Below are 72,089 nucleotides of genomic sequence, written 5' to 3' on the forward strand. Positions count from 1 at the left end.
TCCTCATTCTACAATTAAAAAAAGAAAAATAAACATGTGATTACAATTAATCATAAAGCAAACACTGTTGGTTTCCACATCTTCTCACTCTGTCATTACCTTGTCAGGTGAGGAAGCTGAAGTTCCAGGAAGTTAAGAAACTAATAGGTAGAAAACACACACAAAGCTCCTTCTTTCATTTGTTTTATATATATACACACACACACATACAGGTGCACACACACAACACACATACACATACACACGCATACGCACATGTATACACAGAGACACACACACCTGCACACACACACAGACGCACACACACACACATACACATAAACACACACACACACACACACACACACACACACACACACACACACTGCACTGAGTTTCAAGTTTCTCCTTTTCCAGCTCATCCCACCTCTCTACCTTGGCTTCATTCTGCTGAGCTGAGACTAGCCAAGTGCATGTTTCCTTTGCCCACGGGATTCCCACAGGGCTTTTCTGAGTGGCTCCCTGGAGGAGGCTGGCAGGCTGGCCAGGGTGGGATTTGCTCCCCGCCATCTGCCCCTGCAGTCGGGTTACTCCATGGCATCCACAGTCAGCTGCAGTCAGCAGGTTTTGCAGGATGCCAGGTCTGTCCTCCTGAAGCCTCTCGGAGTCACCAGCCTCAGCCAGCTCGCTCTTCCTCTTTGCGGGTGTCAGCTGCCAGGCCCTCTTCTGAGATCTGTGGCACTCAGAGTAGAGGGTTACAGACTCTCTCCTGAGTCCCACCTGCAAGCTCTCAAGTTTGAATCATGCAATCCTTCCCTTTCCTCATCCTGGGCTAGTAGCTTTTTCCCAAAGATAATCAGCCTGTCCCTTCTGCCTTCTTCTCCATCCTGGTTATATGTTGTTGATATTAAATTCTCCTGATTCAAAGCAAGAAAAAAAAAACAGTTTGTGTCCTAACCAGAAACTAACTAATAGATATGGGCAGAAAGCATCCTTTCACTTTTGTTCTGGGAGAGGGAAGAAGCAAAGGGAAGAAAGAGGTCTGGAATATGCTCTCATATTTGAGTGCCGGGCCAGCTTTTTGCAGGCTGTGCTAACTTCGGTAAGTCACATCGGTTGCCTGAGCCTCAGTTTCCTCATTGTGAAAAAAAGATATGGGATGCCCAGCTCAAGGAACCTTAGGCATATTCAACTCAATTAAATAACAAAATGTAAGCATTGGACCCTGCACACTGTTGGCACAAAGCAAGCCCTCAACAAATTAACTGACTCGGAAAGGTACTGCTTCTGTGTGAGTGAAAATCCCTACCTTTGCTTTGTCAGTGATGACCACTATAGTTACTCCCATGTGGAAATGGGTGGCTAGACACAGGACACACAGGCCAGAGACTGCACTGAGATAATGTGGACCCCGGAGAAGAGAGAAAAAGCTTTCCAGTGATGACAAGCAAAATGCTTCCATGTTTAACTGTTTGGAAAAGCAGGTTCATAGCTGTGACATAATGGTGAAATATGATTCTCTGATGAAAAACCTATAAAATCTCATTCTGACTGCCAGCTTTAGGATACATTTTATCATGTTTGCGGTTGGTGATTTACTAGCTATGAAAGTATCTTTGTGTAATGTAAAAATTATACTTGCACTATCGCTCCACCCAAACTATGGAAAACAGTGTTCATGACACGCTGGGAGCGTGTGGACAGCAGCAGAATATGAAAGAGAGAGATGAGGCATCCAGTATACTGTGAACAGGAGTCCTTTTCCTAAGTGCAAACATTCAAGGAGGGTCACAGCTGAGATCATTCCAGGGGTATCTACCGCATGCCTGCCACATGTCAGGATGTGCAGGGGCCCATAGCGACGATGGTGGCCTTAGTCACTTTGTCACCTTTGCAAGCCTCCCCATTCATCACTTCTAGGTCCTTCTAGAGCAGAGTTTCAGACACTTATGAAGTGTGGAATCTAGACTGGGGCGCTTCTTTGACATCTCAGTTTGATCTATAGATTTTCACTCCACTAGGCTGTAGAAACATCCCCAGTTTTTTCAAATGCATTGAGTGCTGTTAACCATTGTAGAGGATCAGACTGTTAAATTAGGAGGTAGATGCAATGTGTAAATAGTTTAAAGGCAGCCTGATTGCATAGGTAATTTAAAAATTAATAGGTTTTTAGTCCAAATAAATGAGTAAATTTATTAATAACTTTGAAATAAAACTTATTGGTAGAAAGTATGTATTGCTTTTATGTATTTCACCTCCTTCCAAGTTGATTTGGAGGTAGCAGATATAAAAATATCTCTCCACAAACTATCCACTAATAGAAAAGAGAATCATTGCATTTTAGGGCAGGCATAGAATTTTATAAGTACCATAAACTCATTTTGCAAATGAAAAGAGGAAGACCACAAACATCTGACCTTGGCTGGAGTATAACTGTTATGATTACTTGAAAACCACCACTGCCAGGGCTGAAACCTTTTAAGTTACTCATCTTTATGTAGCAGGATAAGGAAATTTGTTATTTGATAGTATTCATAAAGAGGGTAATAAATATAATGAACCCAAAGGTTACTATTTCTTTTTGTTTCATGTTTGGTTTTGGTTTTGGTTTGCTTGTATGTTTTAAATGTTCAGCTGATACCTGGGACCCCCATCCTAGCAAGGGCTGCTCCTGGTGAGTTCTCCATCTGGGAAGTTGTTGCCTACAAAGGTGCTGCTGGATTTCTCAGGTGGAGGGAAGAAGCGGATCCAGGGTTGTTCTGAGTACAACCACATTCAACCTGAGTGGGAAAGCGAGAGATGCCAGGGACGCAGGCAGAGAGGAGGGCTATGAGGTGATAAAAAAGAACAAGCACAGCCCTTGAACAGTTGAGCTTGCAGAACACTGCCCTGCTGTGTGCTGTGGATCCCAATCCTAAGAATAGTAAGTGTCCAAGTTCATGTCTTCACATTTGCAGAGAGATTCTGTGTTCATTACAGGACTCAGTCTGTCTGAGCTGCTATAACCAGCACACCATAGGCTGGGTGGCTTAGATAACAAACATCTATTTTCTCTCAGTTCTGGAGGCTGGAAGTCCAAGGCCAAGGTGCTGGCACATCTGGAGTCTATTGATGGCCTGGCCCCCTTCTGATTCATGCATGGAGCCTTCTGGATACACCCTCACATGGCCGAGAGGAGAAACAGGAGCTCATAAGAGCTCTCATCCCATCCATCAGTTCCACCCTCATGACCGATAACCTCCCAAAGTCCCCACCTTCTAATACCATCAAATCGGGGGTTAGGATTTCAAGGCACCAACACGGGGGAACACGAACACTCAGTCCCTAACATGACAGGTCACACAGTTGTATTTTCAGCCCAATGACAATTTATACGATGGTTTCACCACCAAGGCCCAAACACAAACTCAGAATGCTGAAAGTACAAACACAGATGTAACTCCATAACATTTTTTAGAGAAGACGACCCATGGATTGAATGGTTCATTACCATACCCTTTCCCAAATTTTTAGCTTTCTATCAGAGAGCAATTCTCAATGGAGAAAGCAGCATTGCATTGGGGCAATTCTCCACTCAAAGGGAAAATGGAATTCCACCAGTGTTAGCTACCAAAGGGGGAACCTATGGCTTGGGAATCATATATCCTTCTTCCTTTACCTTCACACGTTTCCTAAATGCAGAATCGACTAAATAGATGCATCAAGGGGTTCTAGTAAAAAGGTGGATATCTGGTTAGCTTTTAGGTCATTCTAGTAACAATTTAAACCACAGGCCCTATATCTTCTGAGACTCAGAATCGTCTGTGGCTTTTTCCACTTATACTATGGGTAACCCAGGAAGAAGAATAAAATAAAGGCTATAAAAGGAAACCTTTCCAGTGGGCTTGGTTCTTTGATACTTTATTTATTGATCTACACTATCAAGATTCTCCACATATATAGCTCTCTTTCTGAGCACCCCTAAACAAAGGCTGCCCATCCTAACTGAAATGTTTCTCATCTTTGCCTGACACTTCTTTCTTTCTTCTTCATTTCTGAAAATTCAAATGTGAGTGCCACTGAGCTTTTGCGGTTAATAATTAAATTACTTGAAATATAAATGAGAAACAATGCAGAGAAAACAACAAAAACAATTTTTTTTTTGAGATGGAATCTCCTTCTGTCTACCAGGCTGGAGTGCAGTGGCATGATCTCGCCTCACTGCAACCTCTGCCTCCTGGGTTTACACTATTCTCCTGCCTCAGCCTCCTGAGTAGCTGGGACTACAGGTGCCCACCACCACGCCTGGCTAATTTTTTTGTATTTTTAGTAGAGACGGGGTTTCACCACTGTGTTAGCCAGGATAGTCTCGATCTCCTGATCTTGTGATCTGCCCGCCTCGGCCTCCCAAAGTGCTGGGATTACAGGCATGAGCCACTGCACCTGGCCAAAAACATAAATTTTATACACATCTTACTCTTATGAATTCATTGGCTTTTTCCTTTGAAAAAAAAATTACCTTAAGTGTAAGGATTTCTGCCTGTCTCATAGTGGCTGGCAGAACGTTATCTGGTTACCATCCATAAATGAAGTCGTCTTTCCCGCACAGGTAGGATTTCATAGCACCCCTTGTATGGTAGGGCTATAGGGCTCATCTTGAAACTGATGGCCCCTGCCTAACCAGGGCTGCCCTTGTACACATCATCTGTATTAGTCTGTTCTTACTCTGCTAATAAAGACATACCTAAGACTGGGTAATTTATAAATGAAAGAGGTTTAATTCACTCACAGTTCCACATGGCTGATGAGGCCTCACAATCATGGCGGAAGGTGAATAAGGAGCAAAGTCACATCTTACACGGCAGCAGGCAAAAGAGATTGTGTAGGGAAACTCCCCTTTTTAAAAACATCAGATCTCATGAGAATTATTCACTATCATGGGAAAAGCACCGGAAAAGGCCAGCCCCCATGATCTAATTACCTCCCACTGGGCTATTCCTACAACAGGTGGCAATTATGGGAGCTACAATTCAAGATGAGATTTGGGTGGGGACACAGCCATCTCCCAAAATTTGCCATGAAGATTAAAGTCTATGAAGAGTTACTGTCTTTGAGATATGGTGCTCTTCAAACCTATGTTCTGGAACTATATCTGCAAATTCTGGCAAGTTTTTCTCACCTTGAATTCACCATCTATATTCCGCATAAAAGAGGTCTGTCTTCTCTCCTACTATTTTCCAAATGAAAAGTGGTTGTAATCACGTTTCCTAAGGCCCCTGGCTTAATGACTCACAGGATATGTCATTCGGGCAAGGGTGCAATCCCAGTATTAGAACACTGAGTTCTAGTCTCCTGGTATTTGGGGACCAACAGATGATATCTATAACCTTTGTTTTTCCATTTGTATAATTTATTTCAAAACATAAGTAATGAGCATGATCTCTTACAGGCATTGCTAAGTGTTAGTAATACAGAGGAAAAAAAGAGCTTATAGGTTAATTTAGAAAAATAAGTAAGTTTTGCGCATCTTTCATGTAATTAACACTATGTGGGATGCTATTTTGTAGATGTTGTCTTCATCCTTTTTCCAGCTTTGCAAACCAATTCATAGAGGTTAGGTAATTTATCCAAGGTCCTAAACTACCTATTAATAATTGATAGAGTCTGAGTCTGCACCCAGTTTTGCCTGGACACAAAAAATTGCCATTTCCATGAAGCCATGCTCTAAAATGAGATCTCTTCCAGTACACATATTAACAACCCTGGCTTTAAGCAAGACCTTTTCTATCTCTTCAGATACTAGCAAAGTTGGATGTTGGATGTAAAATTTCCAATTTTGTCTAGTACCAGTATTGTACTTCTCAGGTTAGTGAAAAAACTAATAGCTACAGATATTAAATCATGATGATTACGAAGATGCTTTGCAATCTATAAAAGTTACTACAGATTGATCCTGTTAAAATCCCTATTATTTCTGTTGCACCAGGAAAGGATAAACAAAATTGCTTTTTGCTAGAGACAGAAGATTATATTCTCATCTAAGGGTGAATACAGTCGCAGCTGGGCCTTTATAATTGTGACTCATTTAAAATGCCTCGTTATTAAAACTGGATTGTTTTGGATTGCGACTTTATTCAATTGAGACAATTATGTGTTCTGTGTGATTCAAATCAATGATTTCAGGCAGCAGTTGATTATTTCAGCTTAATTTGTTGTGCCTTTTGCGTTTTTAGACAGGCATTGGATATCAAATTCTGAAATTAGATTTTAATTTCCTTTTGTGGGAATTTCACATGTATATTGCATTAGCTTTCATAAATGTCATGATGCTTTTCTCCCTATGCGAGTTCATGCATAAGCTCAGAAAATATCGATCCACAGAAGCACAGATTCACAGACTGTATGCAGGAGCACACAAGTCTCCCGTAAAGTGAAGCTGCCACTGTGGCTTTGGGACAATTGAGTATACTCATTGTGTCTACTGTCCCAGCTCCAGGATACTTTGATGAAGAAATTTCATCCTTCTGTAGGTTTTCTCTTTTCTATGCTTTCTAGGAGGAATTATTTAGAAATCAGTGGAAGCTCCAGGAAATGCTACCATAACGATGAAGCAACTGTATGACTCAGCAGGTGGAAATGTCCCAAGCCCTTCTCTCCAAGGGTTGATGGCAATCCATGGTGCACACTGATGATGAAATGTGTTCCCGTAAACAAGTCTTTCCTCTAACTTATTAAGACGCCTGCAGCCTTAAGTGAGTCTTGTGGAGGCAGACAGGTCCCCACAGTATCATTTGTTTTAGAGGCAATTTGGACTCTCAACTCATAATTTGTTCCCAGCCACGCCCTGGGGGTGGCAATGAAATTGTCATGTTCTTGTGCAAAATTATGATTTTTACTTTTGGAAATATGTAAAATTACAAGAATATAAAACTCACCACTAGTGGCTGGGGCCAGCTATACTTAATAATCTGTGGTGGGTTTATCTGATAACGGCAAAAAATAGTGTGGTGGGAGGAAGAAGCATGGAGGAGGAGCATAGATCAGGTGTGGTGCATAAATTACTAAATATTCATATGTAACAATTATCAGCTTTGTTTCAAGGGGATGCAACTGAAGTCATGGAGGTATCCTACAGATAATAATCAACTTAATTGGAATTTGAATCAATATATGTCTGACTCCCAAATCCATACACAGGTTGACTCCTAAATTTCGAAAGAGTAAGTACCTATCTTAAATGATATGCAAGATATATCAAATTTTTAAGGGGATTTAGATATTGTGACCTCTAAATGCTCTTTTCAACTTAAAGCATATGTGATTTCATGGTTGATTGAGCCTACCCTGGGAGATGAAAACTGATGTAAGAGAGATATTAAGAAAGCACTGAGACTTAAAACAAAACACACTATTCCTGTTTTGTAAAATTTCATATTAAGACCAAGAAGGTCCCATAGAGATGACTCGCTGCCCTAGGGAATCATGCAACCTAGATCAGAAACGAATATGACTGTGCCTTCCAAACTAGAAATCTGAGTTCTCTGTAATAGAGAAGTGGCTCATCCACCAAAAATAAATAATTGTGTCAAAACAAGAAATGTCTGACTGTTTAAATATGGTTAAAGAAGAATCACCTAATATATGCTGAAAATCAGTAATTCTCATGGGCATCCTACCAATTTCAATAATGTGAGCTTTATAGCAACATCGAGACCAGGAAATAGATGGTCTAAATAAATACACAATCTCAAAAACAGAAATCCTACCTTGTGTGGGTTTTCCTTTACAGACCTCCATGGATTACAAAGGAATCTTCTTCATGGGAAGAGAATGATGGTACTTTAACTTGGGGTGGGAGTGGTTGCAGTATGGAATTATAGTTCAATTCTGTTTCAATTGTAAAATAGTGGTGTTACAGCTTGAAATTTGAGATCTCCTGGGAATTTGTCAACGCTCTGTGAAAGATCCGACTATTTTACAGCTCACAAGAATTTTTTATTTGTTGATGACATTCTCAATCTAGAGAGTCAATAAAATGCTGAATGAGGAGGGAGCCTGCCCACTTAATTGTCACTGGGGTTTAATTCATTTTATTTTGCCTGCTCTTGCCCAGAAAACTTCCCAGGAAAACTAATAACTTTTTGGATGATGTAACAGATCAGAAAACATCTCTTACACTCTCACATCCATCTTGCCTGTGTTCCGCCCCCTCTTCCACCATTCATATTCCGTTCCTTATACTTCTTTAGACATTCACAGCTGCCAGAGATTTAGTTTCACAGTACTGTGCATCATACCAATTTCCTGGAGCAGGGTAGGGAAAGACCACAGGACTTTCTTCATAAATTATAGGATTATTTTAAACCTTATACTCTGATATTTAAAGCTCCACAAAAATAATATCATGCTAACCTGTCTAGCTTTCATTTTTCACCACCCCTTCATGTGTATCTTCGCAGAACACAAACGGGCATAGTCTCCCCTTCCTCTATGGTTTCAGATAACATCTATGTTATTATGACTTCCAAATCATGAATCTAGATTGTTCTTTTGTTCCGTACGCATATATAGCATTGTACAGACTGATGTAGACATTTGCAAAACAATATAGTTTAAAATACTTATAATTTTGTACCCAAACATGCTCCTCTTCCTATGTTGTCCATTTTTACTAAAAATGCAAACATCAATCGATTAGTCCAAGCCAAAAAATCAACTGTCAAAGTCCCCTCCTTTTTTCCATTCATGAGCATACATGCCCTCTGTCCTGATGTTCCACAGATTTTCTCTCTCTCCATTGTCTTTACTGGGCTGTGTCCCCACTATGCTACCTTTCTCCTGCCAACATTCTCATCCTGCAACCCAGGCACATAGAAGGCTTCTTAATTGGCCTACAATCCCATCCACCATAGTTCCAGCTATTTCACCCTCCCTCAGAGCAAAGTTTTCCAAAATGCAAACCTGATCTTGACATTAAAATATGGCCTACATATCTTAATGAGATTTGATCTAGAAGCTCAGTCAATTTTTCCTCACCACCTGTTACAAACTTGTAAGCTCCAGTTATTGTGAACTTCTTCAAATTCAGGAACACATCCTTAATTTTTTGAGACTAGGCCTTTATACAATTTTCCCCTTTGCCTGGAAAATCCTCCCCGCCGCCAACCTCGGTAATTCCCAGCTGCCCTTAAAACTTCTCTTTAGGTATAATTTCTGCCAAGATTTATGATGACACTATGGCTAGACCAAATACCCCCTCTTATATTTTTTTTTTCAGAGCCTCTGCTCCTATCATAACACTTATGCACTATTCAAATGCTTGTTGCTTTCCCCACTGGAAAATAAACTCTCCAGGGACAGAGATTTAAGGTTTGTTCACTGTTGTAGCCTTACCATATAGTGTAGTACCTGAAATACAGAAAAGATTCAATATATTATTTTTTGAATTGAGTAAAATATTTATTTCTTCTGAAACCTCATACCTGCAAATCATTTTTTTTTCCTGTGACTGTGTAATGTTATCTTCATTTAATGATTTTACCCAATCCCAGATCCCAAGAAATGTCAATAATGTAGGTTACTTTTATCCGGCTCTCAGAAGTCCTCCCTGAAAATACCAGTTCACAGTAATCATTCTCTTCTTTAAAAATACTTAGAACCTATTATTTCTTTTTCAAAAACATTTTTGCCTCTCAATACATGACCTTTCTGTTTCTCCTTCTCCCTACCACAAAATGTTCATGATCTTCTATAAGGGAATGTCATGTTTTTCATCCCACATGGAAAATACTATGGTTTGAATTTGTCTCCTAAATCTTATGTATTGGAAACTTAATCCCTAAATTCATGTTGATGATATTTGGAGGTGGGGCCTTTAGGAGGTGATTAGATCCTGAGGGCTCTTCCCCGTGAGTGGATCAAGGCCATTATCACAGAATTGAGCTAGTTATAAAAGGAGGGAGTTTGGCCCCCATTTCCTCTCCGTCTCTTGTGCTCACATCCATCTTAGGATGATACTCACTGGATGCTTTTAGCCTCTGGAACTGTGCACCAAATAAAATTCTATTCTCCCTAAGTTACCCAGCTGGAGATATTCTGTTATAGTAACAGAAAATGAACTAAGACAAAAATTAAAGAATATTTGCTAATTGATCAAATGGCTCTAAATGACATAGTATTTTTTCAGAATTAGAAATACTAATATAATACCCTTTCTCGTTATTCAGAACATTGACATACCACAGCAACCAGAAGTCACTAGTATTTTATGTCTTTATGTCCTTGCTTATTTGCCTGTTGATTTCCCATTTGTAAGCAATTCAAAGTCCACTGCATGATGACAACTGTACCCCAAAACAAGTAGACCTATTTGATCAATTAATTAGAATGTATTTTGAAAAATCAGCTTAACGTTGATTCTTGAAGATGATTCCAAGTAGCAACTTGGACTAGGAAAACTGAATACAATGCCCAGGAGCCCCCGTGGCAGTACAGATGCAAAGTCTGCAACTCAATTTTACTATTCCTTGAACTACAGTACTACATGGGTGGTGCCAAGCAACCGGAATCCTTGAGCAATTTAGGCAATCTGATCAAGCAATCTGATATTGGAAGACATCCTACACAGATTGCAATAAAAAGTAAGTTCTACTTGGTTCTAAACAAGGTAATTCTTAATTTAATTCCTGATCCTACTTTCTATGTTAACATGTTTCATGAAAATCCAATTTTTTGACCATGGTATGAATGAATTTAATTCAGTAAAGAAACATGCATTAAGTTGCTACTTAGGCTGAGTGAATGTAATAGAGAGAAAGCAATTATATTTCTCATTGCCAACTCATTATCTCTACTCACATGTTTCTCAGGCATCTAAACTCAATGTGTCTAAATCAGACCTTAACATCACCCCAGCATGTACCCTGCCCACACACACAGTCAGCCTTCATCTTCCTCTAATGATTGCCATTCCAATAGTCAGCACCCATGGATAATAATTAGGAGTTGGACTTAGGTTTGGATAACAAAGCTGATGGATATTTGTTTAGAAATTATTTTTTCAAAGCTAATTATAATAGTCTATGAAATTATTTCATGCTTTACCTACAATGCACAATAAAAGCCTTCCTGAGTCTATTTTAATTTGCATTTTTCAGAACCACCTTTTCCAACAAAATGATAGCATTCTGAGGACATTTTGTCATAAGAGTCATTGTATGTATTTGTTTTATATTCATAATATGTATCAATAATAATTTCTGTCATTGTACATTTCATGATTTGGGTCATTATTTCTATTAAGTGTACTTCTGGGATTTTTTTCAGTCAAATTGTGCTTCAGAATATCATCATAAGCAGTTTTAGCAGCTGCCAAGAGTATTTTGTGTCAATTTTTTCAACTAATTAATATGCACAATGACTGTTTCAAATGATTGTTTCCATCACTTTATTAACAAAACCATAAGAAAATTGATATCAAGACCCCTCAGTTAGCCCAAAAGTGTTTCATTGTCCTGGACTGGTTTACCCTATGCCAATCGCATTCTTCCATAATGCCCATGCATTTGGCATTGCAGTGGCATCCCCTGATGCCATTGCTAGCACAAGGAATCAAGTCCTGGAGCAGAGAGCCCTTCGGGTGAAAATAAATGCTAATCCATAGTATCTTTCTCTGAGTAGGAATACACAGAGGGGCACGTGAAAAAATTGCAAAGACTGTATTCCACATCTACTGCAACCATTAAGGTGAAGAAACCGCAAAGCTTTACTCTGAAAATTTCTAAAATGTCACAGAGTCAAAAATATGTACTTACTAATTATTTATGCTAAACATTTCAAAGGCAAAATTTCATTATTTAAAAATTGATTTAGCTGGGTACAGTGGCTTATGCCTGTAGTTCCAGCAACTTGAGGCTGAGACGAGAGGATGGCTTGAGGCCAGGAGTTCAAGGCTGCAAACAGCTATGATGACTTCACTGCACTTCAGCCTGGGTGTCAGAGTGAGACCCTATATCTAAAATAAATAAATATTAATTTATAAATATTTAGGTGCAATATGAGCCTGGTATGTTGAAGGAAAGCAATTCATGAAATAAAATATCAACACTGCTTTGTCTCCTAATGTTCCTTTAAAATGCTTTATCCGCTACTAGTTGAAAATATTAAGAGATCCTATGCCATTTATCTTCATCTTTAATTAATAGATAGTGCTTTTAATATTATATTAAAAATATAATATTATCTCAGAACCAAGAAAGAGATAATCCAAAAATCATTATCCTTAAGTTATCTAACAAAATAAGTGCAAGACCTGTACATTTTAAGTTATAAAACAATGATAAAAGAAATAAAAAATCATCTAAAAAATAAAGCAACTAAGTATTATTATAGGTTGAATGACTCAGTCCAGGTCAGATGTCAATTCTCCCAAAATTGAAGTACAAACCCAATATGGTCCCAATGGAACAGGATAGAATCTAGAAATAGACGCATACTTATATGGTTAATTAAATTTTTACCAAGATGCAAATGAAATTCAATGGAGAAAATAATATTTTCCAGAGATGATGCTGAAACAATTGGACATTAATAAAACAATAACAAAAACCAAAAATCTGGGTACATACTTTTATAATCTAAATAAAAATTTCAAACTAGTCCATAAAATTAAACTTAAAACCTAAAACTGGAAATTTTCAGAAGATAAAATAAAAGAAAATCTTCATAATATTGCATTAGAAAATTTTTTCACTGTAACATGAAATACGCAATCACTAAAAGTAAAAATGACAAACACAATATCCTCACAATTAAAAAACACTGCCCTTTGAAAGATCCTGTTAAGAAAAGAAAAAGACAAATGACAGGCTATGACACATTTGCAAGAAATATGTGCTAAAGGACGTGCATCCAGAATATATAAATAATTCTCAAAATTCAATAATAGGAAAACACAAAATGCAATTAAATTTTGGCTAATAATTTAAACAGATGCTTTACAAACGAAAATACACAGATGGCATATAAGCATTTAAAAGGATGCCTAACTTCATTATTCATCAGGAAATTAAAAACTAAAACCACAATGAGATATCACTATACACCTGTTAAAAAAGCGAAAATTAAAAAAATAATAATAAATGAAAAAGAAAGAAATACACGGGATGATACTAACTCCTGATTGAAACTCTCATTTATTGCTGGTGGGAATAGATAATGTTAAAGCCACTCTGGAAAACATCTTGGCAGGTCCTTAGAAAATTAAACATACACCTACCATTTTGACCCAAGGAGACCACTTTCAAGTGGTATGCAAGAGAAATTAAATTGTAACAAAACCTACACATGAATGTTTTCTGGCCACCTTATCCATAATTCAAAAATACTGGAAACATCCAAAATGCTCTGTGGCTGGTTATTAGATAAACAGTGGCACATTTGTAGAATGTGACATCTCTTATTAATAACAAGGAACAAACTACCCAATACTCTTAACAAAATGTATGAATATCTAATGCAGGATTTGAAGTGAAAAGGCCAGACTCAAAAAGGCTACAGATTGTATGATTCCATGTGTACAACTTTGTGGAGAAAACAAAACTGCAGGGACTGGAAATAGAGGAGAATTTGCCAGGGGCTGGAGGTGGGGATGATTTTCCTACAAAAGGGTGGGGGCAGTTTTGGAGGGTGTTGGGATTGTTCTATGTCTTCATCTAGGCAGTGGTTACACATCTTTCTGTATTTGTCAAAACTCATAGAACAGTACAATAAACATAGTGAATTTTATTATAAGGGGACTTTACCACAAGAAAACTGATGTTTATATGTATAAATATATATATGTATATATATATATGTATATATAAATATATGTATATGTGTATATATATGTGTATATATAAATACATGTATATGTGTATATATATGTGTATATATGTATATATAAATATATGTGTATATACATATAAATATATATGTGTGTATATATATATAGTATTTTAATTATGTGAGGGAGGCTGTATTACTCCATTTTCACACTGCTGCTAAAGACATACCTGAGACAAGGTAATTTATAAAGAAAAGGAGTTTTAATGGACTCACAGTTCCACGTGGCTGGGAGGCCTTACAATCATGGCAGAAAGTGAAAGACATCTCTTACACGGTGGCAGGCAAGAAAGAGTGAGAACGAAGTGAAAAGGGAAACCTCTTATAAAACCATCAGATCTCTTGAGACTTATTCACTACCAGGAGAACAGTGTGGGGAAAACCGTCTTCATGATTCAATTATCTCCAATTATGTCCCTTCCACAACATGTGTCAGGGGAGCTCCAATTCAAGATGAGATTTGGGTAGGGACACAGCCAAATCATATCAGAAGCAATACTCTGATGTTGCAGAAAGATACAGCAGGCATATTTGGCTCCATAAATGTGCATATATTTACATGTAATAGGAAAAGAATATTGAAGGAAATAAAGTATTTCCACAAATCTCAGAGAAAATGTTTCCGTGAACTCAGAGGATTCGGATAAAATCTTGAAAGAATATAGTTATATTTTCCTATCTCATTTGCTAAGGCAAAAATAGAAAGCCTAATAGAAAAAAAAGAATAGAAAAGGCAAATAGAAAAGCAATTTAAAAATGGAAAAAAATCCACATGTGGCCAGAAAGAAACGATTATTCTATAAAGTGCCTAATCCAATTGAATTCATAGTATACAGTTGACTGCTGAACAATAGGAGCTTGGATTGCACGGGTTCACGTATACATGGATTTTCTTCTGCCCCTGCCACCCCTGAGACAACAAGACCAACTTCTCCTTTCCTTTTTCTCCTCTGCCTACTCAACATGAAGTTTTGATGATCCACTTTTACCTAATAAACAGTAAATATATTTTCTCTTCCTTATGATTCTCTTAGTAACATTTATTTTTCTCTAGCTTACTTTAAGAACATGGTATATGACACATGTAACATAAAAAGTATGGATTAATAGACTGTTTATGTTATTGGCAAAGTGACCAGTCAACAGTAAGCTATTCGTAAGTTAATTTGGGGTAGTAAAATATTACACTCAGATTTTTGACTGTGAGGTCTATGCCACAAACCCTCGTTGTTCAAAGGACAACTGTGTCCTTTGAACAACATTACACAGGAAAATTAATAAACAAATGAATTGTAATTAATTGTATATGAAAGCAGAATTTTTTGACAAAAAGGGGTTCTGTGGTACTTGAAATTATGAGCTTGGACTAATACCCAGCTTTGGGGAAGCTACACATGTATAAGAGTATTCCTGTTTAAAGTACACTAGACATTTATTACATCGTCTCTGGGAAATGTGTTAGTTTTGTAGGTAGGGCTGTTGCAAACAAATCCCCTAACAGGGAGGCTTAAACAACAGAAGCGATTCTATCACAGTTCTGAGGCCGGAAGTCTGAGACCCAGGTTGGTTCCTTCTGAGGGCTAAGGTAGGGACCTGTTCCAGGCCTTCCTCCTCGGCTTGCAGATGGTGTCTCCTCCTTGTGTCTTCGCACTGTCTCTCCTCTGTGTGTCTGTGTCCACATTTCTTCTTTATAGAAGGATACAGTTCTATTGGACTAGGATCCATGCTCGTGACCACATCCTAACAGGATCTTTTCAAAGACTCTCTCTCCAAATGAGTCTCATTGGGAGGTACTGGGGGTTAGGACCTCAGCATATGAATTGTGGAGACACAGTCAATCTACAACAGGGGACTTCCTGCACAGCTGAAACTAACAAGTGGAAGGTCTGAGCTGAAAGCAGAAAGTGTGTGTGTATGTGTGTGTGTGTACATTTGGGGTGTGTGGTGGTGTGTGTGGTGTGTATGTGTATATTTATGGGATGTATGAGGGGCTGTGTATGAGGTGTGCACTTGTTACGTATTTATGTGTATGTGTGTATTCTGTGTGCCATAGGTATATGTGTATCTGTACAGTATGTCATCTGTGTAAACATGTACATTTAGGTTGTGTGTCTTTTGTGTATGTGTCAGTGTAGTGTGTGTCATCTATGTGAGTGTATGAATGTAGGGCATGTCTGTGTGATGTGTGCCATGTGTATCTGTGTATGGTGTGTGTCATCTGTGTGCATGTATGTCTGTAGGGTGTGTATGTGTATATGTCATGTGTGTGTCTGTGTGTGATGTAAGTATGTGCCATCGGTGTACACATACGTATTTCGGGTGTGTGTGGCATATGTCATCTGTGTGAGTGTATGTAGGTAGGGAATGTCTGTGTGATGTGTGTTATGGGTATCTGTGTATGGTGTGTGTGTGTCATCTCTATGTGCATATATTTCTGTAGGGTGTGTGTGGTGTGTGTCATGTGTATGTATCTGTGTGTGGTGTTTGTGTGTGTCATCCATGCACATATTTGTATTTTGGTTGTGTGTGGCATGTGGCATGTATGTGTGTGTGCTGTATGTGGTGTGTGTATCATATGTATGCAGGGTATATCTGTGTGGCACGTGTCATGTGTATAAATTATGCAATCATGTTTCTCTAATTGGGGTGTTTACAATCTAGTTGAAGAAAGATATTCAGATGGGAAAAAGTAACCAATAGTAAAAATCAGCATGGGCCTGGCGCAGTGGCTCACGCCTGTAATCCTAGCACTTGGGAGGCCACGGCCGGTGGATCACCTGAGGTCAGGAGTTCGAGACCAGCCTGGCTAACATGGTGAAACCCTGTCTCTAATAAAAAATACAAAAATCAGCCGATGTGGTGGCACATGCCCGTAGTCTCAGCTACTCAGGAGGCTGAGGCATGAGAATTACTTCAATCCAGGAGGCAGAGGTTTGCAGTGAGCTGAGATCACACCACTTTAGTCCAGACTGGGCAACAAAGCAAGATTCCATCTCAAAAAAAAAAAAAAAAAGGAAAAAAAAAAGAAAAAAAGTCGGCATGGGAAAATGCCAGGCATTCTAAGAATAAACACATAATTTAGTGAAATAAAATAACTTTCAAATGGAGCAGTGACACAGGGTTTATAAAATATATAAAATTAAAGCCAGGCCTTATTAGAAATGTCAATAGGATTTAGATAGGGATGAAATGAGAAAAAATAAAAACAGGAGTTTGAATTGAGGTGAAAGGCTTAATTCCTCTCGTTCTCAGCAACTGTGACAGAGACGTCTCCCTTCCCTCCAAAGTCATGGCGTGGCTGCTGAGTGGCTGTGGCCAGCAGACTCTGTGCCCCACCTGCCAACACTGGGCATTCCTTCCATATACTTTCCTTTTTTTGAGACCTGAAACATGGAAACACAGAAATGCTGCACTTCCAGCTCTGATAACATGAGGAGGGAAAAGAAAGGGGTTCTTCTGTGACCATGTAGGAAGCCACTTTTGTGCCCAAATGGCCTAGAGAATAGACAGCCACCAACTGCAATGTGCTCCATGGGGTTTCTGCTCTATCGGAGCCACGCTTAGGGGCCTCACCGTTACCGCTGCTCGGCCCTTACTCCTAGGGCGTGTGGTCTGTGTATTAGGATGATGCGTGGCTCTTAGAAGAAAGCACACGTGGAAGTGCTTTAAAAATCACAAGGCAATTTTTTAAAGGTGACCCGTGGCACATAGAAGGGTAACATCAACCATTGATAGCCTGATCGAGTACAGGGATTGAAAAATAAGGATAAATGCCAATCCCCCTGGAATGTGGATATAGAGCCTAAATATGCATGAAGAAAATAAAATCTTAGTAATCATATAATAATAATGCCTCATTCAATTTAGAAAGCCATATTTTTATCAGTTCATTCGTATACATCTTAAGTAGGTTTAACAGGTGATTCTGCTTAAAAGGTAAGCAAACTGAAACACTGAACAATGAGGAAAACTGTCCTCTATTTGTGGTTAACAATTTGTGGCAGAACTGATAAAAGTACCCGAATACTAATCTCTTACAAGCCCACAAACCCTACTTTCCCTCCCAAGGGATGTTAAGAACAGCAGATCACAGATGAGCTCAGAAAAGAGAAATTTTCATCATTAAAGTACAAACCTTCATAATTCTATAGACCTAAAAGTATAATTTTTAGAGAGTTTTAAACGATAAGAAGCTAAGAATTTTCCATCTGATTTGTGGTCACCAATTATTTGTAAGGCTGTTCAAAGGAATGCCCAAAATGATGTTGCTGACCTATAAGGAATCTCAGAAGGAATTTTTGTGCATGTAAACACAGGGCCATTTAATGCCATGGAAGACAAATGTATCTACATTTCCGTGGGAATGTCCATAAGGAATTCTATTTTTTATTTATTTATTTATTTATTTATTTATTTATTTATTTATTTTTTTTTTTTTTATTTTTTTGAGATGGAGTCTCACTCTGTCACCCAGGCTGGAGTGCAGTGGCGCAATCTCAGCTTACTGCAAGCTCCGCCTCCCGGGTTCACGCCATTCTCCTGCCTCAGCCTCCTGAGTAGCTGGGACTACATGCGCCCACCACCATGCCCGGCTAATGTTTTTTGGGTTTTTTTTTGTATTTTTATTAGAGACGGGGTTTCACCGTGTTAGCCAGGCTGATCTCGATCTCCTGACCTTGTATTCTGCCCGCCTCGGCCTCCCAAAGTACTGGGATTACAGGCGTGAGCCACAGCACCTGGCCAAGTAATTCTAAATTAACAAGTTTTTCTTCTAAACAATCATTTGCAATGTTGAAAATACTGGTTGATATTTCTCTCAAATACAAACTTTTCAATTAGAAAGTCATTCGTGGTCGGGTGCGGTAGCTCATGCCTGTAATCCTAGCACTTTGGGAAGCCGAGGCAGGCAGATCACCTGAGGCTGGGAGTTTGAGACCAGCCTGTCCAACATGGAAAAACCCTGTTTCTATTAAAAATACAAAATTTAGCCAGGTGTGGTGGTGGCACCTATAATACCAGCTACTCTGGAGGTTGAGGCAGGAGAATCACTTGAACCTGGGAGGCGGAGCTTGCAGTGAGCCAAGATCACGCCACTGCACTCCAGCCTGGCCACAGAGTGAGACTCCATCAAAAAAAAAAAAAGCTTCCTTAATATGAATTACCTTCCTTATTTTAAAATTTTAAAAGCATTGACAAGAGCTGGTTTGGGGTGAAGACAGTTCCTTCAGAAACGGGCTGATGTGACTGGGAGGAGGCTCCAGCAGGGGAGTGGAGTGGCTGTTGGTGCAGGGATGACCTGGCTGCACAGGCCCTTCAAGATCCATTCTGCCCACCTAGCTTCAGGAAAGAAATTGTCCTGGGTAGCTGTAAAATAGACAATAATCAGGTTGACAGTCAGAAGAGGATGCTGAAATGTCTCCATTGGCAGATCTGAGAAACTCCAGAGGAAATTGAAGAGTAGGTCTTCTGATGGAGGCAATCCATAACAGAAGAGATAGTAGGCTAACAACGTCTTCCAGGAGGCAGTGATGACTCAGAAGCTTACAGGAGCCAAGGAAATAATCATGAAAAACCAACAGTGGAGATAAACAAAAACAAATGAATGTATACCTGGAAGAGTATCCCGTGATCAGAGTTACTGGAATGCACTTACGCAGATTGAAAGGGAGGCTGAAAGACTGTTGGCAAGACACTAGATAAGAAGAGAAATAAAACATGCTTGAAGACATATGTATTACATCGCTGATGTTAGAGGCCTGTAATTCTGCTCCACTGGTATTGGACTCTTGTAGGAAAAGACTTTAACCCACTTCCAGCCATTTGGGAAGATAAACTGAGGAAAGAGTTGGCAGACATAACATAGGCTATCCAAAAAAGTTTTAATTTCAGATACATGATGAATAATTTTGAGGATAACTATGTCCCAAGTACTTTTATGAATTAAAACTTGGGATATATCTATAATAAAGAGGTATTTATTGTTTATTATCATTTATCTGAAATTAAAATATGCCTTGGTGCCCTGTATTTTTGTTTGAAACATCTTGCAGCCCTAGTTGAGAAAAAGTCGGAAAGATAGATGTCACACACTAAAATCGGCCTAAATCAGAATCCCCAAATGATGAAAGCTATTAGGGCTTACAGAATGGATACTAAGGATCAGGGAGGTTTGGTTGATATTAAGTATCATATTAAGGAAAATCCCTGATCTCAAAGAGAATTTCAGGTGTCAATATTTCATCTCATTTGCCTGCAGGAAAAGAATGGAAGTCCATGGTCTTCAGAGTAAGTTACACAATCTACTTAAGCCTAAACACGGTGTCCCCATAGCATCCAGCATTGCCAAAATGATGAGAAATGTGACTGTAGTTTCTAAAAGCAGACAGGCATAGTTTCTAAGTTAGGTAAGACTTTGTGGAGCAACAAAGAGTAGAGTTTCAAATGATCACATTTATAGAGAGAAGAAAAGTAGACAGGAAAGAGGAATTCTTACATGAAAGTCTTTGCTCCTTTCCACGTTTTTGGGGGTTCACACGCTGCATCAAGTTCCACTCTGCAAGTGGCTCAGCATGTTGGGGAAGTGGTGGCTGCATAAAACTGCCTGAAAATGCTCAGTTTTCATGAATCTTCGGGTTTCCCATCAACATGAGTCTACCCTGTTGAGCCCAAACCCAGCCCTCATCCTGCTGGGCTGAGCAATCTGTCGTGGCTCCTAATCTCCACTCGAACATAATTCCGAGCGCATGGCATTGAAGCTGTGTGTTTACATGTCAGCTCTTGGCCTCACTCCCTCACAAGTATCCCATTTAATAACAGCAGTAAGCCCGGTGCGGTGCCTCATGCCTGTAATCCCAGCACTTTGGGAGGCTGAGGTGGGAGGATCACCTGAGGTCACGAGTTTGAGACCAGCCTGGCCAACATGGTGAAACTCCGACTCTACTAAAAATATTAGCCAGGCGTGGTGGCTCTTGTCTGTAATCCCAGCTACTCAGGAGGCTGAGGCACGAGAATCACTTGAACCTGGGAGGCAGAGGTTGCAGTGAGCCTAGATCCTGCCAGTGCACTCCAGCCTGCGTGACAAAGGATGGTTCTGTCTCAAAACAATAATGATGATAACAATAATAGCAGCAGTAGAATCGGTGAATGAAATACCTGTTATGTGACCGGGTATTGTGTACTCAGCGTGAAATAACATAAGTGAAATGCAAGGAATAGTGAATGCGTGACAAAGCCCTAGCATATTAAATGTAAACACATGAGAACATTCCAGCAGAACAACAAGGAAGGCAAGCGATGCAGGTGCCGACAAAACGCAGTGGCTCCGGATGTGCCCTCGACGGAAGGGAAGCCATGAGGGGAAGCAGAGAAAAGGGTGTCGATAGAGAAGGAGGTGAGAGTACAGCGAAGGAACAGGAGGATGAAAGAGGTGGGCGGCACGGGCCAGGCAGAGTCAGCGGTGGAGGAGGCTGAGGGCCAAGGGGTCCTCAAAAGATTCTCCTTTGGGATGAAATGAGAAGGATCTAGAGTTGAAGAAATGCTGGGAGACTCATGCATTCCAGAAATATTTTAACGGGGAAATGATTAGACCTTGTCTCTGGCCAACTTGTCTGGATAACAGAGGAAAAAATAATTGTCAGATATGACAAGAAGTTTAGTACATGAGGCACCAAGAGAATATGTTCTCTGGAGATGGAAACAGAAGTTGGGGAATAAAAAGGAGAGTTTGGGAAAATAAATAAATAAATCAATAAATAACTCTTGATTATCTTTGCTAGGGGAAACCGGTAAGGGCATTCTTAACATTGTAGACAAGTACGTTCTCCAGCTGCACTTACGTAAAGCCATACTTTAAAAGAGGGAAACTTTTTCAGTTAAGTATCCCATATTGTAAAAGAATAAAATTTTTATTTAAGAAAAACTTACAAGAATGCATATAGCAGATGATTGCTGGTTAGTCCTTTAACAAATCATTTGTGAAAATAAATATAGCACATGAAACTAAGAGTATCCAAGGAAACCCCAGATCGGTGGCTAAAATTTTTGAAGTACAGACACTTTCAATAATAATTGTTTATTGACGTACGCTATTTAACCTCTAAAACTGGTCAATTAAATATAAAAATAAAGCAATATTTTAATAGAAAGAGTATTTCCAATGATATCTGTGCATGTAGAAATGCAAACAATAGAGCAGGCATGGCGGCTCAAGCTTAATCCCAGCACTTTGGGAGGCCAAGATGGGCGGATCACCTGAGGTCAGGAGTTCGAGACCCACTTGGCTAACATGGCAAAACCTCATCTCTACTTAAAAAACACAAAAATTAGCTGGACGTGGTGGCAAGCACCTGTAATCCCAGCTACTCGATAGGCTAAGACAGGAGAATCACCTGAACCCGGGAGGTGGAGGTTGTAGTGAGGTGAGATCGCACCACTGCCCTCCAGCCTGGGCAACAGAGTGAGACCCCACCGGAGAGGAGAGGAGAGGGGAGGGGAGGGGAGAGGAGGGGAGGGGAGGGGAGGGGAGGAGAAGGGAGGAGAGGGGAGGAGAGGGAAAGAAAAGGAAAGGAAAAGAAAAGAGAAAGAAAGAAAGAGAAAAAGAAAAAAAAAGTTAAACAATAAAGCAGTAAGTAGTATGCCACTTTTCAACTTTTTTGATCAATGGCTACCAGATACTAGAATTTTAAATTTGCTGCCTTCGAAATGATTTACAATTGGTGAAGAAACATCTTGATTTAGATTTTTTAATAGAAATCAATGACTGAACAATTCAAGTTTTACTCTCTAAGTAAAATTAAACATCTATTGTCTAATTCCAGTGTAGTTAGCACAGACAGGCAAAACCAACTGCAGCTCCCCGGGTGGGGTGCGATCCCATCAGGCCTTGACAGAAGGAGCCATCTGGATACAGGAGACCGGCAGGCAGTCTGCAAAGCATTACCCTGGCGTGCTAGACGTCACCTTTTCAGCTACAATGGCTATAATTTGAAGAGCTAGTTTCTCTCATCTTGAAGCTTTATACCTTTCAGATGACACTAAAGGAACAATTTTCCTAGACAAACTGGGTATAATTTGGGTAATCTCTGCATGGCAGGCACCTGTACCTTCATTTGCATTTACACAATTCCTTTTTAATCTGGTAATTATGTAAATAGCAGACAAGATTTTTGACATCTCACTTTCTTATTCTGCTTTGGAAAATGACTAGACATTACATTGCAGGCAATTTGCTATTTTAACATGCACAAAAGATGGATTCATTTAAGCAAAAATAGAGTGAATAACTGCATTTCTGCTCTCCAAAATGCACCATGTATTTTTGTTCAATTGTATAAGTCCACAGGATTTATATAACTGGAGGAGTCTGTTCAAAACTCCAGCTCGAGTCCTGGACTTGGGTCATTGGTGTCTTTTCCACACCCCTCCCCCAACCCCGACTTGCTGGACTTGCCCCAAGGCTCTATATGAACAACGGAAAAAAACAGACACTGTCCTAGAAGCTAAGGCCACAATACAGGCGTTATGTATAACAAGCTCTAGTAATGCCGCTTTAATTATAATTACACCACCAGCAGTGCAACACTTACCACTAAAAAGGCAAAAAAAAATAAAGCATATGAACGTGTATTTTCTAAACCAATTCCCTACAAACTAAATTATTGCTGGCATTGTATTTTAGTAACTGTAAATTTCTCTAAGTTAATTATTCACTCTGACTCTCTATTTGTAAAATAGAGATAATACCATACATTTAGGAGACGGTAGAGGTAAAATAGGATGACAGTGGTGAGATAACATACAAGGCACCTGTCAAATAGTCACACTAGCGTTTGATAAATGCTAGCTGCCTCCTCACCCTGATTCTGATGGTGTTCTGGACTCTCCACCTTAAGCCTGCCTGACAGTAGCCAGGGGACTGGTGTCTCCTGGGTGAGAGGCATGCAGTCCTATTACAGCCCCGGTACCATAGCCATGGGCAGCGTGTCGGTACAGTACGTGCCACACAGTCAGAGTCACTCTGACCAGGCACTCCTGAGTGTCTTTGACATTAGGAGATGTAGTGAATGTTGAATTACTGGCCATGCAGGATTTATATATAGTCAGCATCTCTTTATCCCAAAAGCCTGAATTTACAAACAGGGTAAAAATGAATGCCTTTCATCAGCTTTAATTTTCTAATGCAGTGACCCATCCTAGCACTGTGTAATAACAGGTCCCAGAGTGACAATTAAAATAAATCACCCTACAGAATATGCCATTAAAAGCATTCATGCCTCATCAGTAACTGGATTGTCTTATATAATATATCCTGAGGAAATATTTATAACTTTAGCTTCAGTTCCCCAAAGCACACGTTGATTAATATCCTGCCCTTGTAGATTTCTCAGAAATTGAAACATGGTTCCAATATTATTTTCTGGGTGACAGTCTAATTTTATTTTAATGGGGAACACCAGTGGCTAATCATGAACCAATAGTTATTGATCCATAATAGACTACCTTCCCGCAGAGCCCATGGAAAACATAAGCCTCTGCACATTCCTTCCTTTTAAAGAAAAACTCTTGAATGGCAGATTATTTTTCCTCTCTAAATTAAGGAGATATTGGTCTTTGGAAGGAACAACATTGAAACATTAAATATATTCCTTCTTTACTCTTCTAAAAAAGTATATTCTAAGTAATGAAGAAACTGTAAACCAAAAATGAAATTCTAAACCTCCAAACTGACTGAACGGGGAACACTCTGGGCCAAAGGGACCCGAGAGAAGCTTGAAAACCTGAATTCCTGGCAAGACAGGGAAGGGGGTCCAACACACTCTCTTTGGAGTTTAGGTACAACTGACCAGCATTAACGTTGAAACAGAGATCACAAAACAGACTTTTTGTGGCAATAAAATATCACATTTCAAACTGACACTGGTCCAACATCATATGACAAATAGCAGACCCTGAGAGACATTAAAATATTTTACCCAAAAATAAATATCTTTGGCATATTTTGAAATAGCCCTGCAAAGCCACCTGGTGTGATTTGACAGTGTCCCCATCCAAATCTCAACTTGAATTGCATCTCCCAGAATTCCCCTTGTGGGAGGGACCCATGGGGAGGTAATTGAATCACAGGGGCTGGTGTTTTCCGTGCTATTCTCATAATAGTGAGTAAATATCACGAGATCTGATAGGTTTACTGGGGGTTTCTGCTTTTGCTTCTTTCTCATTTTCTCTTGTTGCTGCCATGTAAGAGGTGCCTTTCACCTCCCGCCATGATTCTGAGTCCTCCCCAGCCATGTGGAACTGTAAGTTCAATTAAACCTCTTTTTGTTCCCAGTCTCAGGTATGTCTTCATCAGCAGCATGAAAACAGACTAATACACCATCTTTTATGGAAGAAATTTGCATCTGTAGAGCATCTCCATTAGTACAGTCAGGCCTTTCCTCCTCTAGGAGAGATTAACTATGAGTCTGACATGTTTTAAGGTCCATCTGAAAGGAAAACAGGTATTTACCATCTACCCTCTCTGGAAGCTACCAAGGAGGCTTCATCTACATCACAAGAACCCTAGGGTCAACGACCCCCACTTCTCTTAACTCAAGCATTTCTTTCTACTGACTTCAAGTCTTTAGACAAAGCTTAGCTCTTTCCACTAATTACCAATTAGAAAATCTTTTAACCCACCTATGACCTATAATGTCCCTCCCTCTTGAAGATATCCTGCCTCTTTAGGCTGAATTAATGTACACCTTTTATGTACTGATTTATGATTTCATCTACAATTCCTATTTCCCTAAAATGTATAAAGCCCACCTGTAACCTGACCTTCTCAGACACACTTTCTCAAGACTTCTTGAGACTGTTTCCTCGGGCCAGGGTCACTGATATTGGCTCAGAATAAACATTTTTAAATATTTTCCAGAGGGTTTTTTGTTTGTTTTTGTGTCCAAGGAATATATGGGGAGAACTCAGGTATAGGTTAACAAAAGCCACATATTTCCTCCTATCAAAAACTTCCCAGTCTTTACCATTCAAAGAAAACTTGAGGGTTCCGCAGACATCCAGCTCACAGTGGACAATTGTATTCACTTTCTGCCACCATAGGGTAAGACCCGGCATGTCACCATCTACTGGTGAGTTGCTCAGCTCCTATGGGCTAAGACAAACAAGAATAAGACCTAGAGAAAGAAAAACTCTACAGTAGCATATTTAGGTAAACTTTTCATTTCGGTAAACTCAAGTCCTCAGGCACTTCCTTGGCATCTATTATTTGGAAAGAGTCCTCAAGTCCTCAGACACCATCCTTGCCATCTGTTATTTAGAAAGGGTCTTGTTTTTTGAAACTCATAGGTAGTACCTCTTCTTACTACAAGGAAAGATTGAAATATTCTATGTTTGAAATCTCTACATTATTTACTTTCCTAAGCTTTAATTTTCCGTCCTGCTATTTTATAGGCAAAATACCTGCTAACAACCTGAAACTGCAGTGGTAGGAATTGCTGGTGTATCCGGAATTGGTGGGTTCTTGGTCTCACTGACTTCAAGAATGAAGCCGCAGACCCTCGCGGTGAGTGTTACAGCTCTTAAGGTGGCGCGTCTGGAGTTTGTTCCTTCTGATGTTCAGATGTGTTCGGAGTTTCTTCCTTCTGGTGGGTTCGTGGTCTCGCTGGCTCAGGAGTGAAGCTGCAGACCTTTGCGGTGAGTGTTACAGCTCTTAAGGCAGCGAGTCTGGAGTTGTTCGTTCCTCCCGGTAGGCTCGTGGTCTTGCTGGCTTCAGGAGTGAAGCTGCAGATCTTCGCGGTGAGTGTTACAGCTTATAAAAGCAGCGTGGACCCAAAGAGTGAGCAGTAGCAAGATTTATTGCAAAGAGCGAAAGAATAAAGCTTCCATAGTGTGGAAGGGGACCCGAGCGGGTTGCCACTGTTGGCTCAGGCAGCCTGCTTTTATTCTCTTATCTGGCCCCACCCACATCCTGCTGATTGGTAGAGCCCAGTGGCCTGTTTTGTCAGGGTGCTGATTGGTGCATTTACAATCCCTGAGCTAGACACAAAGCTTCTCCACGTCCCCATCAGATTAGTTAGATACAGAGTATCCACATAAAGGTTCTCCAGGGCCCCACCAGAGCAGCTAGATACAGAGTGTCCATTGGTGCATTGGCAAACCCTGAGCTAGACACAGGGTGCTGATTGGTGTGTTCACAAACCTTGAGCTAGATACAGAGTGCCGATTGGTGTATTTACAATCCCTGAGCTAGACATAAAGGTTCTCCACATCCCCACCAGACTCAGGAGCCCGGCTGGCTTCACCCAGTGGATCCCGCACCGGGGCTGCAGGTGGAGCTGCCTGCCAGTCCCGCGCCGTGCGCTCGCACTCCTCAGCCCTTGGGTGGTCGATGGGACTAGGTGCCGTGGAGCACGGGGTGGCACTCGTCGGGGAGGCTCGGGCCTCACAGGAGCCCATGGAGTGGGTGGGAGGCTCAGGCATGGCGGGCTGCAGTCCCGAGCCCTGCCCCTCGGGAAGGCAGCTAAGGCCCGGCGAGAAATCGAGCGCAGCTCCGGTGGGCTGGCACTGCTGGGGGACCCAGTACACCCTCCGCAGCCGCTGGCCCGGGTGCTAAGTCCCTCATTGCCCGGAGCCGGCAGGGCCGGCCGGCTGCTCCAAGTGCAGAGCCCGCCAAGCCCACGCCCACCCGGAACTCCAGCTGGCCCGCAAGCGCCGTGTGCAGCCCCGGTTCCCGCTCGTGCCTCTCCCTCCACACCTCCCTGCAAGCTGAGGGAGCCGGCTCTGGCCTTGGCCAGCCCAGAAAGGGGCTCCCACAGTGCAGCGGTGGGCTGAAGGGCTCCTCAAGTGCCGCCATAGTGGGAGCCCAGGCAGAGGAGGTGCCGAGAGCCAGCGAGGGCTCTGAGGACTGCCAGCACGCTGTCACCTCTCACTGGGATTGCATATAGAGCAGAGCCAGCCATCAGGAAGAGGAGCATTAATATGGATAGATCCACTTCTTCTGAACAAGTGTTTAATGGTAACACTTTTCTAGCAAATCTCTTCCCTGACTCATCCCTGAAAGCCTTTGAATGCGAAATGCTTGACCTTTTGAAGAGCCCTTCATTTTCCTATTTGTTTTCTATAGATTTTTACAGCATGCAACCCTCTCTCCTACCCATACTCCCCACTCACTGCTGAATAACCACTTAGAGAAATTGTACTGTAAGAGAACGAGGTATTTGGAAAATTCTGGTTTCGAAAGAAAAGGGAGAAGCAAGAGGAAGACATAGTTCCATTACTCCAATATGGAACCCTAAAGACCTTTGATTGGATCTGTTAAATCAAGTTTACCCTAAAGCCGTCCCATTACATATTTTAAGTTCAGCCTAAAGGTCTCTCTATACATGGTGAACTGTCACCTAGCTGGATGTGTAAACAGACTATACTTACTCTTGTACCAATCATTGAGTTTTGGTCAGTCTAAGGCAGCCAACCGTTCAAACCATGTATAAATAAGGGAAGTGCTGAGCTGTAACCAATCTGGCTGTTTCTGTACCTCACTTCTGTGTTCTGTACCTCACTTTTTGCTTTCTGTCCATAAATCTTTCACTACGTGGCTGGACCAGTCTCTCTGAACCTATTCTAGTTCAGGGGCTACCTGATATGCAAATCATTCTTTGCTCAATTAAACTCTGTTAAATTTAATTTGTCTAAAATTTTTCTTTTATCAGATCATAGGTAAACTCCTGGGATTCTGAGGTCTGAGGCCATGCAAAAGACACCTTGGAAAATCATAGTCAACATCTGGACCTCTGTGTTCTTCTCTGCAAAATGAGGAGGCTGATTAAATGCTGTTGAAGACTCCTTTGAAGCTCTAACAGTTTATCATTGAGGGTATTTTGAGCAATGCACTAGATCCATGATGGGGCAGAAGGTGGAGGGTCGGAAAGAATTGTGAGAGTTGGCCTCAATGTTCTGTGAGGAAAAAGACCCCCAGCTGCTCTGCTCCCATGCTTGTAAGCTGCTGGACTAGGATCTTCGAGAGCCTAGAGGGCCCACAACATCAGGGCCCCCCTGGTGGCTATGATCAACACTGTGAGCAGCTAACATTTATTGGGTAATTGCTATGTGACTGGCATGGGTTTTTCTGCAAATATTCTTACAAGGTCAGGTATATTTCATATTTAACAGATGAAGAAATTAAGGAAGAGAGGGTAATTAAATTTCTTGAATTTCTACTGCTTTTAAGTGGCAAAGCCTGGAGCACAGCTTTCTCTGACTATACGATGGTGTCCAATAAAGACATTGATTACTGGTCCTCATATTAATATCAGGTCTCTCCATGAACTTCTCAGCACTTTTCCTAGGATCTTAGATCCCTTTTGGCATGGACAGTCTGAAAGTGCATTTAAAGTATTTTCAGAATGTGAAAATCTTCATCAGTTCAAGTCCACAAACTTCCCCGTCTCTCATGCTCACTATTCTCTCTCATCCTTCTTGACTGGGATGTTAGGAGGGAAGAAAATACATCCAAATAGAAATCTTACCTGGGGGGAAAAGATAAAGCACAACCTCCCCTCCTAGAGGTTGTGCATTTCGAAGCATTCCATCTTTTTTGACTACTCAGGAGAGAGGAGGTTTTCACTACTTGGTAATGATTTGTCATTGACCTGAGGCAATTATTGGCAAAACAAGGCCTTGAGCTATTTCCAAGTCTCTCAAAACGTTTGGGTGAAAAACAGCAAAGGAGCCCTGTGAGGATGTTGAGATGGTTTATTATGTGGTTTGCTTAAGGTCACAGAGTCACTACACTGCAGAGCTAGCTGTGGAATGCTGAGGCCCCAGGGGCTCCCTGTGCAACAGGCCTGGATCCAACTCCTAACTCTTTCCTGCCTGGGCATTCTCCCCTCCCTCACAGACACTGTCAAACAGCACCAGCCCAAGGCCCGAGTGTCCTTTGCAAAATTCAGCTAACTCCGAACTCTCACTTGATGCTCTGCTCATGGGTGGAGAGAAAACAGGTGGAACCGCTTCTCTATCAACTGAGTGAAAACCAGATGAAGAATATCAGATAGATACTGGGGAAAAACAATATCTAACTATTTCGTTAAAATAGATCTTCCCCTCTTTATTGCTCTTAGTTTATGAAATTTAGAAAACACATACAGGCAACAAGAAGTGCGTTCAATGGACTCAGTAGATTTGTGGAATGCAAAGGAGCCTGAAGCTAGGTTTCAACCCGCCACTGCCACTTAACTCAGTCTCCTAATAATCGTCAGAAGGGAAATTTTCACTCTGCCTGGAATTTTCACTCCAGGCTCCATGTTCTTGGAATCACATACAGCTCTATGGACCCGGAAACCACACCTCCATCCCGGAGCGTGATGAACCTGTGCTATTGCTAAAGCTCAGGCTTTAACACTGTCTGTGGATCTCTGCATCCTCTGCCAATAAGGAAACTCTCTATCTGGAATTGCCAGCTGGTGCCTGGTTATCTCAGCTCCATGCATCTGCTGTGAGGACCTGGAGGCGGCGATGGGGCCGGGGCAGGGGATGGGGAGAGTGGGGGTGCTCCTCTTGCTGTACAGAGGCTGCAGCTTTCACCAAAGCTGCATGCCCCTCACCAGGGGGACTGCCCATTTTACTCCCACTGGGCATGTGAGGCTTCCTGGAATTCAGCTTCAGTTCTTATCTACCTTTTAAGACATTTATATCTGCTATTGTAATTGCACCATTTTTTGAAAAGTTAGTTGTTTTCATAAGAGATGAAAGCTCAGTAGAAGCTTTGTAAAAATTCAGTGATTCCATTAAGGTGACTCTGAAAGCAAAAGGGAGGAAAAAAGAGTAAAAGAAAGAAAATTAAAAGATGGAGGGAAGGACAATATAAAGAAGACCACTGTTGTTCAAAAATATGTAAGCAAGGTAACTTGTAAAGACTAAAGAAAAATTCAAAGTTTAACATGAATCATCATTTGAGTTACTTTAAAATCATGGAGAGCTCCCTCTGCTTTAAAGGAACCAAAAGATCAAAAAATAAAAAGTATTATAGACAAACTCATATGCTGTGACCTGTGCAATAATAATATAAGAAAGAAGGAGTGCCACACTCATTCTCAAATGAAAGGCTTTGGCGATTTTATACCTTAAACATCCTTACTTCCTCATATTTCTACACATCCCCAGTGCTTTTTGTAGGATGTATGTAGATTTGAAATTGCTGGGTCAAAGGATACACAGGCTTTGAGGCTTTTCATACTTCCGTGGGGCAGAGGACACTCATCCCCACATCTCAGTTTGGAGGACAGCTGGTAGGAAAGGCTGAAATGTAACTGAAGCCACAGGAGGCCCTGAGGCACGGAAAGGACGTGGGAGGAGTATCCATCCTTCTGCTTACAGACCCTGAGTTGCAATGAGAATAATGCCACGAGGAATGAACAGAAACTATTGCTAATCAGCAATAGAAGGATTATCGAAAGCTTGAACACCAAGCACAGCAGGTTATGATGTACCTTCACACACACACACACCAAAAGCACGCACATTAACACGCACATGTACACACAGACCTCCACCCAGACACATGCCCTAAAACAGTGATCCCTAAGCTTTTTGGCATCACAGACCGGTTTCATGGAAGACAACTTTTCCATGGACGGGGCTGGGAGGGTCAAGATGAAACTGTTCCACCTCGGACCATCAGGCATTAGATTCTCATAAGGAGCATGTAACCTAGACCCCTTGAATGGGCAGCTCACAGTAGGGTTTGCGCTCCGCTGATTTGACAGGAGGTAGAGCTCAGGTGGTAATGCTCGTTTACCTGCAGCTCACCTCTTGCTGTGTGGCCTGGTTCCTAACAGGCCACAAACTGATATCAGTTCGTGGCCCAGGGGTTGGAGACTCTTGCCCTAAAACACAACATTGTACTCAAGCTTCCACTTTAGCTGAATGGGATAGCTCTTTAAAGCATCACCTGACCTTCAAGTTGTCAGAATTGATGGTGTTTTTTCCTGGAAAAATAGACTTGTGGCTAAATGCACTACATGCTTTTATTCCTAGATTAAACAGACCCCTGCATAAAAATATCATTTGGGAGGCATTTGTTTCCTATGTTGAATAAGCTCCAGAGAAGTCTCAAGTAGAAAATCAAATGTAATAAGACTTCCAGAATAGCAAGTTAAATGCTCTCGGTCATAAGACTGGTACATTTTGCCATGGGACAACAACAGAGCTCATTAAATAGCTTTTCTGGTTCAGTATTACCAAAAATACTACCAAAGAAAATATAGTCTTAGAACATGGATCAAAGCAATATGGCACTCCGCTGTGTTCTGTTCATACAGTGAAACTAGGATGAGTCTGTGGCATCCTCTACAAACATTGGCCCTTGACAGGAAATCATGACACAGGGACCTTCTCGTGACTTTGCCTCTGACTATTGGTAACACTGTTCTCTATTTCTAGCCACATCCATGCTGCAAACCACTGGCAAGTCCTTGAAGTCCAATACCCCAAATCTGAAGACAGGAAGAGGTTCCTTCCACAAACTCTCTGTGCAGCAGGGTGAAACATCTAAACATGGGTAAAACATGGGTGACCAGATGCTTGGGGTGAAGATGCATCATCACTGCTTGGAACCCTGTGATTCTCAGAGAAGTGGAGGTTGATGGGGAGAAGGGAGAGGAAGGTAGGATGACAGTGAAAGAAACTAGAAGTTTCAGCAGATCTAATGGGACAAAGCCTGGAGAGTGTCTCAGTAAAAACAGGTCACTGAAACTCCTGACCTATCTCCACATGTCGTAATTTATTCAGAGTAAACTATGGGAACAGAACTCAGGAACACGCCAAGGGGGTGTCTGGGTACCTATTAGCACACAGAATCAGATCTCAAACATTTCCCTGAGGAAAAACATCTTGTTTCATCAGTGCTGAACAAGTTGAGGGATGATTGGAATGAGAGAATTTACAAACAGCAAACCTAAACATGGAACTAACATATTCAGAACACCCCAGCAGTAGAAGAGAAATAAACATCCACTTTAATCAGTTTTAATTGAAGATCTAAAGCTTAGCGGCTGTGGACACCTTCAGGGAACTGGTCTCAGCCAGTTGGGGTCAAGGGGTCATCCTTTGCCCAGTTTCAGTGAGTGACCACTTTTCCCTAAACACCTGAGGAATGGGAAACAGGAGGCAGGAGTAGGTTTTAGGACATAGGAACTTATCGTTACAGGACTTTGTCTTAGTTCATCTAAAGACGGGGTTCTTGTCCCATGGCCATGAAAGTTTAGGCTCGCAGACGGTTTGAAGGGTGAGTAAAGCAGGGTTTTATTGGGTGAAAAGGAAAAAAAGTGGAAACAGGGACTCACTGCAAGGCCAGAGTCCCTACTAGAGTGCTTCCCGCCTCGCCGCTTGAATCCCAAACTCCACACAGGAAGAGGAGGGGACAGGCTCCTCCCAGCTGCAAAAGGTGCAAACTTCTGTGGCTCCACCCCAGTCCACCTGGCGGTCTCACTGTGGCAGTAGCTCTTCCTACTGATGGCTCCGAAAAGTCGCTTGGGAATTTCTCCAGAACATCCTGCCCGGATTCCACACCCAGAGATCTCATGTGGACTTGGTCTGGGAGTGGGGCCCGGATATTAGCATTTATTTTTAAAGGCCCTGCAGTGATTCTAACCTGTGATTCTAAAAGGATGACTAAGGTTCTTGGTTTGAATCAGTTGGAAGGACCATGGTGCCTGAGTTTTGAATTGCCCTCCTAGTTTAAACACCGAAGCATGGGTTTATTTTGTTCTCTCAATGAATACCTGGAGAAAATAATGCTGCAGATGCTATTCTGGATGCTTGGTGTATGTTACCAAAAAAAAAAAAAAAGAAAAAGAAAAAGAAAGAAAGAAAGAAAGAAAACCCCTGCCTCACCAAACTCACCTTATAGTAGGAGGATTCAGACAAGAAGCAGAAAGTATGGTGCACAGAAGTATCAAGCAACATACCCTATTAAAAAGAAAAACAACAGAGTGATAGGAGTTGAGATTGCAGGAAAAGTGAGAAGCAGAATTTGTTATTAAAATAAGGGGTCATATTAGCCCTCACTAAAAACACATATTTGAGAAAGATCTTGAGGGCAATAAGGAGAAGAAAAGAGTGTTCCAAGGGGACAGCTAGTAGAAATACCCGAAGACTGGATTTGACAGATGTGCTTACAAAATGAAGAGCTGGCGAAGGCCAGGTGCCGTGGCTCACGCCTGTAATCCCAGCACTTTGGGAGGCCGAGGTGGGTGAATCACATGAGGTCAGGAGTTTGAGACCAGCCTGGCCAACATGGTGAAACCTCATCTCTACTAAAAATACAAAAATGAGCCAGGCGTGGTGGCGCGTGCCTGTAATCTCAGCTACTCAGGAGGCTGAGGCATGAGAATTGCTTTAACCTGGGAGACAGAGGTCACAATGAGCCGACATTGCACTACTGCACTCCAGCCTGGGTGACGGAGCAAGGAGCAAGACTCTTTCTCAAAAAAAAAAAAAAAAAAAGAAAAAGAAAAAAAAAAAGGGAAAAAACCAGAAATGGCCACTGAGGCTTGTGCAGGATGAATGAGGTAGAAGCCTGCAGGTCCAAGTTGCAAAGGTTAAGGAGGCGGCTTCCTTAAGTGCCGTGCCATTGTGAGGATCTTGGCTTTCACTTAGAGTGAAACAGGGAGCCAAGAAAGGGTTTTGAGTCACGAGTAAAGGAAAGGAAGCACAGACTGATTTATATCTTAAAACAAACAAGCAAACAAAAAACACTTTGGCTGTTATGTTGAATCTTAAGTAGAGAGGACAAATGTGGAGGCAGGAAGATCAGCTAGTAGGTGATTGTTGTCCTTTGGGGCAAAGCGGGATGGTGGGGTGAACCATTGTTTTAGTAGCACTTAAAAAGCAGAGACGGCAATCTATCCTGAGAGATTAACATGGGAAGACAGGGAGGAGGTAAAAATGATCCTAAATTTGTTGTTGTTGTTGTTGTTTTGTTTTTAGTCTAATCCAACCAGAAGGATTTCATTATCTTCAACAGAGAGAGAAGGTTACAAGTGAAAGGAGTGTGTTTTTTTGGGGGGAAGAGCATGAGTTCAGTTTATGTCATGTTGAGTTTAAGATGTTTATGAGACAAGTGAGATGCCAGGTACAGAGTTGTATATATTGAGGCAAGCTCAGAAAAGAAGTCTGGGCTGCAGATATAAGTGTTCAAGTTAGAAGCACAGAGATAGTGTTTAAAGGTATATGAGAGTAGATGACATCAAACGTGTGTACACAGAGAAGAGGGCCAAGGGCCCCAGAGTACCCCAGGAGTAAGAGAACAGGAAGAAGAGACAGAATCAGCAAAGGTTATGGAGAAAATGTGGTCAATAAGTCAGAAGAAAAATTATGTGTCCTGCTCTTTCAATAGGTCAAAGAAAGTGAAGATGATGAAGAGGAGGAGGTTTGATTAAAGGTTTCAAATACAGCTAACAGGTTCAGTAAAATGAGATCTGATGGTGGATCACTGGATTTAGCTATGTGGTGATCTTTGGTTACTCAAGAAAAAAGTTATTCTGTAATTTAAAAAAATGATCTAAAAATAGTTAAGGCAGAGTAAGAGAAGGATTGGACGTTACAAATACAGGTAATGCCGGTGATTTCTGCTGCTAATGAGAACAAATAGAATGCAGGGAAAGTGAGGTCAAGAAAAAAAGTTTTGACAGAAGGAAGTATTACATGATGTTTTTAAGCCATTGAGAATAAACCATTATTTAAAAAGAAACACTGACAATGCAGGAGAAGGCGGAAAAATTGCTACAGTGATGATTTTGAATAAGCAGGAGTGGATGGGATTTGGTGTACAATTGCAGAGTCTGGTTTTAGATAACAGCGTAGACATTCATCTGTGGTAACACACAGGAAGCCAGAATATGTTGATAGAGATGTTCGTAAGTTGATGTGATAGGAGCTTGAAGAATTTCCCTTCTACTGCTTCAGTTTTTTCAGTAAGAAAGACAGCAGGCTGAGCATAAGAAGTGGAGAGGAAGTGCTAAAAGTTTGGGGAGAAAGGAGACGGTGAGAAATCATAGTCTAGGACAGTGGGAAATTGACTGACCCAGCAATGTGTAGTGGTGCGTGTATGCATCACTGCCTGGCAGCACGAAGGCCCATGGTCATGAACCTCACCTCAGAACAGGTCACTGCAGTTGCTTGTTTTTCCCCAACATATTCAGCTACAAAAATAGAGAAATCTGGTCAGCAAAAGTTTGGATTCAACCAGAGTTGTAGTTTTGCCACTAAAGTATGTTGAAGAGAGGAGCAAAGGAGTCAAGAGTGTTTGCAGGAGTTTCGTATAGATTAACCACAAAATGTAGGCTGGGTAGGGAGAAAAGCACAAATATCAAGAGGGTGAAGGGTAGTGACACGTTGTAAGATCAATATACAGAAAATCCCAGTGAGGGTAAAGCTTTGTTAGGCTAGTGATATAAAATGGAGATAGCTGTTAAAATAGGAAGGTTTTATTGAGTCTATGTCCATGAGAACAAATAACCAAGGTAGCACCAAGAACGAGCTCTTTCAAAAAGAGGAGTTCTGGAACTCTGAAGGTCAAGATGTTAAAAGGGTCATCTAAAAACATATTAAAAATTGTGAGGGGGCTGGGCACGGTGGCTCACACATATAATCCCAGCACTTTGGGATGTCGAGGTGGGCAGATCATGAGGTCAAGAAATCGAGACAATTCTGGCCAACATGGTGAAAGCCCGTCTCTACTAAAAATACAAACATTAGCTGGGCGTGGTCACACTTGCCTGTAGTCCCAGCTACTCAGGAGTCTGAGGCAGGAGAATCGGTTGAACCCGGGAGGCAGAGGTTGCAGTGCGCTGAGATCGCGCCACTGCACTCCAGCCTGGCGGCAGAGCAAGACTCCATCTCAAAAAAAAAAAAAAAAAAAAAAAAAATTGTGAGGAATTAAGTCCATGTAAAACTTGAGATAATGGGCCATGAGCTAAAATTGTCTTAAAATATAGGGCAATAAGCCAGTCATTGGAAGAAAACAGCAACATGACAACATGAGATTAGAGCTGGGGATTTTCGGGGAGGAGAAAGAAAGAACGGCCAGAAAATGAAATGAAGGAATAGTTAGTTAGTAGGCGTTCTACCTCCCTTTAAGCTCAGTGGTAATGAGAATTGTAGGGAGAACATGACCACCTCTGGAGAGATCTGCAGGGGAGGCAGTTTTTTCAGGTGGGAGGAACAAGAGTGTGCATCACAGTCTAGATGGATGTTGGGACCTAGATTAGCTTCCTGTGGCTGCCCACCCAGAGTCCACAAACTGAGTTGCTTTAAACAATGCAAATGGCGCTTGTTTCCACAGCACAAATGCTAAAATTGGAATGACACAAAGAAGATTAGCATGGCCCCTGCACATGGATGACATGCAAATTCATGAGGCATTTCAGATTTTAAAAGAATGCAAATGTATCCTCACAGTTCTGGAGGCAGGAAGTCTGAGATCAGGGTGTTGGTAGGGCCATGTGCTCTCTGAAGGCTGTAGAGGTAGATCATTGCTCACTTCTCTCCTCACTTCTGATGGTTTCCAGCTTCTTGCTGTCCTTGACTTGAAGATGCTTCTCTCCAGTCTTTGCCTCTGTTATCACATGACATTCTTCCTGTGTCTCTTCTCCTTTTCTAATAAGGACACTAGTCATATTCAACTTATGGCCCACTCTACTTCATTACGAACTCATCTTATCTTGATTATATCTGCAAAGATGTTGTTTCAAAATAAGGCCAATTCACAGGTACTGGGGCTAGGACTTGAACTTATCTTCTTTTGAGGAGTACAGTTCACTCCACAACAGGATTAGGAGTGAATTTCAAGCCCAGTAGGAACAGTCTCACAGTGAACAGAGAAAATCTTCCCAACTCTTCATTTCCTGTGTTACTGGTTTCAAGGTATCCATTTCTCCTGGTACTCTCTCATTCAACATATGAGCATCTCAGTGCCAAGAGCTGAAAGTGGCTCAGAGAAAAGAAAGTGCAAGGTGCTGCCCCCACAGACTCTGCCCAGGAGGTCTCATTCTTCTTCATGGACTTTGAGTGAGACCTGCTGCCTCTGGGACTCCCTGTCCCTGGAACCTCTCTTGTTCTTCCCTCATTGTGTATTTTCTACATTACCCACATTGTGTAACTCAACCTGTGTATTACTCCATTTCATACTGCTATAATAAACTGCCCAAGACTGGGCAATTTATAAAGGAAAGAGGTTTAATTGACTCACAGTTCTGCATGGCTGAGGAGGCCTCAGGAAACTTACTATCATGGCAGAAGGCAAAGGGAAAACGAGCACCTTCTTCACAAGGCAGCAGGAAGGAGAAATGCCGAGCAAAGAGGGAAGCGCCCCTTATAAAACCATCAGATCTTGTGAGAACTCACTCACTATCACAAGAATAGCACAGGGAAACACGCTTGATGATTCAATTACCTCCACCTGGTCTCCCCCTTGACACATGGGGATTATGGGTATTACAATTCAAGATGAGAATTGAGTGGGGGCATAAATCCTAACCATATTACCATGTAACTGACAAAGTGACCTTGTAAATGATATCTGCTTATTGGACACTTTTCTGCATACTAAGGATAAAAGACATTCAAAGCCCTGCCCTGGAGGAGCTTATGATCCAGTAGCACACACATAGCTTTTCTAACTTTTTCCCCTCTCCTAATTAGGTTCTCAATTCTGGAGGGCAGACCCTTTTATTATACATGAATTCTACCCATCCACCCATGTAGTGCCATAGTGAATAAATATTCAGTGATTATTTTAGAGTTATGGGCTGTGACCTGAAATCCATGAGTGGTCTGGTATCTTGTCAATCACACTAGTCTCCACTTCAGCCAAATATATGGGGACAGAAACTTTATTTCTATATTGAATACAGATTCCTGGTTGACTGGAAAATAATAGTTTTTAATCACAACAGATAAGAAAGTGGAAGAAGTAGGTATTTTTTCTTTTCTGAAAACCTGATAGATCTATACTTCAAAATCCTAAGGGAAAGATTATAGTTCCTGCACTGGTTTTCTGTGACTATTGTAAGAATTAATACAAACATGGTGGTTGAAAACAACAGAAATTTATTCTCTCACAATTCTCTAGAAAGCAGATGACACATGTGGTAATGCAAAACATTATGTAGCTGTTGAGCTTAGGTAGAAAATTAATCACACGGATGTTGCACATGATACTTTTAAAAGGAAGGAGGTAGATTTATGTGTATGTTATAATCGCTTTGGAACAAAAATAGCATAAATTATATGAATAAAAGTAGGAAAAAACATGGAAGGAATATGCATCAGCAGTTAATAAAAATCATTGCATTTAAAGATTATAAGAAGATTTTCAATGCTTAGTTTTATAATTATTTGAAAAATAAAGGCTTTAGAAAGACCATTTATTATTTGTATTTTTAGAAATAAAAATTTTAAATACCATTCTAAGAAAAAATGATATAACCAGCAACATATAATGGAATAAGAAAAGCAATGAGGAAGATGATTTGTAATTGATCTGCTTTTGATGAATTTTAGGATTTGAACACTAAATAAATTAGTTCACAAAATTTACTTGTGTGAACAAACTCAGAACAAAGAATGAGTGAACAAAATACCACAAATATGTGGTAATTTGAAAGTAAGAAACACTTATGTTCTAATTTTTAGTACTGAATACTTTATAAGGAACAAAATAAAATGTGCTATGTAAATTAGCAGGAAAGTTGAAACATGCATATATTCGAGTAGGCCTTGGATGACAGGTATGTATCTTACACATTTATTAAGTCTAGTTCAGATGTAGGTACATGGCAAAAATGCAAAAAATATTTATTGAATAAATGAGTGAAAAGTATAGGGGTTTTAATGGATGGAAATTCATTTTCAATAATTGTTCTTAGAAAGAGGAGTATCTCATATAACAACTAATTGATCTAGGAAAACTGTCAGCAAAATCCTGTCTGGGCCCTCATTTTTTAATAAAACACTGTAAAAATAACCTTCATCTGGGTGCCCCCACACTTCTTATTCTCAGCTCGGTATGCTGTCTCCTCCTGGGCTCCTGGGGGATTTTTAGCCACACTAGGGAGTGATCTGGTTTTGAGAAAGCCTGGAATCTGGCTTTCACTCCAGTGTTACTAACAGTTGTTTCTGGATTGTAGTGGTAAGGAGGCTTTATAAATCAGCTTATGTTCTTTATGCTAAGGCTCAGAGAAACACATATGCCATGGAGAGTTTTAATCACAGGAGAGATCCAATTACTCATGGAGTACAAAAGAGAAACCGCATTTGGAATTCTCTCTTTGATCATCCAGAAATGTGATTGTGAAGAAAATAGACTCAATACTCAACGAAATTTTGAATTAGTTGTATAGTCATTTTAAAATCAAAGCCCTTCTCTTCCCTTTTCTTAAAAGATTGAATTATTACTAGTACAGGTGTTTAAATCACAAGATGTTCTTGGTGCTTGTGGTGGTTAATACTGAGTGTCAACTTGATTGGATTGAAGGATCCAAAGTATTGATCCTGGGTATGCCTGCAAGGGTGTTGCCAAAGGAGATTAACATTTGAGTCAGTAGTCTGGGAAAGGCAGACCCATCCTTAATATGGGTGGACATCTTCTAATCAGCTGCCACCACAGACAGAATATAAAGCAGGCAGAAAAATGTGAAAAGACCAGACTGGCTTAGCCTCCCAGCATACATCTTTCTCCCATGCTGGATGCTTCCTGCCCTCGAACATTGGACTCCAAGTTCTTCAATTTTAGGACTCTGACTGGCTTTCCTTGCTCCTCAGTTTGCAGATGGACTATTGTGGGACCTTGTGATCATGTGAGTTAATACTTTGAACAAACTCCCATATGTGTGTGTATATATATATATATATATATATATATATATATATATATATATATGTATGTATGTGTATGTATCTCCTATTAATTCTGTCCCTCTAGAGAACTATGACTAATATAGTGCTCAAAATGCCAGCCATGTACAATTCTACTTCAGTAATCTACCTCTGTCCATCACTTAAATCTTGGTGTGTTCTTACTTTGTAACCATAGCTTCTTTGTTCTCCAATCTTTAGGTAAAACTTTAGTGATCCTATCAACTCCTGGAACTTTAACTACCAGCTTTTTGCAAAATAACACACTCAATCTCTCCATTTCAAATTTCTCCTAACTTCCAGATTTGCTGTATCCCACATACACTGTGTCCAAAGTGAACCCATTTCCATTTCCCAATTCTTTTATTTCCCTTACTGAATAAGATGAACAAGCACCCATCTTAGAGAACGACACTATTGCCCATCCAATTCCCCCAAAAGAAACATGTAATCAGCCTAAACCTTTCTCCTTCATAATCCTCTCTTCCCATGTTTATATTAAGGAGCATTTACAAATGTGAAATAAGAGCTCTCTTCACACCCTTTTCTGCTTTATCTACGCTGCTACTTTATTTCAGGGTCCAGCCATACATCAAGTTAGGGTACTGTTGTTGTCTCCAGTTCATTTCTTCTGCGCTCCCTGTGCATTCCAATGGAATCCCTTAAATTATTATCACATCTCCATTCTTGAGTCAGTAAATGGGTTGCCCAGCCTATCTACATACTTTCAAGTCTGGTTTCTTATCAAGATCTGGATTTCTTTGTGAGTCAGTGTCCTCCATTGTAAGAATACGTTTATGATATTAATTTCAAATTGTGATCTCATCTGTCTGTATGAAGGATACCTGTAACCTTGTATAGACATTGATTTAATTGGTCTTGGATGGACCACAGGTACTGTAGGTTTTTCAGCTCATAAGATGATTCCAATACACTACCAGTGTTTTTAGCTCATGAAGTAAAATACAGCAATTGCTATGGGTTGGGTCCCGTGTTAGTCAGCATTCTCTAGAAGGCCAGAACTAATAGGATAGTTCTATACATAAAGGGGAGTTTATTAAGGAGTATTGACTCACATGAACCCAAGGTGAGGCCCCACAATAGGCTGCCTGCAAGCTGAGGAACACGGAAGCCAGTCTGAGTCCCAAAACTGCAGAACTTCGTGTCTGATGTTCGAGGGAAGAAAGCATCTAGCATGAGAGAAAGATGTAGGCCAGAAGACTAAACCAGTCTAATCATTCCATGTTCTTCTGCCTGATTTTATTTTGGCTGCACTGGCAGCTGATTAGATGGTGTCCACTCAGATTGAAGGTGGGTCTGCCTTCTGGCCCACTGACTCAAAGGTTAATCTCCTTTGGCAACACCTTCACAGACACACCCAGGAAAAATACTTTGCATCCTTCAATTCAATCAAGTTGACACTCATTATTAACCATCACAGGTCCTTAACTCAAATATCTATCCATATCCTTTCCTTAAACTATTTTGTCTTTTTCACCCTCAGTATGTCTTCACTTTGGGGTGAGAGAAGTTTCATAAACTGAGCCTAGAATCCATCAGCATCAGCTGCCACCTTCTTTGGTTTCCTCAGAAGCCTCTAAGCATCTCTGTCTCTGCAATCAGTCAACCAATCAAGCTAGTAAGCAAGGAAGCCATCAGAATTGAGGTTCTGTGACCCTACACATGCCGCAACAAACACATCTCTGGTAGATGAAGAGTTCTCTTCATTTGAAGGAGGACAAGACTCTTGCTTTGATGCTTTCTCAGATGCCATTCTGAATAAATCTGAACAGATTTTTGATGATCTGTGAGAACAGCTGTCCAATGACTAAAAGGGACTCCAACCCCGAAAGCCAGAAATGAAGATGGGATCTGAAAGCACTGAGTGGTATTTTCTAGAAGAATGGCTAAGTCAGACCTTAAAACATATATTAAGAGATTTATAAAAACAATAATAATAACATAGAAAATGATAGTTTTCTGGCAGTTTAAGATCAAAACCTATTTGTAGAGTTTAATAACAACTCCTTAAGGGGCCCTTTGATGTCTTCAGAGTGCTCTCAACATCGAACTACTGAACAATATGGTCTAAAGTTATGTTTGTTTTTCACGGTCCTTGTCACTATTTGCACTCATTTGTTATTTATTTGATGTAGATTTGTATAATGTCTTTCTCATCTGGCAGATTTGCCTGCCTGGGGTCTGTTCTGTTCCTCCCTGTGTGCTCAATGCTAGAAGGAGATTCTGGTTGAATCCAGACCCTCATGTTGTGTTTAAGAAGACAAGACGGCACCACAGAACCATATTTTCCCCTACTCTTAGACAAAAGCTAGTCTTTTATAGGAAAAATGAAAACAACAACAACAACAACAAAAGCCTGTATTAGGCCATTCTTGCAATGCCATAAAGAAATCCTGAAACTGGGTAATTTTTAAAGAAAAGAGGTTTCGTTGGCTCACAGTTCTGCAGATTGTACAGGAAGCATAAAGGCATCTGCTTAGCTTCTGGGGAGGCTTCAGGAAACTTAAAATCATGGCGGAAGGCAAAGCAGGAACAGGCACATCACATGACAAAAGCAGGAGCAAGAGAATCAGGGGGAGGTGCAACATATCTGAAAAGAATTCACTCACTACAGTGAGTATAGTACCAAGGGGGATGGTACTAAATCATTCGTGAGAAACTGCCCCCATGACGTAATTACCTCTCACCAGGCCTCACCTCCAATTTTGGCGATTACATTTCAATATGAGATTTGGGTGGGGACACTAATCCAAATTATGTCATTCTGCCCTAGGCCCCTTCCAAATCTCATGTTCTTCTCACATTTCAAACTACAACCATGCCTTCCCAATAATTCCCAAAGTCTTAACTCATTCTAGCATTAACTTAAAAGCCTAAAGTCCAGAGTCTCATATAAGACAAGGCTAGTCCCTTCTGCTTTTGAGCCCATGAAATAAGAAATATGTTAGTTGCTTCCAAGATACAGTGGGTATATATGCATTGGGTAAGTACCCCCATTTCAACAGGGAGAAAGCCAAAAAAACAGGGGCTACAGGGTCCATGCAAGTTCAAAACCCAGCAGGGCAGACATTATATCCTGAAGCTCCAAAATAATCTCCTATGACTCCATGTCCCAAATGCAGGATACACTGGTGCAAGGGGCAGGCTCCCAAGGCCTTGAGTAATTCCACCCCTGTGGTTTTGCAGGGTTCAGCCCACAAAGCTGCTATCGCAGGCTGACACTGAGTGCATGTGACTTTTCTACGTGCAGGGTGCAAGCTGTTGGTGGATCTACTATTCTGGGGTCTGGTGGATAGTGGCCCTCTTCTCACAGTTTTACTAGGAAGTGCCCCAGTGGAGAATCTCCATGGGAGCCCCAACCCCACATTTTCCTTATGCACTGCTATAGTAGAGAGTCTCTATGAGGGCTTCACCTCTGCAGGGGGCTATTGCCAGGACATCCAGGCTTTTCTGTAAATCTTCTGAAATCAAGACAGAGTCTCACAAGCCTTAATTCTTGCATTCTGTGCACCTGCAGGTTTAATATTACATGGAAGCCAAGGCTTAAGGCTTGTGCTCTCCAAAGCAGCAGTGATATGGTTTGACTGTGTCCACACCCAAATCTCATCTTGAATTTTAGCTGCCATAACTCCCATGTGTTGTAGAAGGAACCCAGTGGGAGATAATTGAATCATGGGGACGGTTTCCCCCATACTGTTCTCGTGGTAGTGAATAAGTCTCATGAAATCTGATGATTAGATAAGGGATTTCCCCTTCCACTTGGTTCTCATTCTTTCTTTCAGCCACAATGTGAGATGTGCCTTTCACCTTCTGTCATGAATGTGAGGCCTCCCCAGCCACATAAAACTATGAGTCCATTAAACCTCTTTTTCTTTATGAATTACCCAGTCTCAGGTATGTCTTTATCAGCAGCATGAAAATGGATTAATACAAGTAGCCTGGGCTATACCTGGGCCCCTTCAATCCACAGCTGGAGCTGAAACAACTGGATACAGGGAAAAGTGTCCTGAGGCTGCACAGGGCACTGGGCCCTGGGCCTGACCCATGAAACTATTTAGTCCTCATAAGCCTCCGGGCCTGTGATGGAAGGGGCTGACATAAAGGATTCTGAATACTTCCCAGGCCTTGTCTTCATTGCCTTTGCTATTAGCACTTGGCTCCTTTTTACTTATGCAAATTTCTGCAGGCTGCTTGAATTCCTCCCCTTAAAATGGGCTTTCCAGGCTACAAAGTTTTCAAACTTGTACTCTCTGTTTCCCTTTTAAATATAAGTTCCAGCTTAAAGTCATTTATTTGCTCTCATATCTGAATACAACTTGCTAAGAGTGGCCAGGTCACTTCTTGTACATTTTTCTGCTTTTAAATTTCTTCCACTATATACCGTAAATCATCACTTTTGAGTTAAAAGTTTCACAGATTCCTAGAGCAGGGGCATAATGCAGCCATGTTCTTTGCTAAGGCATAACAAAATGATCTTTTCTCCAGTTCCCAGTAAGTTTCTCATTTCCATCTGAGACCTCATCAGCTTAACCCTTACTGTCTATACCACTATCAGCATTTTGGTCACAACAATTTAACCAATCTCTAGGAAGTTCCAAACTTTCCCTCAACTTCCTGTCTTCTTCTGAGCCTCCCAGACTCCTCCAACCTCTGCCAGTTACCAATTCCAATGCTGTTTTCACATTTTCAGGTATCTTTATAACAATGATCCACTCCTTGGTACCAATTTTCGGTATTAAGCAGTTCTGGCATTGCTATAAAGGAATACTTGAGACTGGGTAATTTATAAAGAAAAGAGGTTTCATAGGTTAATGGTTCTGCAGGCTGTACAGGAAGCATAGCAACATCTACAACACCTTCTGGGGAGGCCTCAGAAAATTTACAATCATAACAGAAGGCAAAGAGGAAGCAGGCTCATCACTTGGTAAAAGCAGGAGCAAGTAAACAAGGGAGGAGATGCTACACACTTTCAAAAGACCAGATGTTAACAAGAACTTGCTATTGCACAGACAGTACAAAGATGACAGTGCTGAACCATGTATGACAAATTGTTCCTATAATCTAATCACCTCCCACCAGACACTCCCCCTTCCACCAAAACTGGGGATTACAATAGAACATGAGATTTGGGCAGGGGCACATATCCATATCCAAACTATATCAGAATCCCTGGGTCTTCTGCCTCAAAGCATGGTGTTTAAATTTTACTTTCTACATGTTTCCATATAATAGAAGATACATGTGCTCTTTCTGGAAGCCATTCAGTTTGAATTCATGCTTTCAAAATTTATGTTTTGCTGACAAGAGCCACAACTTTAAAGGGAAGCATATTCCTAAAATCCATTCAAATGGGAGCAGATTCCAAAAGCCCATTCTCTGGTTCTTCTGAATTGTGAGCTTTATCTATTATACAGTGGTTATTGTCACTTGTAGCAAAACTGATGGTGCCTCAGGCCACAAGATTGTGTGTATGTTTGCAAGGCCACACACTCCAACATCCCTGATATTTACTCTGGACAACACAGCTGCTTGCATTGCTGAGTTGCACTTATTCAATATTCAAGGACTGTTCCTTCCAAGAATAAGTAATTCTTATCTAAAACTGAAAGAAGCAAATATTTATTTAAAAATTATTTACAGAACAAAATAATTCAGATCCTGATAAGAAGGTCCAGAATGAAACTGTATAGATGACATCTTTTACAACAAGTTTCCCATTTTGTATCTTTATGCTCCATCTCAGATTGACGTAGTTTATCCTGAGTGAACCCATCTAAAACCCTGAATGATGGAATGGACAAGATGTGAACATTTGAGTGTCTAATTTCATTTCATTGACTAATTCAGGAATTCCTACATGTTGAACATTAGCAACTGAAAACTCTCAGATGAAGAGTGTAGAGTTGGTGTCACCAACAGAACTAAGCTCCCAAGTATTTCTGTGTGATGACAGTGGTTAAAAGCAACTAGATTGTTAAAATAAAAATTATTCAATGAAAACATAACATAAATGTTCCAACTTGGCCAGGCATGGTGGCTCACACCTGTAATCCCAGCACTTTGGGAGGCCAATGTGGGCAGATCACAAGGTCAGGAGTTCGAGACCAGCCTGGCCAACATGGTGAAACCCCGTCTCTACTAAAAATACAAAAATTTGCTGGACGTGCTGATGGGTGCCTGTAATCCCAGCTACTAGGGAGGCTGAGGCAGGAGAATTGCTTGAACCTGGGAGGCGGAGGTTGCAGTGAGCTTAGATCAAGCCACTGCCCTCCAGCCTGGATGACAGAACAAGACTCTATCTCGAATAAAATAAATTAATAATTAATTAAAAATTAAAATTATGAAAATGATTACCTCGATATAAAAATGATGAGACTATGAATAAATATCAAATATCTTAAAACTGTGCATTTCAGTCAATGAACACTTTCACCTGCTATATATTAAGTTCTCAATTATGATGTCACATCTCAAAATGTTAAACCATGGCCTTTTGAAAGACTTTTAATTTGCAAATGATTTTCACACACGTGAATCCTGATTTAAACAAAGTCAAATTGCATGATAGAAATCTATTCAAGCACACTAAAGTTTCATCAGAGAGATTATCATCAGAGAGATCCTTGTGCATACGTTAAGAAATGGTTCTGCACTGATGAAATCTTTAAAATGAGCTTTAAAACTTCTTACTCAGAGAAAGATATTTACCTTTCTACATTTCTTCATGTAGAAACAAAAACTTGATAGATAGGTCAAATCTGATTGCATCACATTTTGACAATGGAAAGCCTCTGTTATAAAGGAAAATCTATCCTCTGTTTCCACTACAGAGTAGTGTCACAACATCGATTCTGCTCCTCAATGTGATAATTCAATCATAGATACCCTTTGGTCAGAATACAAGACAAGAATGTCAGGAAAGCTCTTTCAAAATAAGTTTTGTGTATTTTAACATTTACCAAACATCATTAGTAGAAATGGAAAAAGCAGGGGAAGTATCTTAGAAAATCCTTACACCCTCTCTCCAAATAAAAAGCATGTATTAAGGCTTCAAAATACTATTTGAGGCATCACAAGAGCTGATAGTTATATAGAAATTTGTCTTTTCAAACACAATTTTTATAATCATTGTCCCATCACATCCAACCAAGAATAAAGGCTTTTCTTTCTGTCAGTTTCATTTCCTTGCTTTGGGAAATCGGGAACAGTGAGAACCACCCTGGAGATTGTGGTCAGAGCAGCTGGAGTAACAGGGAGAACCTGTTTGTGCAGGAAGGACCCAGGAAGGGGCATCTACAATGCACACAGCCACCAAGTCCTCAGTCTCTGTGGGAGCAAGGGGTATTCTAATCTTGGAGAGAATGGCTTCAATCTCTAAAAGGAAATATAGAGATTAAAAATATCTGGCATATTAATATCATGGATATCAGCCTTTTAAAAAGACAGGAAATTATATGCTACAACATGGATGAACCTTGAGGACACTATCCTAAGTAAAACGAGCCAGTCACAAAAAGGAAAAGTAGTGCAACATTCTACTTCTACTTATATGAGGTACCTAGGCTCATCAAGTGTACAGAGGCAGAAAGGAGAATGTTGGCTCTGAGGGCGCTGGGGGTGCTGAGGGGAATGGGGACATGTGTTTAATGCACCCAAAGTTTCAGTCTGGGAAGATGAAACCGTTCTGGAGGGGGATGGTAAATGTACTTTATTTCATTAAACTCTTCACCTAAAAATGGTTAAAATGGTAAATTTTATGTTAAGCATATTGTATTTATCAGGGTTCTCTAGAAGGACAGAACTAATAGGATATATGTATTTATGAAGGGGAGTATATTAAGGAGATTTTACTAACATGGTCACAAGGTAAAGTCCCAAGGCAGGCTGTCTGCAAGCTGAGGAGCAAGGAAGCCAGTAGTGGCTCAGTCTGAGTCCCAAAACCTCAAAAGTTGGGAAGCCAACAGTGCAGCCTCCAGTCTGTGGCTGAGGGCAGGAGAGTCCCTGGCAAACCACTGGTGTTAAGTCCAAGAGTCCAAAGGCCAAGAACTCAGAATCTGATGTTCAAGGGCAGGAAGCATCCAGCATGGGAGAAAGATGAAAGCCAGAAGACAAAGCAAGTCAGCTTCTTCCACCTTCTTCTGCCTGCTTTCTCTAGCTGCGCTGGCAGCCGATTGGATGGTGCCCACCTATATTGTGGGTGAGTCTCTCCCAGTACACTGACTCAAATGTTAATCTCTTCTGGCAACACCCAGAAACACCCAGAAATGCCCAGAAACAATATTTTGCATCCTTCAATCCAATCAAGTTGACACTTAAAATTAATCATCACACATATTTTACCAGAATAAAAATAAAGACACCACAGGGTAAAGCAGCAGTTCCTCATGGTATGCTTCTTCATGACACAGGGACATCACCTGGGAATTCATGAAACAAATACAATATTGTAAACCTCAAACCAGACCCACCTAATCAGAAACTCTAGGGGAAACCCTAGCAACCTCTGACCAGCTCTCCAGGTGATTCTGATGCACACTTCCATCTGAGAACTCTTGTGTAGGGGCCAAGAGCATGAAATCAATTCCACCTTGCTTCTCATGCTAGCTGTGTACTGTGCCAGTTATGTGCCTTAGAGCAAGTGTTTAACCACCCTGTAATTCAGTTTCCCCATCTGTAAAATGGAGATACTGATATTGCTTTGAGATAATTAATTGAAAACTGTATCTATCATCGTAGTAATCTGTCACTAAACATTTGGTCTTATTAGCAGCTAAGAAAAATTTACCTCAATTATTTGGCATCTTCCCTTATCTGCCTCATACCACAAATTCTACCAATAAAATGACTGTAGACTTCAGAAGCCTTGCACACCTGTTTCCAACTGTCAGTAGAACTGGGAGCAGGGGTAATGAATTTAATTTAAAACCCATAATATGAAAGTTTAATTTATATGCAAGGCACTGAAATGTAGATTTATATAGGCTCAGAAGTCACTAAAAATTTCTCTTCTGGCCGTAGAGGGCTCTAGTCTCATGGGTGGGATCTCAAAAGTCTATTCGGTGACAAAAATTCTCTCAGACAGCTCACAGCATTCTAAGCAATTTTAAGGTGAAGATAAGCCTTCATTTTTAGGTACACACAATTTCATTAGCATCTTAGAACCTCAGGAACAGTAACAATAAAATATTTCATGCAGATCTTATCACACTTAAAATGAAGGGAGAATGTGAACAGTGTCCCTGGAGACAACGATAGTTCCCAGTTCAACTACCCTAGAGTTCTGCTAGCAGAACCAATCAGGGTTGGAAGCTAGCTGTATCTCTCTCTTTATTTAAAATGCAAACAAACTGGATTTCTCCACTGTGTCAATTTACATTAACACGTCGACACTGCCTTCCCACACCCAGGAAGTTTGGGACATGGGCACAAAGTAAATTCATTCCTATCTTTTGGATTTATCAAGGATTTCTGAAGTTACATGAGTATGTGTATTCTAAACGGATCTCAATTTCTTATGCAGGTGCATTTGGGTCTGTTTTTGCCTAATATATCTTAACTTTTAAGGAACAAATATCAATATTTAAAACATATGAAATTCCAGGAAACCTGATAGAGAAAATATCACAGATGGCTCCAGACTGAAGCCCTGTACAAGTGGAAAGGAGAGGTACCCTTTGGGTTCAGACATTGATCTGCTTACCAAAATAATACATCTGTCAGGGCTCAGTGGGGTCCAAACTGTAAAACGCTATGGATTCTCCCTTCCATACTGCCTGGGAGCTGGTACTATGACTGTTAACACTTTAGGTAAAAAGACACAGAGGGGCAGAAAGGCTAAGTAACTTGCTTAAGGTCAGAATTATTAAGTGATAGAATAACAATTGGCACTCAGAATCCCGACAAGTATTTTCCACCCTTTCTACTCCCAGCATCAGTATCTCCTGGGAAGTTGCTAGAAGTTGCAGAGTGCATCCCCTACCCTAGTGCTATGCAACTGAAACCGCATTTTAACAAGTTCCTGAAGCTTTTCTCCTCATTTTAATGTTTGGGGGGCATTGCTTTACCTTTAAGCTATTCAGCCACAGTACCATAGTGCCTAAAATTTCATATCATATCCTGTTTTGAATTACGGTAAATAATACCTGCTAAATAAAGGGAAACAGTGTATCTGATAAAAACCCAGTCCCAGCCTGATAGCTAGAGAGTGGAGAGGGTAAGTTCCAGCATTTGGATCCTGCAGCCGATATTTTCCAGAAGTGATTCCTACATCAGTGTGTAAAGGTAGCAGGTTTGCAGAGGATAAGACTCAAACCCGAGTTGTTGTGCAGGCCCCAGAAGAAGGAACTATGGAAACTTGCAGATGGTCATGAGATGCCATCTGATGGCTGAGGAGGTGGGAAAGAAAGCAGAGACACATAGGCTGTTGATGACAAAGGATGCCTAGAAAAATACTGTTTGATCAACCACCACTCCATGCACTTTCTCACCCCCAAACCCACATTTTACAGGAGAATAAACAGATGGATAATGTCTTCCCAGGTTACACAGCCAAACACTGGACAAGCCAGCAGATAACTCAAGGCTGTGACCACCATTCCAGTCCTGTTTCCTTGGTCACTAGGATCCCCTGAATGCTTTGAGATTCAAGTAACATTCATTTCAAAAGAATAAAAGGGAAGGATCAGAATGATGAACGTTCTCCTCAAATTCTACTTTCTCTCTAGAAATCAAAATAAAGTTAAAAGTAGAATCTCAAGAGGGCCTTTTGCAATCACACAATTCCACTGTCCACAAAACAAATCATTTGAAATCAGCAAAAGGTGCTAGGATCCATATAACCATATGATTGTGCTATGCTATGATCAGGCAACTAAAAACCAGTGGAAAGAGACAAAGAAACTTACTGGATTCTTCAGAGAGTAATATAATTTACAAATGGACTACAGAATATGCACTGTGTTAGCCAAAGACTCAGAATCATGCAAATGTGGACAAATTGAAGGGTGTTTGGGAAATTTGCATGAGGGCATTTGAGTGGGACTAGGAGGATGCAGCAGAAAGGAAGCTGGGTGCAGAGTCTGAGGATTGTGTATTAGTTCATTTTCACACTGCTGTGAAGAAACACCCAAGACTAGGTAATTTATAAAGGAAAGAGGTTTAATTGACTTACAGTTCTGATGGCTGGGAAGGCCTCAGGAAGCTTAGAGTCATGGCGGAAGGCAAACTGTAAGCAAGGACTTTCTTCACATGGTGGCAGGAAAGAGACAGAAGAGAACAGGAGAAACCACCACTTATAAAACCACCAGACCTCATGAGAACTCACTCACTTTCATAAGAACAGCATGGGGGTCACCACCCCCATGATCCAATCATCTCCTGCCAGGTCCCTCCCTTGACAGGTGGGTATTGCAGTTAGAGATGAGATTCGGGTGGGGACACAGAGCCAAACGATTTCAGGCAAGTTCTGACAGTCAGTCCCCATGTGGCCCTATTACCTTATTCAAACGCTTTGTGACCTCTGGGCCATATTTCTCTCATCTTAAGACAAAGAAACAACATATGCTCTAGTTCTGCACAAAAATGTTATGAAAATTAAAATGAGATTACTAGAAAACACCTCATAAGCTCTAATTTCTCTGTACTTTGATTCATTGTTTTTTGAATGAGGAAAGAAGTGAATGGAATGAAGCAATGCTAAGGCATCTTGATCCTCGTCATTGAGAGATGAAAGTGGTTAGAGAGAGAAGTTACTGCATACTCAAGACATTCTCATCATTTCCTTATTCTGCTTTTGCTCACCGCATATTAATCAGGTTTGCTTATTGCCAGTTAAGATTAGAAACTGCTGAGGGAAAGTTTTTTAGAGTGCCTTGGTCCTCATTGCCCAAAGAGTACCCTGGGATATGTTAATGGCCAGATATTTTGGTAAAGAAAATAGAACTTGGACAGATCATGCCATTTGAAAGAGAGGAACTGAACAGTGGAGTCACTGACATTCTCCCCAGTTATTCTTAGGTTTCATTCTCTGTCCCTTTAGCCAGAAGCCCATAGGAAGAAAAATCCATTCAACTGGTTTCTCAGGAATGCCTGTGGCACAGCGGTCAGGTGTGCGACTCCTCCAAGCCTTTCCCACCTACCCTCAGGAGGACAAGTTTTAGTTTTCAGAAGCTGTTGAGAAACCACAAAGCTCCCATGGGTGGTGGTGCTGCTGTGGGGACCTGCTGCTTCTCTAGGACCATAATATCCAACATTTCTAAAAAGAAATTGCCAATAAGAAATGCCAAGAGAGAAGAGGATGAGAAAAGGAAGGGTCTTTGAGTAGAAGTCCATAATTGGACTTGGATCACTAAACACAAATAAGATCTGACCAAGGAACTTGGGAGTCCCAGGAGCAACTGTGTGTTTCTGGCAGGGTCACCCACAGTTACGCCTCTAATCTGCCTTTGCAGCCAGTGAGAGCCAGTAGGTGCGGCTGCTGCTCCCACAGCAAGATTCCTGTTGCCCAGAGGAGGGACCAGCGGCCAGCCTGAGCCATCCCCTACAATGCAGGCTTGGAAGAGTCTCTTGCAAAACACTTTTCCCAAGTTTTGTTTTCCTACTTTTCAATGTCAGATATCTGAAGAAAGATTAAGTGTAGAATGACTTCTAATGTTTCTAGGATCCTAAAGCAAATCTTTCTTTTAAGGTTTTCAATGACCAAATTAATTAATAACAAATACATTGCATCTTCCTTGGGTTTCAATAATGGTTAGAAAAATAAATTTGGTTTGGTGACCACTATAATTTGTTTTCTGAATTGCAAACAACTTAGGAATGTTTTGGATATTTTAAACTTACCAAACTAATTGAACTGACTACTCCTTTTATAGAATGAGTGGACTTCAGGAGGGTTTCTTAGAGGCTTATCTTTTTAAGTACTGTGCACCTCACCTTCCTTAAGAAGAATATATACTTCTTCTCTGAGGAGTATGCAATACTTATGAAAGAGATTGTACTGGTAACAAACTCACAGGAAGAAATAGGGCCTTGAGGTAAAAAGCATTCCTATCAAGCATGATCAGAGTGTCTTTGCTTAAATGTTATTTGGAATTCAAAGTCATAACCCATCACTACCAAGACAAGTCTGTACTGTGTGACACACAGTGATACTGATAAATTGATTTATTCTGAGTGGGGGCTATCTAATAAGACCAAAGTCAGTCCTGATTTGACCAAAGGCATGTCGTATCTAACATATAATAAAAACAAAACAAAACAAAGAACTCAACTCCAAATCCTGGTTGTTTCCCCCACTAAAATTGCCAGCAGCCTCTCTGCAGACCTGGGCAAGTCACTGAATCCCTCTCAGACTTAATTCCCCCTTAACAAATGAAAAAACAACAACAATATACATTGCTATAATCCCTCATTTAAAAAAAGAAAATAAACAGTTGTCTTTAAGTTTTTAAACTCTAAAGTATTATAATTCTCTAAGTTCATTGAGAGAAAGCTAAAAGTTGCCAACCGTTTTCTCTGTTTCAGCTAAGAGTGTATTTCCTTGGAAATGACCTTGAAATCTGATAAAACACCTAAACCTCAGGTCCAAGTAAATAACTTTAACCTACTCTATGCTTTCATAGTTTCCTTGGTTGAGAAAACTAAAAACCGCCCCAAGTCTAGACATGTCTAACACAAGAATGTTCAGAGCGTTCAGATAAGAGGTAAGATGAATCTGCATGTTTGATGTGGGGAGATGATCATGTGTCAGAACACAAGCACCGATCCAGATGACAGTTTAATGAGGTTATGTGGATAATTATATTATAGATTAGTGCCCTGACATGAAATGACCTCTTTTTGGCAAAATTCAAGTTTGCCATAGGATTCAAGCAGCTATTTATATCAGGAGACCTTAGTAGAATGCTATCTCTTGTCTAAGTTTAAAAACTATGGAAAAAAATTACACAGTCAAAATTGTTGAAAAAATTTATACAAATGTGAAATTTATATAAAATTAGCCAAGTTAATTGAAATCACAGCAGATAAAGGTTAATGTACTTATTATATAAAGAGCTAGTGCAATTCTAATTGAAAACCACTAAAGCCTCAATAAATGAGCAAAGCCTATGAATAGATAATTTTAAGAAGCATGACTGGCTAAATCACATGCTCACACACTAGAAATCAGAGAACCGCATTTTTGATTACCAAATCACAACACACTGATCCACATAATCACACACACATACACACATACACATACACACACATACACTCATACACATACACACATACACATACACACATACTCATACACATACACACAGATACAACACACACTCATACACATACACACAAACACACACACATACACACACATACACACTCATACACATACACACAGGTACACACACATCCACACATCCACACACACATACACACATGCACACACATACACACATACACATACATACACAGATACACATACACACATACACACACTCATACACATACAGACACACACATACGCACACACATACACACAAGCACACACACACACAGATACACACATACACATACACACACACACATACATACACACACACATACAGACACACCCCAACACATGATGAAAGTTCAATCCAATAGAATGAACCCACCCATTCACTGTTGGTAGAAGGTGCAAAACTGGTTAGCGTTTTAATAGCAATGTACTGAAAAGTTTCAGCTACACAATAAATATGATTATGAATTGAATTAATAACTTTCTCATAGAAAAATATCACACTATTAATAGTGGTATCTGAGTTTTGTAGCACTGTATATCATTCAAGAAAGTTATCTTTTTATATTTTTTAATTTTTCTATACTTTAAATGATAAGAGAAATAATTATGTTTAAGAAAATGCTAACTTCTTCACACACTGCCTACGCATGATGCTTCTGTGTTAGTCCTACCCAGCTGATATGGTCTATGTAAAGTTCATTCCCAAAGTACATTTTTTTAAAGTAAAAGGGTGTCACAGAATTAAAGTGCTACTTTGATGTCGAAATAGATTACTGCATTGGAAAGAGATTTTATATTAATACATAATAATGAGTCCTGGAGAAAGAAAAGAGTTTCCTCTAAAACATCTTCCAAACATTATGTAAAATAATTCAGTAAGACTAAGGTTTGCATCACTGCAATGACGCCTTACAATATCTACTTGAGGTTTGCGTGAATTTTAAATGATTTGCTCCATCTCGCTGTTTGGAAGCAAGCAGGCATGTGGAGTCTCGGATTTCATGTAACAGAGACCTGGTTCAGAGGAAAAGCTTTACAAAGACCTGACTGTACTGGTCCTGTTCTCTCCAGCCTCTGAGCAGATGTACCATCAAAGCTCCTCCGCAAGTGTGTGGTACAAACACTCAGAGAGTCTCTGAATTTTCCCATAGTAGTAAGCCTAGTGGGAACCACAACCCCGTTCCAAATTATCTGTGTATTAAAGAATTTCTCTCCATCTTAAATACTTCCTCTGAATCTTTTCAAGCTCCGTTCTAATGATGAAGAGGCCGCAGCCCACACCGCATGCACTTTGGAAAACCGCATCCTTTGGTCTTTAGTGATTCGGGGAAACTTCCGGCTTCACAGATTTTTTTTTCTCTGTTGTCTCGATTTTTTGATTTCTTATCCTTTGATTTTAGTCTGAACTCAAAGCCTTTAAAATACATTTTAAAACACAAATAACTGTCTACTTTGGAGCAAATTAAAGACAAGCTACACCCAAGGTCCTCCAAGATGCAAGCATCGCCGCTTCACAGAACTCCCGGTTTTATGGTTGATTTCCTTTCTTCATTTGCCAAGGATTGACAGGCAATGGAATTTAAAATGCAGAGCCATATGACAGCTGCAGTACAATGCTCAGTGCGAAGATAAAAGCCAGTGTTTCGAAATCAGGAGGCCGATTCCCAGGCTGCACCCGGAGCTTGCTCGCCACGCCTGCACATTAATGGGAGGTCGCAGGAGCCCGCCTGGTGGGGCAGACGTATGTTCTGCGGTGCTTTTAAACGTGGCGGCAGAACACCTGTGCAGGAGATGCACAAAGATAAACTCGTCCATCTTTTATGCATCCATAAAAACATGACAGATTGTGGGCCACAGAGCCACATGTCGTGGGGTCTTTTTAATTCAACAGTAATCCTGTTCTTGTTATAATTTCACCCATTTAAAAAGAAGCTAGGCCACAGAAAACCTTGTCTTCTCAAACAGATTTTCTTTGGAAACATTCTACTTATAAGAAACTGACATCTACTTATAACCGGCATGGTTTAATTGCTTTAAATAAACTTAGCCTGTCTTTTAAGATAAAAGAAAACAAAGTTGGCTAGACTTTCCTACTTCCAGTCAGAGCTCATGTATACATGGGCCCTGAGGCATCCATTCCGCATGAAATGTGTAAGGTCTGGGTGACAATAAGATGGATTCCAATATTTCCCTGTAGGTAATTATAGCTGACTTCATCAGCATCTTTTCCCCCTCCTTTTGAGAATTAAGAAAGTGTATGTGTTAATTTCATACTTTCTGCATAAGTTGCTTTGATAGCAATCTTGTGGCCATGTGGATCTTTACAAATTAGTATTTGTTTCAAACAGTCCAAGCAGCCCATCCCTTCTTACTTAATTAAGTCAGTTTTCCCAAGAAATGTCCTCCAAGTTTGAAAAACCTACAGTTGAATATGGGCAGTAATTCATTTATGAACATTCTGTCCAATTAGCAAAAAATGTATGAAACCAAGACTTTCTTTCCCTCGGATTTTCAAAGTAAGCCATCCATTAATTGTGTTGTGTTTGCAGCCTCTATAAACTGCAGTATGCAAATGTCGCTCCTGCACATCCAGCTCTGTCCTTATTGGTGCTTCTGGCTTCATTTTGTGAAGAAGAGAACAAAGCTGGCTTATAACAAGGCCACTTATCTTTAATCATGTCCAACTGAGAGAGAGAGAGAGAGAGAGAAAGAAGCCTATATCTAAAGCCAGGAGGAAATCACCATTTAAGTCACAGGCATACGGTAGAAAGGTAAATATTCCTAGAATCATTATTATTGCAAATATTGTCCATTACAATTACTTTATGTGTTCTTATGTGTGAAAAATTGGTCATCTCTGTAGCTATTCCTGCTTAAAACAAAATAGTGACACCCAGTAGCAAGCAGGTTAGTAAGCACAGATTGGGGAGAAGGCATAGATGGCTCAGCTAGTGTGGACTGGCTTGGCTTCTCGTCCCAGTTGTTATGCATTAGGCAGCATACCAGATTATACAAAACCAAAAACAAATCAGCATGATTTGATTCTTTCTCATAAAAGCCTTCCCGCTGTTTTTTTTTCTATTGACCAAAATTATTCACAGCTATGTGAACCTATACACATTGAAAAGTCATTTTGGCATTTGGTAAACATTCTGGAAACACGCACATTTGTAACTATGGCAGCCACCACCTGTATTTGCTGAAGTGCCAGGAATATACATGTTCAGGTGCCATTATGTATATATATATATATATATATATATATACACACACACACACACACACACACTCAGTGTATATACACTCAAATATATATATAATAGGGGCCTCAGTATATATATATTTAGTGGACTACTGGACTACTATATATATTTATATAAATATATTTAGTGGACTACTGGACTACTATATATATATACTCATATAAATATAATAGGGGCCTCAGTATATATATATACTGATATATATATGTGTATATATATATACACATATACTGGGTGTGTGTATATATATATACATATATACATATATACCCGGTATATATATATATATACACCCAGTATATATATATATATATATATGTACACTCAGTATATATATATATATATATATATATATATATATATATATATATATATACACTGAGGCCCCTATTATATTTAGTGGACTACTGGACTACCATGGTATGCTCTAATAGCAATACAGTAAAATGATCATTCTACATGGGAAAATCATAGGTTTATGTATGCATTGATAAACTCCTGATGCCAACAAAAAATAAATTGCTAGCTATAAATTATTAGTTAATGTAAGTCAGTGTGCCTAAAAACCGTGTTAGGCACACTGACTTACATTAACCATATCAAACTCAGGATACATTATTTTATGGCACTGGGCTAACAATTATACAATAGTAGCTTTATTTTACTGAGGACAATTTTTTCAAATTTACTTTTCTTTGTATATAATTTTTGGTTAACACTGTCTTTAGAAAACAGAACTATGAAGTGGTTTCTGGTTATCTCTTCTTTCAGATTAGTTTTGATTGATTCATGACACTTAACAAAAATATCTGTTTATTCATCCATATGATAAAAACTAATGCTTTTCAGGTGCAGCAGATTTTAAAAGAAGACTAAATAATTTTACATATTGGCACATTGCAGCTCTGGGACTGGCAGAACCTCATTGGCCCTGGCCCCAGCTCCAAACTTATGAAACCCACAGGCTGCTCTCAGCCAGTGACTGAGTGTAGCAGATGTAAGGTTGGCTTGTCCCTGGGGGATGCAGGGCTCTTTTGGCTCCTGGAGTCTCTGAAGCCCTGGCCAAACTTTCCTTAGAACTGCACTGAGGTCTCAGGGCTTCCACAGAACCTTCCCTCTGGCCCTCTGGCCTTCGCACAAGCTCAGATGTGCATTGCGGTTAAATGGCTCTTCCAGCCTCTCCAACTCCCTCCCCACGTTTTCCCACAGGCATTTGCCCTGAGGAATATCATGCTGACTTCTGCCTTGCTCTCCCTTCTCAGTAATCACACTAGTACAAATCTCAACATTCTCTTTCATGCATTTTTATTAAGACATGTTTGTAATAGATCTCTTTCTAGGAAATTCCACTGGGAAAGTCATGAAGGATCCATAAGGCAGGATCCCTGGAAAGGCAGGTCCAAGGAGTCCTCTGGAAGGGCCAGTGTTCCCTGGAGCTTGCTACTGCATCCCACTGAGCTTCACAGTGTGCTGCTGTGAGCCCCACCTTTCCTACCTGGGTCCACCATAGCTCCGAGTGTCCCACATCATGGCAGCTACTTTCAGTCCCAACACACAGGACCCTGGTCTAAAAGGAATCACATCTAAAGGAACAGTGCCTCACATCTCATCTCCGTTAGCCACAGGGCATCTCACAGTGAGTCCTCTGACTCCAGGAGAGACTCAACTCCCTTGCACTCTGCAGAATATTGTCCTTTTAGCTTCGTGACTGTCAAATATTTCTGCGTTGTAAGGATCTGTAAGAGGCATTACGCTCTGGCCCTGGGGCTCCGCTGCATTTTCTTCCCACAGAGACCACCATCAGCTCTGCTGTAGACTAAGCAGGAGTCTCTCACTCATATCCTAACATAGCTCTTCCTCAAAGCTGGCTTTTCTTATCAGAGCACCTAAAAAGGCTTTATACTTCTGGGTTTAGCTTCCTGGACATTCATCTGGAACTAAGAGCCCCATTTTCCAGAAGGCAGAGGATGCATGTTGCTTCTTCTCATCAGAGCAGACTGACTTCAGGTTCCTGCTGTCCCAGAGACAAAGTGAGTTTGAAAGATCCCTTTAAACTCAGTATCTACTGGGATGGCCTTCCTACATGAGGAAGGCGGACTCCAGGTCTATTTATGTCTATTTTTTTTCCCTCACGGTCTTATCCTACTCCCTACCTTCTTGTATGAATGCAAGCATGTTAGCCATAGAATTCCATGCCAGCAGGAAACATGCCAATAACAGTTACCAGTATATCTCCGTGCTTAGCACAGTGCCTGGCACAAAGACAACGATAAAAGTATTGACTGAAATTAGTGAATATTTGTGGAATGAACACATAAGCAATTGATTAAGTAAATCAGTGGGTTAAATGGAGGCATTGGGCACATTTATTTAGGTGCCAGTTTTAGACAGTTAATAATTCATCATATAAATAGATATGGCCAATATGGAAAATGTCCAAAGTGGAAAAAATAAAGCCTACGATCTTATTCAGTTACTTAATACGACACTTGCACATTGCAGATATTATTATGTTGAATGGACAAAAGAATGAGTGGCATTTTAGACAATGCCTCCGGACTAGGCTGTGGAATTAAATACATATAGGCTCAAACTCAAGCTCAACAATTATTAGCTTTGCAACTCAGGGAACATTAAATGCTCTCAATGTTAGATTCCTCATTCATGAAAAGACTACAATAATAATTACCACACATGGTTGTCGTGAGGATTACATTAGATAATAGATGTTGTCTGCCTAAGGAGTAGTTGATTTGAAAATAATAGTTTCTGGCTGGGTGCGGTGGCTCACACTGGTAATCTCAGTGCTTTTCTTGAGGCCAGGGGTTTGAGACCAGCCTGTGTAGCATAGCAAGATCCCTGTCTCTATATAACAAAAAATTTAGCCAGGCATGGCGGTGTGTGCCTGTAGTCCTAGTTACTCAGGAGGCTGGAGTGGGAATGGTGGTGTGTGCCTGTAGTCCTAGTTACTCAGGAGGCTGGAGTGGGAGGATCACTTGAGCCCAAAAGTTTGAGATTCCAGCCTGGGCGACAGAGATTTTCTCTTAAAAAAAAAAAATTCTTTCCATTTTCTTGCCCAAACTTTGCCTTTATGCTTGAATCTTACCCTGTTTACCAGACTGGATCTTGGCACCATCATCCATCCATCCATCCATCCATCCATCCACACATCCATCCATCCATCCATCCCTCCATGCATCCATCCATCCATCCACACATCCATCCATCCATGCATCCATTCATCCATCCACACATCCATCCATCCATGCATCCATTCATACCCATCTAGCTAGCCATCCCTTTTTTCATCTATTTTAATTCCCCTTTTACTTGCAAACTCTCTCTTAATTATTTCTTTATTGACTACATTTGTACCAAAGATTCTCTCCTCAAAAAGCCCTCTTTTAATTTAGGAAGATAAAAATATATTCTGGAATTCTGGACATAAATGGTGGTGATGCTTGCATAATATTGTGAATATACTTACTGCTATTGAATTATACACTTAAAATAGTTAAAATGGTTAATTATGTATATTTTACCTCAATAAAAACCTCCCAACATGCTTCCATATCACGTATCTTCATTGCTTCCTCCTCTCCTCTGTAGCCATGTGTCTTGCGTTATCTATACTTGTTTTATCTTTTTCTGAAATTTCCTTCAACTGTCTTTTCTCCCCAGGAATTCCACAGTGACTACCCTCATTAAGGCTATCTTACCTTTCTAATAATAAAATCGGGGGCTATTTATCAGTAATTACCTTGCCAGTCTCTGCACTTGGCCCTCTTCAGTGTGGCCTACTAACTGCAAATCTTTCCTTTCTATAATCCTGTCTCAAGTGGATCCTCTACTTTTTCCCTAGATCCTGTGTCTCGTCCACTCATGGACAGCTTCCAGTCCTCCAGTGTTGGCCTTTCCCTGCCATATTGCAGGTTATTCTCTCTAGAATGACTCATTCCTATCAGCATATAAACATAAGTCTTATTCTTTAGTATATTTAAAACGCTGTTTTACCATTTTGTCTTAGTGACGCCTCCTAATCCAAGAAGTCGCTCCGTCAAGTCAGTGATCCCTGTGGTGTGACTGAGTCCAGTGGTTAATTCTCATCTCCACACTGCAGGGATCAGCAGCTGCACAGAACACAGTCAACTGCCCTTTCCTTCCGGAGAGTTTTCCTCCCTTCGCTTCCCTGTTTTCCCTCTTCATTTTTCTCCCACTTTGTGCACTACCCAAACTCAGGTTTCTTCTGAGATTTAACACAAACCGTTTTCTCACAACCCACATCAATTCTTCCAGGAATCCTATTGACCCTGACATCAATGTGTTTCCATAATTGGCCACTTATTACCATTTCACTCCTACCATCCTATTCAAGCCAACATCACCCCTTACCTGGAGGACAAATAGGCTCCCAACCAGGCTCCCTTTCTTACTCTTGTTCTAACAAAGCTTCCTCTCAACCTACCATTCAGAGGACTGATATTAAACCTGTCAGATCGCCTCATGCCTGTGCTCAGAAGCTGCCTCTGGTTTCCTGTTTCTGTCAGTGTAGAAGCCACAGTTTCTAGTATGACTTGCAGAGCCCCGTGTGATCTGGCCTCTCCAGGGTCCTCCTGTCGGTCTTTCCATTGTTCGCTGAGGATTCTCACTTTGGCTCTGCCTTCAGCATGTGGAACATGCCCTTGTCTATTTCCATTAGATGTGTATATTGTATATATAATGTATTATCATATCGTGTCTATAATAAATAGGTAAAAATGTCTCTGGATGTTTATCCCACCATACTGATAGAAGATGAAGGCCTTGACTCTCTAAACCAAAATGAGACGTATTCAATTCCTAAACTGCTGAAGACCTTGGCAGGATTTTTCATTCAGATTTACTCTATTTCTACACTTTCCACCCAATATGCTTCACGCTAGTAATTTCATTTTTCCCCAAGCCACAACTCCTCTCCCTCGTTTCTGCTGATACTTCCCTTACAGTTGTCTGGAGCACTGTCCAAGCTGTGTGGCCCCCCACACTGACCTGTCTTCCACCACACTTTACTTCATCTTACATCACTCATCACCACTCTGCCCCAAGACATGTTCGGGTGCTCTCATTTCTAAAGTAGTGATTCAAACGTGCTTATTTTAGGGGAAGTGAAGATTTTCCTTGTGAAATTCTGTGATATTCAGACACATGTTATTCTGTTATTCATGCAAGAAATTTTGCTAAGAGAATATATTTTAAACATAAAGTAAAATATCTCAAAATAATATCTCATGTATATCCACTAATATTCACTTGCAACATTTTCATTTGTTTCATAATCCGGTAATGCTCACCAAACCAGCAAACAGCAACAGATGACAAAATTTGAAGAGGAATTTTTAAAAGCAATTATTTTCTAGTTGATGTACTTTATTAAATAAGGAAAGGTACATTACTTAATTTTAGAGTAAAGACAGCTCGTTCTGGCTTAGAGAATGCCTTCCTTCTCCTGGTTCACGAGATGCCACGCGTGGACCATAGCACAGAGGGCGGCACAGAGGCCCTGGAAGATTTACCGCAGGAAACTCAGTTTTCATTCCTTCCTCCTTCTCCTCCCTCTCTTAGTTCCTCCCTCACACCATCCTTCTTTTCCTTTTTTCTGTTTTTATGTCAATATTAAGTTTTAAGCAATGATTGTGCAGTTAGAAGCTGTGTTAGGAACAGGAGTGTGTTGGTGTGCAAACCCTCACACAAGTCCTAGAACTTTTATTTAGCTTGGAAACAAGATGTGAATCACACAATCACAAAAAATGTGGCAAACCCCAACCCCATGCTCTCGTGGTGTAGGACCACTTGTCACTTCCAGAATGTTCCATGAAATGTCTTGTTTCTCCTCCATTGCTCAGGTTTTCCTTACTTGGATTTTTACGACTCTCCCCTCACCTCTAGCTCAAGTTTTAGAGTCCCAGGAAATCGCCCTCTCTAGGAAGTGGCTGTGGCCATCTGTATCCTGGTGTAGCTGTCTCCTGCTTTTCTCAGTGAAGCTTGTCTGCCCCTGGATTTTATACCCAGCCGACACCCACAGTTCATGTCTACTGACTTAATAGGCAATGTTTATTAGGTAGCCAATGTTTATTTTGTTTTTGACTACTCACTGAACTCAACACTTTAGGTACTCAACACTGATGTCCTGATGTCCTTTTTGTGCTCTGGTGTCAGATCCAGGATCCTCCGTGTCATTTAGCATCGTGTCTCCTCAGGCTCCTCTCGACTGTGACAGTTTCCCAGATTCTCCTAGTTTTTGATGACTGAGACAGTTTTGGTAAGTACTGATCAGGTGGTTTTCAGAATGCCCCCTAATGTGTGTTTCCCTGATGTTTGTTTCATGGTTAGACTAGGGCTATTTGTTGCTGGGAGGAAGACCAGAGGAGTGGGTTTGCCATCCTGTCATCGTGGCAGAATATGCTGTCTCCATGCCTCGTCACCAGCGATACACACCTGTCATCTGGCGGGAGTGGAGGTGCCAGTCTTCTTCATTATAAACTCACTGCTTTTCCTTCTTTCCCTGTGTACCCTTTGGAAGGAAGTAACTAAGCTCAGCCCACTTCAAGGGGTAGGGAATTACTCTCAACTTCAATGAGGAGGGAGCACCTAACTACATTAATTGAGATTCTTATTTATAGGAAATTTGCACTCTCTTCTTCATTTATTCAGTTAATCAGAAATATGAACTCATGGGCAATATTTTTTAATTAAAGTTGACACAAACAGTTGTTAATAATCCAGGGAATACGATATTTGAAGCACCCAACATTGTAACTAAGTTTAGCTCATTTTCGATTATTGCATTATTTGGTCCTTCCAACAGTGTGCATGGGGGGTGTTGTATATGTGCACGTCTGTGTGTGCAGTATGCATGGTGTGTATATGGTGTATGAGTATGTGTCTGTTTTTGATACATGGTGTGCATGTACCTGTGGTGTGTGTGGTGGGCATGTGTGGGTATGTGTGTTCTGTGTGTGGTATTTGATGTATGTGTGGTATGTGTGTATAGACATATGATATGAAGGATGTGTGTTTGGTGTGTGAGATGTTTATGTTGTGTGTCCCATGTGGTGTTGTATGTGTGGTGTGTGTTTGTGTGTAGTGTACTGTGTGCAGGTGGTATGTGGCATGTGTGTTTGGTGTGTATTTATGTGTGTGCATGTATGCTGTGGGGTGTGTGATGTGTGTGTGGTGGACATGTATGTGAGTATATGTGTATTGTGTGGTGCATATGGCATATGATGCATGTATGTGTGGTGTGTATATATGTGTGTGTGTACACATATGGTGTGTGTGTCTATGTGTGTGGTGTGGTGTATTTTGTGTGTGTATGTGGTATGTGTGTATGGGTATGTGATGTCTCTGTATGTGTGTGTCCATGTATGAGTTCTGTGATGTGTATGTGTGGCATCTGTATATGTGTTGTGTGGTGTGTGAATGTGGTGTATGTGTAAGTGTGGTATGTAGTGTTTGTGTGTGGTGTGTGGTGTGGTATATATGTAGTGTGGGGTGTGGTGTGTGGGGTGTGGTGTGTGCGGTGTGTGTGGGGTGTGGTGTGTGGAGTGTGTGTGGTGTGTGGTGTATGTGTTGTGTCTGTGGTGTGTGGTGTGTGGGGTGTAGAGTGTGGCATGTGGTGTATGTGGTATGTGTAGCATGTGCAATGTGCAGTATGGTGTGTGGTGTGTGGAGGGTGTGTGGTGTGTGGTTTGTCTGTGGTGTGTGGTGTGTGGAGGGTGTTTGGTGTGTGGTGTGTGGAGAGTGTGTGGTGTGTGGTGTGGGTGGTGTGGGAGTTGCGTGGTGTGATGTCTTGGTTATGTGACAGTGACCCCTCCCTGTCTGGGTCTTCAGGGAAGGCTTCAGTAAGGGACTCACATTCGTGCCAGAGCTTGAAGGGCCTGGCACCCTCCCCACACACAATGCTATGCTCTCCTGCCTTTCTTGTGTCTCCCTTGCTCTTCCATGCTGCACACTGGGGTGTTGGACCAGTATCCAGAAAGCCCCCTTAGATCATCCTCCTAAATGGCCTTGGCATTTCCACTCTAGAAAGAGCCTTAGTTTTAGAACGAGACAGGTCTGAGTGTCAATGCCTCTGCCCCTCACTTGCTATCTGATCCTCAGAATTCTCCTGTGAAAATGAGGCCCATCCTTTCATGTGAGAATCAAGATGTGGCTGTTCATGGAACACACTAGGTACTCAATAGAGCTATCGGTGATCACATGTGAAGGTGTCATTGACCATTAGTAGCTAATTATTAATGGCTTTCTTAAAGAACATTTAAGCCTCTGGTACTGTTTCTAATTGGAAGTTCTCAGACCCCTAAAGAAGAGGCATGAGGCCGGGCGCGGTGGCTCACGCCTGTAATCCCAGCACTCTGCAAGGCTGATCACGAGGTCCGGAGATCGAGACCATCCTGGCTAACACTGTGAAAACCTGTCTCTACTAAAAAAAAAATACAAAAAATTAGCCGAGAGTGGTGGCAGGCACCTGTAGTCCCAGCTACTTGGGAGGCTGAGGCAGGAGAATGGCATGAACCTGGGAGGCAGAGCTTGCATTGAGCTGAGATTGTGCCACTGCATTCCAGCCTGGGCAATAGAGTGAGACTTCAGAAAAAAGGCATGAAGAAGACATTTTAGCCGAGAGTCTCAGTGACCTTCAGGTTATCCCTGAGAGCAATCTCTCCTGTCTATAAGCAAATCAGCCCTTCTTTTACTGAAATTCCTGGATATTAGCAAACTGTCAGTTTAGATATTTCCAAATTAGATATGAGACTAAGAAAAATGTTTACATTAAAGTGGATTTTTATTTTACAGCAAAATTACTTTCATAGTATTTATAGCTATAGCCCTAATGTGTGTGACCCTTCAAAATTCCTATGTTGAAACCCAGTCACCAATCTGATGGTGTTAGGAGGTGAGGCCTTGTTCAAGGTGATTAGGTCATTAAAGCAGCAGCCTTGTGATGCTTAATAGTAAGTGTCAATTTGACTGGATTGAAGGATCCAAAGTATTGTTTCTGGGTGTATCTGGGTGTTTCTGGGTGTTGTCAGAAGAGATTGACAGTAGAATGGGGTTGGGTGCGTTGGCTCACCCCTGTACTTTGGGAGGCTGAAGCAGGCAGATCTTGAGGTCAGGAAATTGAGAACAGCCTGGCATGGTGGCAGGTGCCTGTAATCCCAGCTTCTCGGGAGGCTGAGGCAGGAGAATCACTTGAACCAGGGAGTCGGAGGTTGCAGTGAGCCGATATCTCACCATTGCACTCCAGCCTGGCAACAGAGTGAGACTCCAAAAAAAAAAAAAAAAAAAAAAAAAAAAAAAAAACGTAGCATGGGATAGGAAAATCCCTCTCAGGAAGACCCACCACAGTGTGGGTGGGCACCATCCAATCAGCTGCCAGCACAGCTAGAAAAAGCAGGCAGAAGAAGGTGGAAGAAGCTGACTTACTGAACGTTCCCACCTTCATCTTCCTCCCGTGCTGGGTGATTCCTGCCCTCAAACATCAGACTCCGAGTTCTTTGGCTTATGGACTCTTGGACTTACACCAGTAGTTTGTCAGGGGCTCTCTGGCCTTCGGCCCCAGAGTGAAGGCTGCACTGTCGGCTTCCCTCCTTTTGAGGTTTTGGGACTTGGACTGGCTTCCTTGCTCCCCAGATTGCAGACAGCCTATTGTGGGACTTTGCCTTGTGATCGTGAGTCAATTCTCCTAATAAACTCCTTTTCATCTATCTATCTATCTATCTATCTATCTATCTATCTATCCTGTTAGTCCTGTTCCTCTAGAGAGCCCTGAATAATAAAGGCCCCCATAATGGGAGTAGTGTCCTCAGAAGAAGAGACAGGGGAGGTCTGCCCTGGCCCTAGCCAGGTGTAAGGACACAGCCAGAAAGCACTATCCAGGAACCTGGATCTGGCCCTTACTAGCCCCTGAATCAGCTGGTGCCTTGATCTTGTACTTCCAGACTCCAGAACTGTGAGCAATAAATTTCTCTTGTGTATAAGATCCCCCCGGCTTGAGGTGTTTTGTTATATTAGTTCTAATGGACCGAGCCATTGCAGACTTCAGGCCCCAACAGGCCTTCTTCAGCTTTGCAACCTGGGAGGAATGCCCCTTCCCCCGGGCAGGTCTCTATCCTGCTGCTCCTCTGACTCTGAGGAGGGACCGAAGTGGAGAGCTGGCCATCCCCATGGTGGCCTGGGGAGGGAGCCCAGAACAGGTATTTCTAGGAGGCCAGTGAATCCCTGAGCAGCCCGTCCTTTGTGGCGGCTTAATAGAGGATGACTTTGGGGGAGGGAAATCTTCACCTATACAAATTCCCATATTTAACTCTTTTCATTCTTGCTGGTGAAGAGATGGAAAGGAAATCCGGCTCTATGCATAGACTACCTAACCTAGCATTTCTGCTGGGAATCACGGTTGCCCAAGGAAACAGTGTTGATGATCCCCCCGCACTCTGAGCACCCTATCTGCTCTACTAGGGGCCCCAAATGCCAGTGATGCCATAAGTCACCAAATTTCTGTGACTTTTAATAGCCCTCTCTTTCCTCCCTGGAAATCAGTATGTTTGGGTTTCCAGTCTCGTACTAGGTCCGAGTCTCACGTGAGTGGTGCCCACAGAGTGAGCTACCTCCAACCCCAGCATTGGCTGATAAGGAAAGCCCACAATATACTATGTGTCTGTAACCAGAACCTCTTGCAGTCTCCTTTTAAAAATAAATAAATTCAACAACAACAAAAAAAGCCATCAAAAAAGGACAGGTGTTCAGAGCCCACATATTTTAGCAAATAAATAGCAGTTTTAAAATAAGGCATTACGTGCAAGCCAACATCATGTGGCTGCCCTTATGCCGAGAAGGCACATGGGTGGGTTTCTTTTCTTTTCTTTCTTCTTTTTTTTTTTGTAACTCAATACTTACATGTTGAAGACAATTTAGTTTTCTAAAGAGAAATTAAGGATTTCTACCTTCTTGGGTTCAACTAAATCTTCTCCACCTTGTGAGCCTTTAAATTTGTTATCCCTGAGGCTTAAACTAAATTACAGTGAAATAAAATACTCAGTCTCTATATATTGCCCTAAAGAATTTGCAGATCTCCTTATTTACATGTGATTATAAATTAGTACAAATAAATTTTCTAAAGATACACACTATTTCCAAAAGTATTTTTTTTTTAATGTTCATCTTTTTCTTAGGAGTAAGGGAGGCTGGCTGAAGCAGGCCAGAGCTAGGATGAGGAACAAGCACTATAGCCGGATGTGAAGTACAAAGACCTTGTCTAAGCTAATAGAATGTACTGAGGCGGGAACGGGGATGGCGGTGCAAGTGATCACTGGACAAGGAAGCTGTCATCTAAATCCAGAAAGAAAACCAACAAGCCAGCCGGGCGCAGTGGCTCATGCCTGTAATCCCAGCACTTTGGAAGGCCGAGGCAGGCGGACCACCTGATGTCGGGAGTTGGCGACCAGCCTGACCAACATGCAGAAACCCCGTCTCTACTAAAAACTACAAAATTAGCCGGACATGGTGGTGCATGCCTGTAGTCCCAGCTACTCAGGAGGCTGAGGCAGGAGAATCCCTCGAACCTGGGAGGCGAGGTTGCGGTGAGCTGAGATTGCGCCATTGCACTCCAGCCTGGGTAACGAGAGTGAAACTCCACCTCAAAAAAAAAAAAGAAAAAAAGAAAACCAACAAGCCTAAGAGAGATGCAGACAGGGGTAGAGTCAGATTTGGAGGCAGGCATTCAGAACCAGGGAGAAGAGTTTTCAAAACAACAGATTGAGATCAATAGGTGGAAACTTGTTTTCTAGCCTCACAAAATCAGCCTCTGAAGCTGGCACTGATGACTCATTAAGAGGAGGCAAACATGAAGTAGTGATGGAGCAGATGTGCTCATTCATTGTACTATTGCCAGCAACAGGGCTGCACGCCTTCCATACATGGCCTCTAATCCTGCTGCCATCCCCAAAGGACCTGTGTATGCTCCCTGTTTTATGGACGAACCCCTCTGACCCAGTAAGTCTAAGTAATTTTTCCATATTTACTACGAAACAAAGCTAGAATTCAACCACAGTTTTCTTTTCCCAGACCCATACTCTTTAGGAACAGCTGGAAATAAGCAAAGGTCTTTTGAGTCATGTTGACTGCAGGAATGTATATAATTTCCCAAGATGATCATTTTGAAAAAGAGGGTCTGCATTTGGATACACACATACACACATTCCATGAATTTGTTGAGCGAAAGATCTTGTTAATTTATGGGGACCCTTTCCAAATATCGTTCTGAAAAACAATCCAACACAACTGGCATTGACAAAATATTTTCAAGGGGCAAACAAAGGTTTAGTGAATAGCAATATGGAGCACTACACAGTGCTTCAAAGGTATGGCACAGCTAGAAGCCTCTGGGAACGTGCTCGATATTTCCAGGAACAGTGAGTTAATGGACAGAATTAGATCCTCGCCAAGGGGCAGGAGAGCACACGGCCATTTTAAAGGACAAAAGTGAAGTGTTTTTAAAGTTTTTCACACTTTGGCGTGGTTTTAAGGTAATATTTAGTTGCATGCAATAGAGAAGTTCATTTGCTAAAAAACCATGCGAATAGGTATCCAATTCTATTTGCCCTCACAGGTGTTGACAAACCCGGATCACTTCACAGAGACACAAAGAAGACCATTTTCATGTCATTCTTATGAATTTATACATGCCCAGAACCGAGGCATGTCGGGATCTGCGAGGAAAGGTGAATCACTCAAAAAGAAGATGTAGACAAAAACCCTCAGGAGGGAGCATACCTTTACAGTTCACTGCGTCTGAGGCAAAGGGGCGGTGGGATTTCAGAGAAAGAGGAGACCGAAGTGGAAAGGTCGGAAAAGCCTTCCTGCTTCTCTGAGCCCAGGCCTGGCAGAGGCCACTGCAGGGGGTTGCTGCTGACAGCGAACTGCAGCCTCATGAGAGGCCCTGAGCAGAACCATCTGGATTAACCTCTCCTGGATCTCCGCGTTGCCGAACTGTAGGAAATCATATGTATTTGTTTTCTAAAGTTGCTAATTTGGGAAGCAATTTTTAAACACAATAATAGGGTTCAATACGATCTCTGTGGTTTAATTAGACTGTGGGTTGTGGGGGGGCTGCAATTATAACAGCACAAAGATTTGCAGAAAGCTCTTATATTTATTTCAGGAAGATAGATGAGACTGGGGAGCACGTCTGAAAATACAGTGAGAGAGTCAAATTTTGGTACAATAAATCCTGAACACTAACTGAATGGGATTGGCTGTCTAGATGTGAGGTGAGAGAAAAAGAGGAGACTCACAGGTGCGTCCAAGGTTTGTCACCTGAGGCGCTTTGGGAGGGAGGGAAGGCTTTGGGTGTGAAGCTGTCCATGGGCCCATTTTTGGAAATAGTTTGCAATACCGATGAGACAGTTTCGTGGAGGTGCCTGGTAGAGAGCTGAACGTAGGGGCATGGAGATCAGGGCAGAGGCCAGGGTTTTCCTCTCATTTCCATACTTCCACTTCCATGGAAGTGGACATTTGGGAGCTCTAATTGTATGGGTGGCATTTAGACCCATGGGGCTGAATAAGCTTACCTGTGTGAATGAGGATGGACAGAGAAAATAATAGAGCTGAGGGCTAATTGGGATACACCAACAATTAAAGATTAGGAAGAAAGGAGTAAGAACTGGCTATGAGGAAGGAGGAGCATGGAGAGAGTGGTTTCACTGAATCTAGAATAAAAGAAATATTTCAAGGACCTGATAGTGATCAATTGCTGA

At 41.1% G+C, this 72,089-nt stretch overlaps 1 pseudogene, besides 1 other annotated feature; it reads left to right on the top strand.

The window, feature by feature from the left end:
* Positions 16,667-16,874: a silencer, noted in NCBI's record as "fragment chr2:4972372-4972579 (GRCh37/hg19 assembly coordinates)". NCBI's record gives its function as "represses an EF-1alpha promoter that drives an FKBP-Casp9 reporter gene in an ReSE screen in K562 erythroleukemia cells {active_cell/tissue: K562}" and the evidence as "EXISTENCE:reporter gene assay evidence [ECO:0000049][PMID:32094911]".
* On the top strand, positions 37,162-37,268 carry RNU6-649P (RNA, U6 small nuclear 649, pseudogene; annotated as a pseudogene).

Source organism: Homo sapiens, chromosome 2 (genome assembly GCF_000001405.40).
Source record: "Homo sapiens chromosome 2, GRCh38.p14 Primary Assembly".
NCBI lineage: Eukaryota > Metazoa > Chordata > Mammalia > Primates > Hominidae > Homo > Homo sapiens.